At 42.5% G+C, this 71,648-nt stretch overlaps 3 protein-coding genes and 1 non-coding gene across 7 annotated transcripts; 2 read left to right on the plus strand and 2 right to left on the minus strand.

Annotated features, from left to right (window-relative positions):
• Positions 1–12,167: 12,167 nt before the first annotated feature.
• Positions 12,168–12,239, minus strand: LOC112128638 (small nucleolar RNA SNORD27). The gene has a single exon (XR_002911128.1). It is a non-coding gene; the product is annotated as a small nucleolar RNA SNORD27 (small nucleolar RNA).
• Positions 12,240–12,865: 626 nt separating this feature from the next.
• SAP18 (Sin3A associated protein 18) lies at positions 12,866–23,191 on the plus strand. Its single transcript, NM_001135537.1, is given in 4 exon segments — positions 12,866–12,963; positions 13,168–13,277; positions 19,077–19,199; positions 19,453–23,191. Coding segments are annotated over 4 exon segments (462 nt in total). The 5' UTR covers positions 12,866–12,891; the 3' UTR covers positions 19,610–23,191.
• A 2,669-nt stretch (positions 23,192–25,860) lies between these two features.
• Positions 25,861–48,460, minus strand: SKA3 (spindle and kinetochore associated complex subunit 3). Of its 3 annotated transcripts, none has more exons than XM_024230723.3 (9): positions 48,277–48,460; positions 44,527–44,588; positions 44,250–44,415; positions 39,897–40,308; positions 33,700–33,785; positions 31,836–31,921; positions 29,857–30,060; positions 27,968–28,086; positions 25,861–27,425 (listed from the first exon to the last, which is right to left on the minus strand). In XM_024230723.3, coding segments are annotated over exons 1-9 (1,239 nt in total). In that variant the 5' UTR covers positions 48,380–48,460; the 3' UTR covers positions 25,861–27,424. The 3 variants fall into 3 exon arrangements, 2 of the variants coding, with proteins under 2 accessions (XP_024086491.2, XP_024086492.2); XM_024230724.3 differs by having other exon boundaries at positions 48,250–48,357; XR_008512525.2 differs by lacking the exon at positions 25,861–27,425 and having other exon boundaries at positions 28,030–28,086; positions 28,343–30,060; positions 48,277–48,407.
• MRPL57 (mitochondrial ribosomal protein L57) lies at positions 48,378–49,441 on the plus strand. Of its 2 annotated transcripts, none has more exons than XM_002824067.5 (2): positions 48,378–48,621; positions 48,815–49,441. In XM_002824067.5, the coding sequence occupies exons 1-2, from the start codon at positions 48,378–48,380 to the stop codon at positions 49,126–49,128; spliced, it is 558 nt and encodes a 185-aa protein (XP_002824113.4). In that variant the 3' UTR covers positions 49,129–49,441. The 2 variants fall into 2 exon arrangements, with proteins under 2 accessions (XP_002824113.4, XP_063570907.1); XM_063714837.1 differs by having other exon boundaries at positions 48,608–48,629.
• Positions 49,442–71,648: the final 22,207 nt, after the last annotated feature.

Consider the following 71,648-nt stretch of genomic DNA (forward strand, 5'->3'; position numbering starts at 1 on the left):
CTTAATTTTAAAATTTTTTGTAGAGATAGGGTCTTACTATGTTGTCCAGACTGATCTTGAAGTCCTGGGCTCAAACAATCCTTCTGACTCGGCCTCCCAAAGTGTTGGGGTTATAGGCATGAGTTTCCAGTTTATTTGGGTAAATACCAAGGAGCATGGTTGCTGAATTGTACGACAATAGTATGTTTAGTTCTGTAAGAAACTGCCAAACTATCTTTCAAAGTGGCTGTACCATTTTGCATTTCCACCAGCAATGAATGAAATTTCCTGTTGCTCTACATCCTCAGCATTTGGTGTTGTCAATGTTTTTTATTTAGCTGCATAAACAATCATGTCACCTGCAAACTACAACAGTTCTTTTTTTTTTTTTTTTTAATTAGTTTATATAAATAGACACAGGGTTTTGCTATGTTGCCCAGGCTAGTCTCAAACTACTGGGCTCAAGTGATCTGCCTGCCTCAGCCTCCCAAATTTCTGGGATTACAGGCATAAGCCACCACGCCCAGCCAGTACAACAGTTTTAATTCTTCCTTCCCAATCTGTCTACCTTTACTTTTCTTTTCTCGTCTTGCATTAGCTAGGACTTCTAATACAATATTAAAAAGCAGTAGTGAGAAGGGACATCCTTTCCTTGTTCCTCATCTTAGGGGGAGGACTAATTTCTCACCATTAAGAATGATGTTAGCTGTAGGCTTTTTGTAGATGTTCTTTATCTAGTGGAGGAAGTTCCTCTCTATTCCTAGTTTGCTGACAGTTTTTATCATGAATGGGTGTTTGATTTTGTCAAATGCTTTTTTTTTCATTATTGATATGATCATATTATTTTTCTTCTTTATTATTATTATTATTTTTTGAGATGGAGTCTTGCTCTGTTGCCCAGGCTGGAGTGAGCACAGTGGCATGATCTCGGCTCCCTGCAACCTCCGCCTCCCAGGTTCAGGTGATTCTACCGCCTCAGCCTCTTGAATAGCTGGGATTACAGGCGTGCACCACCACACCCAGCTAAATTTTGTATTTTTAGTAGAGACGGGGTTTCACTATCTTGCCCAGGCTGGTCTTGAACTCATGACCTCGTGATCCACCAGCCTTGGCTTCCCAAAGTACTGGGATTACAGGCATGAGCCACTGCGCCCAGCCGATTTTTCTTCTTTAGCTTGTTGATATGATGGGTCACATCACATCAACTGATTTTTTTTTTTTTTTCTGGACTGTGTGGCATTTGTCACCTTTTATTTTATTTATTTATTTAATTTTTGAGATGGAGTCTTGCTCTGTTGTCCAGGCTGGAGTGCAGTGGCCTGATCTTGGCTCACTGCAACCTCCACCTCCTGGGTTCAAGCGATTCTCCTGCCTCAGCCTCCTAAGTAGCTGGGATTACAGGCACGTGCCACCATGCCCGGCTAATTTTTGTATTTTTAGTGGAGACGGGGTTTTTGTATTTTGTTTTGTATTTTTAGTAGAGACAGGGTTTCACCATGTTGGTCAGGCTGGTCTTGAACTCCTGACCTTGTGATCCGCCTGCCTCGGCCTCCCAAAGTGCTGGGATTACAGGCATGAGCCACCACGCCCGGCCACATTAGCTGATTTTTAAATATTGAGCCAGCCTTGCATACCTGGGATAAATCCCACTTGGTTATGGTTTTTTTAATACAACATTGTTGGATACAATTTGCTTATATTTGTTCAGGATTTTTGCTTCTGTGTTCATGAGAGATACTGATCTATCTATCTATCTATTTTTTTTTTAAGCGAGGATCTCATCTTGTCACCCAAGCTGGAGTGCAGTGGTACAATCCTGGCTCACAGCAGCTTCAGTCTCCTAGACTTAAGTGATCCTCCCACCTAAGCCTCCCAAGGAGCGGGGACTATAGACATGCACCACCACCCCTGGCTACTTTTTCATATTTTTTTATAGAGATGGGGTTTTGCCATGTTGACCAGGCTGGTCTTGAATTCCTGACCTCAAGTGATCTGCCCACCTTGAACTCCCAAAGTGCTGGCATTACATGTGTGAGCCACTGCGCCTGGCCCTAAAATGTCTTTAACCATGTAACACATATTTTAATACCAGGTATACATTTATTTGGGAGCAGTGGCTCACTCGTGTAATCCCAGCACTTTAGGAGGCCTCTACAGCTTGCCTCTGGTAAATATGTTGCTGACACTCTGCAGACTCTTGAGGAAGTAGATGTCTGTTTGAAAACCATTTTCCATCTAATCATTCAAATGCTTAAATTAGGGAGTAAAATGAGAGACATTTCAACTCTCTGAAAAGACAATGCCACCCCTTATTCTGTTCCACTGGCTTAAAAGTAAATGGGTTTCCGAATCCTACACCTCAGGGTCTAATTGGTGGGAACAGCCTAGTAATTTATCCAACTGTTCATTGATATAATTCAATAGGCATTAACTGAGCACTAGCTATGTGCTAGGCAGGCTCTGTGGACTAGGCTAGGAGCTGGGGATGCAGAGGTAAGACCGAGCCTCTGCCCTCAGGGAGTTTACATTCTATAAAGAGAGGGTGACGTAAGTCACATAAATCAGAAACGAGAGATGCTATGAGAAATAAACAAGCGATTGCTGATGGAGGAGGGAGGTAGAGAGAACTCTACATTACTAAAGCTGAGAAAGGCCTCTCTGAGATTACTTTGATAATAGACTGAGTGAGGACTGAGGATGGGACAAGGGTGTGGGGGAAGATTGTCTCAGGTAGAGTAAGCAGCAAGTGTTAATGTCCTGGGCTGGTAGGGAAGGCCCACAGGGCTGCAGAGCAGCGAATTAGGAGGATGGCGGGAGAGGAGGGCGGAGGAGTCATCAGTACCTTAGTATGGAAGTTAGCTTTTGTTCCAAAGTACAATGGATACTTTGAAGGTTTTTAATCAAGGGATTAGGACTTTTAAAACACTACCCCTCTGGCTATAGTGTGAAGAATGCCAGTAGGGGTAACACAGCAAGACCAATTAGGAGGATCAGGACTGATTCATGGCAGCATTGCCTGTAGTGCTGATGCCAAACAGGTACTTCTGCTCATTTGTAAAAATACAGAGTTCTGGCCAGGCTGTGGTGGCTCATGCCTGTAATCCCAGTAAGAGGTGAAGCCAGCTGGACTTCCTGGGTGGAGTGGGGACTTGGAGAACTTTTCTGTCTTACAAGAGGATTGTAAAATGCACCAATCAGCACTCTATAGCTAGGATTGTAAAATGCACCAATCAGCACTCTGTAGCTAGCTAGAAGTTTGTAAAATGCACCAATCAGTGCTCTGTAAAATGGACCAATCAGCAGGACATGGGCGGGGACAAATAAGGGAATAAAAACTGGCCACCACCCCCACCCCCCCACCCCCCCACCCCCCCACCCCCCTGCTCAGCCAGCAGTTACAACCAGCTCCAGTCTCCTCTTGGGCTGTGGAGCCTTTGCTCTTTCGCTCTTCCCAATAAATTTTGCTGTTGCCCACTTTTTGGGTCCATGCCATCATTAAGAGTGTGACACTCACCGTGCCATCTTTAAGAGCTGTCACACTCACTGCGAGGGTCCGTGGCTCCATTCTTGAAGTCAGGGAGACCATGAACCCACCGGACACCAGCATGTTGGGGACACCAGCACTTTGGGAACCCTCGGAGGCCGAGGCAGGTGGATCACCTGAGGTCAGGAGTTCTGAGACCAGCCTGACCAATATGGCGAAACTCCGTCTCTACTGAAAATACAAAAATTAGCTGGGTGTCGTGGTGTGAGCACGTAATCCCAGCTACTTGGAAAGGGAGACAGGACAATTGCTTGAACCCGGGAGGCAGAGGGCGTAGGGAGCGGATATCGTGCCATTGCACTCCAGTGCGGGAGACAGAGGGAGACTCCGTCTCCCCCCAAAAAAAGAGTTCTTAGGATAGCAGAAAGTAACCACGTGGGCTTGGTGGCTTATGCTTGTAATCCTAGGACTTTGTGAGGCACAGGTAGGAGAATCACTTGAGGCCAAGAGCTCGAGACCATTCTGGGCAACATAGCAAGACTCAATCTCTACAAAGTATTAAAAAATGAGCTGGATGTGATGGTTCATGCCTGTAGTACAAGCTGCTCAGGAAGCTGAGGAGGGAGGATTCCTTGAGCCCCGGAGTTGGAGGCTGCAATAAGTTATGAGCATGCCACTGCCCTCCAGCCTGGGCGCCAGAGTGAGACTCTTTATCTTTGGGAAAAAAAAAAAAAAAGCCAGGCGAGGTGGCTCACACCTGTAATCCCAGCACTTTGGGAGGTGAAGGTGGCCGAATCACCAGAGGTCAGGCATTTGAGACTAGCCTAGCCAACACGGTGAAACTCCGTCTCTACTAAAAATTATAAAAATTAGCCAAGTGTGGTGGCATGTGCCTGTAATCCTAGCTACTTGGGAGGCTGAGGCAGGAGAATCGCTTGAAGTGTGGAGGTGAAGGTTGCAGTGAGCCAAGGTGGCCACTGCACTCCAGCCTGGGCAAGAGAGTGAGACTCTGTCTCAAAAACCAAAAAGAAAAGAAATGTATAGTCTAAGTAATAATTTTACTACCTGTAAGCTTCATTCTTCTAGGATTGTTATGGAAATTTATATATATTTTTGACTCCTTTTTTGAGACAGGGTCTCACTCTGTTGTCTAAGCAGCAGAGTTGTACGGTTGCACAGTCATGGCTCACTGCAGCCTTGACCTCCTGGGCTCATACAAACCTCCCACCTCCAGCTTCCTGACTACCTGGGACTATAGGCACGTGCCACCACAGCTAATTTTTTTTTTTTTTTTTTTTTTTTTTTAAGAGACAGGGGTCTTGATAATGTTGCCCAGGCTGGTCTTAAACTCCTGGACTCAAGCGATATACCTGCCCCAGCCTCCCAAAGTGCTGGGATTACAGGTGTGAGCCTTTGCGCCCAGCCTTTACTCTTGGTAACAAGTAGATGCTTTACTGAGCCCGTTCACATACACCCCTTTGTAAAACAGAGCCCAGTAAATATTGTGCTTATGAATGCTGTACCCCTTGTCACCTACAGATGCGCCTGAAGGAAAGAGTGTCATGTGAGGAATTTGAAAAGCATTAATAATCCCCCTAGAGATTCAAATTTATAATCCACAACTTTCATAAAGAACCAGAAAGTTCTATGAATAATACATTTCATTAAATCGTCTCCAGAAACACATTTTGTACAGTGTTCACTTATTTCCCTGCCATTAGAAGGTCATTCTTCTTCATCTTAACAGGAGAGAATGCCATGGAGTTGCAGTGATTGACTGAGGCATATTCTTTAGAACTCCTCATTACATATTTCTGATTTTAATTCGGAGAATCTGCCTTTTCGTAGATTCATAATGCTAGGACACACAAAAGAGAGGTAGAAAAAGAAGAGTGGGGAGAGTCTGATGACTTATTTTTCACATACTTCAGATGTTCACTTTTTTAATTTTTAAAATTGTGATAAAATTTATGTAACATAAATGTTAATATTGTAACAATTTTTTGGTGTACAATTCAGTGACTTTAAGTATGTTCACTATGTTGTGCAACCATCCCCACCATCCATATCTAGAATTTTTTCATCATCTCAAAAAGAAACTCTGTACCCATTAAGCAATAACTTCCCACTCCCCACGTACCCACCAGCCCCTGGCAGCTTCTCTTTTACTTTCTGCCTATGAATTTGCCTGTTCATTCTATGTGTCTCTTACAAATGAAATCACACAATGTTTGTTCTTTTGTGTCTGGCTTATTTCACTTAGCATAATGTTTTCTAGGTTCACCCACGTTGTAACGTCTCAGAATTTTATTCCTTTTGAAAGCTGAATATTCCATTCTATGTGTATCTTTCCAGCTGTTGATGGACATTCAGATTGTCTCTACCTTTTGGCTACTGTGAATAATACTGCTATGAACACTGGTGCACAAATACCCGAGTCCCTGCTTTCAATTCCCTTGGGTATATTACTTAGAAGTGTAATACTTGTCCATGTAAATTCTAAAAAGAAAGAAAGGAAAGATGCATACCCTTAAATATTACAATTTCAGGAGCAATTCAGAGCTGGTCCATGTAGGTAGAATGAGGGCTGCTGAAAAATATTCCAAATATTCTAAAATATAGCTGCACTTCTACTGCCTCAAGATGTCAGAAAGTTTCATTTTGATGAGAGCTGGTTATTTGGAAAGGTCCCAAAATGAGAGCTTATATCTAAGAAATGAACCCTCCCCAGTATCACCAATAAAAGGTTGTGAAGTTCTTCATTTTCATAGTTTCAATGTTTTCCCTTTAATGGATTGATTAGAGTGCCCTCATGTGTCTGCATTTTTATATTATGGAGGTTTTGAAAAAGATATAATACTAGAATCATCCTAGAATTCTTCTTTATTCAGAAAAATAAAATTTTTAAAAAAGATATACTAGAATCATAGAACTGGGGAGAAAATTTAAATATCTTTTTGAAAAAACAAACACTGCCTGCATGCAATTCTGCATGCATGCCTATTCTAGGCACAATGAAAAAACAAATTTTTTATGGCTGGGTGCGGTTAGTCACACTTGTAACCTCAGCACTTTGGGAGGCTGAGGCGGTGAATTGCTTGAGGCCAGGAATTTTTTTTTTTTTTAAGAAGGAGTCTCGCCCAGGTTCATGCCATTCTCCTGCCTCAGCCTCCCGAGTAGCTGGGATTATAGGCGCCCACCACCATGCCCGGCTAACTTTTTGTATTTTTAGTAGAGACGGGTTTTCACTGTGTTAGCCAAGATGGTCTCGATCTCCTGACCTCGTGATCAGGCCACCTCAGCCTCCCAAAGTGCTGAGATTACAGGCGTGAGCCACCGCACCCTACCGAGCCCAGGAGTTTGAGACAAGTCGGGCAACATGGCAAAACCCCATTTCTAGAAAAAATTAGCTGGGCGTGGTGGTGTGGCCTGTGGTCCCAGCCACATGGGAGGCTGAGATGGGAGGATTGCTTGAGTCCAGGAGGTGGAGGCTGCAGTGAGCTGAGATTGAGATTATGCCAATGCATTCCAGCCTGGGCAGCAGACCCAGACCCTGTGTCAAAAGTAAGTAAGTAAATAACTATTTTAAAAGAGTAATCTAAATCACACATACAAAAGAGTTTCTAAGATGTACAGCTACAATGTAAAGAATAAAAAACACACTCCTCCTAGTGAGAAAGAGTATATTACCAGTATCTTAGAAGCCATGGATGCCCTTCATAAATTGCATCACCCAAGCTTACCCTCAGAGGTAACACTAAAGTGAATTTAGTGTTTATTTCCCCCTGCTTCTCTTTATAGTTTTACTACTCATGTTTGTTTCCCTAAACAGTATTTTTAGGTGAGGGGTTCCTATTTTCCCCCCATATTGAATAAACTGTATAAATTGAATCCTATCTTATGTGTTCTGTGACTTGCTTCTTCTACTTTTTAAAAAAAGAAGGCCAGGTGTGGTGGCTCACGCCTGTAATCCCAGCACTTTGGGAGGCCGAGGTGAGCAGATCACGAGGTCAGACGATTGAGACCATCCTGGCCAACATGGTGAAACCCCTTCTCTACTAAAAATACACAAATTAGCTGGGCATGTATCGGGGGAAAATTTAGCCAGATATCGGGCGAAATTCACCCCCGATATTTCACATAGGTTCTTTTCTATTTTCCCTAAGTGTCGGCCAGTCTGAGAAATAAAGGGACAGAGTACAAAACAGAGAAATTTTAAAGCTGGGTGTCCGGAGGGGAGACATCACATGTTGGTAGCTTCCGTGATGCCCCCTGAGCTGCAAAACCAGCAAGTTTTTATTAGTGATTTTCAAAAGGGGAGGGAGTGTACGAATAGGGTGTGGGTCACAGACATCACGTGCTTCACAAGGTAATAAGATATCACAAGGCAAATGGAGGCAGGGCCAGATCACAGGACCACAGGACCAGGGCGAAATTAAAATTGCTAATGAAGTTTCAGGCACTCGTTGTCATTGACAACATCTTATCAGGAGACAGGGTTTGAGAGCAGACAACCGGTCTGACCAAAATTTATTAGGTGGGAATTTCCTCATCCCAATAAGCCTGGGGGCGCTACGGGAGACTGGGGCTTATTTCATCCCTACAGCTCGACCATAAAAGACGGCCACCCCCCCCAAAGCGGTCATTTTAGTGGCCTACCCTCAGGGACGTATTCTCTTTCTCAGGATGTTCCTTGCTAAGAAAAATAATTCAGCGATATTTCTCCCATTTGCTTTTGAAAGAAGAGAAATATGGCTCTGTTCCGCCCAGCTCACTGGTGGTCAGAGTTTAAGGTTATCTCTCTTGTTCCCTGAACATTGCTGTTATCCTATTCTTTTTTCAAGGTGCCCAGATTTCATATTGTTCAAACACACATGCTCTACAATTTGTGCAGTTGATACAATCATCACAAGGTCCTGAGGTGACATACATCCTCCTCAGTTTACAAAGATGACAGGATTAAGAGATTAAAGTAAAGACAGGCATAGGAAATCACAAGGGTATTGACTGGGGAAGTGATAAGTGTCCATGAAATCCTCACAATTTATGTTCAGAGATTGCAGTAAAGACAGGCGTAAGAAATTATAAACGTATTAATTTGGGGAACTAATAAATGTCCATGAAATCTTCACAATCCACGTTCTTCTGCCATGGCTTCAGCCAGTCCCTCCATTCGGGGTTCCTGACTTCCCGCAACAGGCATGGTGGTGCATGCCTGTAATCCCAGCTACTCAGGAGGCTGAGGCAGGAGAATTTCTTGAACCTGGAAGGCAGAGATTGCAGTGAGCTGAGATCGCACCACTGCGCTCCAGCCTGGCGACAGAGCGAGACGCCGTCTCAAAAAAAAAAAAAATTAAAAAAAAGAGTACTGATTCATTTATTTACTTTCACATCTTTATAGTATTCCATTTTATGATATACTCTAGGTAGGCAGTTGAATTGTTTCTAGTTATTATGAATAAACACATTATAATATTATTTAAACTGCTGCCTTGTGCTCATGGCCAACAGTTTTTCTGAGTTACACATAAAGCATAGAATAGCTGAGTCTTTTTTTTGTCTTGAGACGGAGTTTCGCTCTTGTTGCCCAGGCTGGAGGGCAATGGTGCAATCTGGGCTCACCACAACCTCCACCTCCCAGATTCAAGTGATTCTCCTGCCTCAGCCTCCCAAGTAGCTGGGATTACAGGCATGCACCACCATGCCTGGCTAATTTTGTATTTTTAGTAGAGATGGGGTTTCTCCATGTTGGTCAGGCTGGTCTTGAACTCCCAACCTCAGGTGATCCACCCACCTTGGCCTCCCAGAGTGTTGGGATTACAGGCGTGAGCCACCGCGCCCAGCCAGAATAGCTGAGTCTTAAGGTGTGCACATATTGAATCTTTCTGGATGATGCCAATCAGTTTTCTAAAGTGGATGAGCACAATCTATAAGAATTCCCTTTTCTCCATATCCTTGCGAGCACTTAGTTTTCAGACTTTCACATTTTGGTTAATCTAGTAGAGTGAAATGTTATCTGTGTTTAACTTTGCATTTTTATGACTATTCTTGGGGTCTGGTATCTTCATATGTTTACCTTTATTTAATCTTCTATGAAATGGCCCATTTTTGTTTTGTTTTGTTTTGAGACAGTGTATAGCTCTGTTGCTAAGGCTGGAGTGCAGTGGCAAGATCTTGGCTCACTGCAATCTCTGCTTCCCGGGTTCAAGTGATTCTCCTGCCTCAGCCTCCAGAATAGCTGGGATTACAGGCACCTGCCACTACGACCGGCTAATTTTTGTATTTTTAGTAGAGAGGGTTTCGCCATGCTGGCCAGGCTGGTCTCGAACTCCTGACGTCAAGCTATCCACCCATTTCAGCCTCCCAAAGTGCTGAGATTACAGGCGTGAGCCACCGCGCCTGGCCCATCCATGTCTTTTGTCATTTTTTCTATTGAATTATGTATTTTTAAAATAGCAAGGTATAGCATTAGTACAGAAGGGTGCATAAAAAATAAATGGGGTTGGGCATGGTGGCTCTTGCCTGTAATCCCAGCAGTTTGGGGGGCTGAGGAGGGTGGATAGCTTGAGGTCAGGAGTTTGAGACCAGCCTGGCCAAAATGGCAAAGTCCTATCTATACAAAAATTAGCCCGGCATGGTGGCTTGCGCCTGTGTTCCCGGCTACATGGTCCCAGCTACCCAGGAGGCTGAGGTGGGAGGATCACTGGAGCCGGGAAGTCAAGGCTGCAGTGACTCATGATTGCATCACTGGACTCCAGCCTGGGTGACACAGCAAGACCATCTCAATAATAACAACATAAATGTACTCTTTAAAGAGTAATTTTAATTCAGGCCGGGTGTGGTGGCTCATGCCTGTAATCCCAGCACTTTGGAAGGCTGAGGCAGGTGGATCATGAGGTCAGGAGTTCAATACCAGCCTGGCCAAGATGGTGAAACCCCGTCTCTACTAAAAATTCAAAAAAATTAGCTGGGCATGGTGGCGGGTGCCTGTAATCCCAGCTACTGGGGAGGCTGAGGCAGAGAATTGTTTGAACTCATGAGACGGAGGTTGCAGTGAGCCGAGATTGTGCCACTGCACTGCACTCCAGCCTGGTGACAGAGTGAGACTCTGTCTCAAAAAAAAACGTAATTTTAATTAAAACAGCTCTGTAACCACCACCTACCTAGGTTAAAAAAAAATGGAATGTTGCCAACACTCTAGAAGCATTCCATTTGCCCCTCCCTTGTTACAATTCCCTTCTATACTCAGAGGTCATTACTACTCAGACTTTTCTGGTAATTATAATTACTTCTCCATTTTCTTTATAATTTGGTCACCTGGGAATTCTTTTGAACAATATATTTTAGTATTGCCTGCTTTTGAATGTTTTGAAAATGAATTCATACAGTAAATACATTTTTGTCTTTGGTTTCTTGTATTCACCACCATGTTTGTGAGATTCCCACTGCTTCATATGACTGTAGTTTGTAAATTTGTGTTGCTTTATAGTATCCCACTGTTGATTGGTAGTTTTATTGCTGTCTAGTACACTACAATTCACTGAACTGTCCTACTGTTGATGGACACTTGGGCTGTTTCCAGCTTTTTGTTCTCATGAACAATATAGCTAAAAACATTCTTGTAATGTCTCTGGATACACTTGAGCAAGATTTTCTCTAGGGTAAGTACTACTTTCTAAAACAGGTGTTCCAGTTTACATTCTTACCAGCAGTATATGAGAACTCCCAGTAGCCTACAAACACTTGCTACTGTCAGAGTTCCTAGATTTTTTGTTTGTTTTAAGACGGAGTTTCGGAGTTTTGCTCTTGTTGCCCAGACTGGAGTACAATGGCGTGATCTTGGCTCACTGCAGCCTCCGCCTCCGGGTTCAAGCGATTCTCCTGCCTCAGCCTACCAAGTAGCTGGGATTACAGGCTTGTGACACCACAAGTGGCTAATTTTGTATTTTTAGTAGAGACGGGGCTTCACCATGTTGGTTAGGCTGGTCTCGAACTCCTGACTTCAAGTGATCCACCCGTCTTGACCTCTCAAAGTGCTGGGATTACTGGGGTAAGCCACTGTGACCAGCCGTATTTTTTTTTTTTTTTTTTTTTTTTAGACGGAGTCTCACTCTGTCATCTAAGTTGCTGGACTGCAGTGGCACGATCTCCACTCACTGTAACCTCCGCCTCCCGGATTCAAGCAATTCTCCTGCCTCTGCCTTCCCAGTAGCTGGGATCATAGGCGCCTGCCACCACTCTCGGCTAATTTTTTTTTTTTTTTTTGTATTTTTAGTGGAGACGGGGTCTCATCGTGTTGGCCAGGCTTGTCTCAAACTCCTGACCGCAAGTCGGGAATCAGGAGGTCAAATAACCCGCCTGCCTCTGCCTCCCAAAATGCTGGGATTACATGCGTGAGCCACCACCACGCCCGGCCAGAGTTCCTAATTTTTGCCAATCTAGTGGGTATGGTTTAAAAACCAATCAATTGAAACTAATCGTGGTTTTAATGCATTCCCCTGATTCGTAATGCGCTTGCGCACCTTACATGTTTGTTGACTATCTGGATTTTGTCATTGCCAACGCACCTGTTCAGTAATTTTATCCATTTTTCGATTGGGTTGTCTGTTTAGATCCTATATATTCTGGATAATTGCCTTTGTCAATCATATGTGTAACAAATTTCTAATGTGTGGCTTCTCTCTTACGATGTATTTTTTTTCCCACTCTTCAGTCGTAAGATGTTATCACTTGTAAGTTCAGTCATATACTTGACATTTTGGGTTCATCATGGAGTTATGTATTTTGAAGGTCAGATTATTTTTGTCCTAAGCCAGTCAAATCAATTGCTTCAAGTTAGTTGTTTTTGTATCATATAGTCCCACCCATAGGTCCTGAAGATATTCTAGAACGTTATTTCCTACAAGTTCTGGATTTGCTGTACGCGTTCAGGTCTGTAAGCCACCCGAACTGTGTGTGGCTGTAAGGATCGCCCCATGACCACGTAGGCTGGCGGCCCCTCTTCCGGCTTACCTCAGGGGCGGGTATCGCGGGCCTGTTTTTTCATCAGAAAGATCTATATTTTGCTAATAAAGGAACGTTTTGTGTCCAATAAGGTTTTCGTCATTACGCGTGAAAACTCCACCTTAAGCTTATTTCGCCTGTGAATATTTAAGGGAAAAAAACATCCCGGCAACCAACTGCTAGGCGACAGACGCTAAGCACCGCCTCCCCGCGGACGTCAGCACCCGCCTTTTCCCGAAGTCGCAACACGTAGGAGCGCTCCGGCTCGTACGCCACGCACGGAAGTGCGCTTGCGCCAGGAGACGCCCCGCCCAGCCAGTGGCCGACTATAAAGTGTCGAGCTTCTCCTCGCGAGAGACTTTGTGCTCATGCTCGCTGCAGGGGTCGGAGGTCAGGGCGAGCGTCTCGCGGGCCGTAGGAGGAAGATGGCGGTGGAGTCGCGCGTTACCCAGGAGGAAATTAAGAAGGAGCCGGAGAAACCGATCGACCGCGAGAAGGTGAAGGCCCCCTCCGCTGTGGGGTCCGGGAAGATGCTGGGGATGACCCCCGCAGGGTGCAGAGGCGCGGCCTGTGTGCGGGAGGAGATGGTGTTTTTGGTCTCGGGGCAGCTCGGAGGCCGCAACGCCTCGGTAAGAGAGATGAGCTCCGGGTTCGCAGCTAGTGTTTTTAACTTCTGCCCTTACGTTTTCTCTCTCCCTCAGACATGCCCACTGTTGCTACGGGTCTTCACCACCAATAACGGCCGCCACCACCGAATGGACGAGTTCTCCCGGGGAAATGTACCGTCCAGCGAGTTGCAGATCTACACTTGGTGAGGAGGGCAGGGTGGCCTCAGGGACCCGGGCCGGGAACCTGGAACAACAGTTAATTGCCTTTGCCAGTGTAGAGTTATTCTCCTTGATTTCAATTTCATTTCTCCACTTGAGGCCTTCGGACTCAGCTTTCAGGAAGTTAGAAGTTTTTGTTGTTAGGTGAAAGGAGATTTGCCCGTATTGTAACGCTTTTGTGATTAATGTTGCAGCTTTTGGGCAGTTTAGAATGGACAGACCCAAGATTGCTATCACTGTTATGACAGCTAGGTACAAAAGTGATAGGTAGATAATTAAGTTGTAGTATCCGCCCTAAAGGGACTCATAGTCAAATAAATTGCACTAGGACAACATGGTAAGGGAGAGTGATGCTGTCGAGTGGTATTTGTTATTCTCAAAGAGCATTTCCACGTAATATTAAGCCGTAGGTACCAAAGCACCAAAAGTGAAAAATAAACTACCAAAACCCGGGTTATTTCTTCTCGAAGGGTTAATGGAAAAGCTTTTGATATGTGTTTAGTGAAGATGGTTCCTGAATGTTTATCTCTTGGGTGTACCTCTACAAACTACTGCAGGCTTGTCTTTAGCGCTGCACGTAACTCCTGGGATTGATACCATAATGGCTTTTTAGTATAAGTAAAAGGTGTGTAATTGAAAAATATATGTATATACTTTATATATATATTTTTGAGACAGAGTCTCCCTCTGTTTCCCAGGCTAGAGTGCAGTGGTGCCATCTCGGCTCACTGCAACCTCCACCTCCTGGATTCAATTGATTCTTCTGACTCAGCCTCCCAAGTAGCTGGGATTACAGGTGCCCACCACCACGCCTGGCTAATTTTTGTATTTTTAGTAGAGATGGGGTTTCACTGTATTGACCAGGCTGGTCTCGAACTCCTGACCTCAAGTGATCTGCCTGCCTCAACCTCCCAAAGTGCTGGGATTACAGGTGTGAGCTACCGCGCCCGGCCTAAAATAAATTTTTTATTGTGATGAAAAGATATATAACAAGCCAGGCACGGTGGTTTATGCCTGTAATCCCAGCACTTTGGGAGGCTGAGGCTGGCGGATCACTTGAGGTCAGGAGTTCGAGACCAGTCTGGCCAGCGTGATGAAACCCTGTCTCTACTAAAAATGCAAAAATTAGCCGGGTGTGATGGCGCAGAATTGTAATCCCAGCTAATTGGGAGACTGAGGCAGGAGGATCGCTTGAACCTGGGAAGTGGAAGTTGCAGTGAGCTGAGATTGCGCCACTGTACTCCAGCCTGGGCGACAGAGCGAGACTCCGTCTCAAAATATGTATGTGTGTGCATATATAACAAAATTTGCCGTGTTAACCATTTCTTTTATTTTTATTTTTTGAGTCTCACTGTGTCACCAGGCGGGATCTTGGCTCACTGCAACCTCTGCCTCCCGGGTTCAAGCGATTCTCATGCCTCAGCCTCCTCAGTAGCTGGGATTACAGGCGCCCGCCACCACGCCTGGCTAATTTTTGTATTTTTAGTGGAGGCAGGGTTTCACCATGTTGGCCAGGCTGGTCTCGAACTCCTGACCTCAAGTGATCCGCCCACCTTGGCCTCCCAAAGTGGTAGGTTTACAGGCGTGAGCCACCGCACTTGGTAATTAACCGTTTCTAAGTGTACAATTTTTTGGCATTAATAGCATTCAAATTGTTTTGCAACCACTGTTTCTACAAGTTTTTATCCCTCCCTCCAACAGAAACCCTGTACCCCCATCCTGCCTTTTTTTAATTTTTAAAGAGACGGAGTCTTGCTCTGTTCCCCAAGCTGGATTTGAGCTCCTTGGCTCAAGCAGCTGGGACTACAGGCACACACCACCATGCCCAGTGTGCCGGTACCATTTTAAGGACTCTCTGTGCCTATTATTAATTTCCCATTCCTCCCCTGCCCCATCCCCTGGTAGCCTCTAATGTATTATCTGTCTATGTATGAATTTGCCTAGTCTGCATATTTCATTTCAGTGAACTCATTACAGTATTCGTCATTTTGTGACTGGCTTATTTCATGGTGTTTTTAGGGTTAAAGTTGTAGCATCCATTTAGCCTTGTCAAGGCTGAATCATATTTCATTGTATGTGTGCATCACATACGTACTCATCTATTGATGGACACTTGGGTTGTTTCACCTTTTTTGCCATTGTGAATAATGCTGCTGTGAACATTGGCATACAAATGTGTTTGTGTCCCTGCTTTCAGTTCTTTTGGGTATGTACCTAGGAGTGGATTACTGGGTCATATGTTAATTTTGTTTAATTTTTGAGGAACCACCAAACTTTTTCATAGCAGCTGCACTATTTTATATTCCCCAAAAGATGTATAATTTTAAACTATTTAAGCCCTGTACACTAGAGCTAATCCCTTGAAGATTAGGACCTTACTTGTCTTATTTGGAGGTGCTTGTTAAATTTATATAGTAGTATGATACCTGTACTTAAGCATCACTCAAGGGTAAGTGTTCTAGGAAGGTTGATTTAGCTTATATGGAAGAACTGTTGAATAATGGCTTGATGAAAATCTCTTCAGAAATTAAAGTGTATGTTTCTTCCACCAAGAGTTCCTATTTGCCAGGTGCTGTGTGTGCTTAGATCCTGAGGGTATAAAGTCAAGAAGGTACTGCTCCTCCCTGTAGTAAGTCCTTTTATCAGGGAAAGTGGATGAATAGAGTGATTTTTAGGGTTAAAATGGCAGGGTGAGGTTGTTCCACAGACCTTCTACTCTGAATCAAGAAAAAAATTACAAAAAAAATCCTGTCCTAAACTATACCATCCATAAATTGTTACCAAACAAAGAAGGAACAACCTTAAATTATATCTCAAAATGGTGGCCAAAAAAAAGATTCTGAAAGACTGGATGATTGGTATGGGGGTAACACAAAGGCCTGCCCTCACTCCCAGAAATAGTAATGAGGGAAAATTAGTTAACATATACTGGAAATTCTCAATTTGGAGAAGTAGACTGTGGAGTTAAAAAGTAAGCAGTCCCACGACAAGTTATGGAAACAGGAGTGGAAGTCCAGAGGAGCCCAGTAGAGGCAGGCTGTGTTTACCAAAGTCAATCAGGGCTCAGCCAGAAAAACAAAATTGGGAGAGATGTGTTAAGAGATTTATTTCTGCTGGGCGCGGTGGCTCACGCCTGTAATCCCAGCACTTTGGGTGGCTGAGGTGGGCGGATCATGAGGTCAGGAGTTGGAGACCAGCCTGGCCAACATGGTGAAACCCCGTCTCTGCTAAAAATACAAAAATTAGCCAGGCATGGTGGTGGGTGCCTGTAATCCCAACTACTTGGGAGGCTGAGGCAGGAGAATTGCTTGAACCCAGGTGGCAGAGGTTGCAGTGAGCCGAGATCGGCACCACTGCACTCCAGCCTGGGCGACAGAGCGAGACTCCATCTCAAAAAAAAAAAAAAAAAAAATGCTTTATTGCAAAGAATTGGCTTACATGATTGTGGGGGCTGTCTAGGCTCTTAATTATCAAATCTGTAGGGCAGGTTCTCAGGAAGGAAGAGCTGCTCTTAGGGCCTTTCAACTAATAGAATCAGGCCTACCCAGATTATATAGGATAGACTTCTGAATTCAAGGTCAATTGGTTGTTGACTTCAGTCACATCTATAAAATATCTCACAGCAATACCTAGGTTAGTGTTTGGTTGAATATCTGGGGACTGTAGCTTCGTCAGGCTGACACAAGTACTGAACCCCACCCTGTCCTCAAGCTTCTGACTGGTGATGAAAAAGCAACACTTGGCACTCTAATTGTTGGTCTGGAAAGACAGTCCTTAGAAGGTGGGAAGCTTGTGTAGGTTTCACACTGTCAGAACTGATAAAAGGTGTGATATAAATACCCCAAATTAAGAGCAAGACAATATTGAAAATATTTTTAGAAAGGAAAAAATTCTTTCTGGTATTTATCATCATAAGTATATACTGTGTATCAGAATATAGATTGAGCATCACAAGTCCAAAATCTGAAATGCCACAAAATCTGAAACTTTGAGAGCTGACGTGACACCGGTGGAAAATTGCACACATAAGTTCTTGACACAAACTTCTTCCTTTTTTTTTTTTTCTTTGAGACAGAGTCTTGCTCTGTCATCCAGGCTGGAGTGCAGTGGCACAATCTCAGCTCACTGCAACCTCTGCCTCCCAGGTATAAGCAATTCTCCTGCCTCAGCCTCCTGAATAGCTGGGATTACAGGTGTGCACTAAACTTCCTTTCATGCACAAAATTACTTAAAATGATGTATATAATTATATTCCAGCTGTGTATAAGGTATGTTTGAAACATAAATGAGTTTCTTATTTAAACTTGGGTCACAACCCCAAGATATCTTACGTATATGCAAAAATTCTAAAATTTGAAAAAACCCAAAACACTTCTAGTCCCATGTATTTTGGGTAAGGGATACTCAACCTATAATTGATACAGAATAATTAACATCAAAATATCAGGTTAAAAAAAAAAGTCACCTCTGAGACAGATAAACCAATGTGACCTCAGGTTTTTTTGTTTTTGAGACAGAGTCTCAGTCTGTCACCCAGGCTGGAGGACAGTGGCACAGTCTTGGCTCACTGCAGCCTCCGCCTCCCAGGTCAAGCGATTCTCTTGTCTCAGCCTCTCGAGTAGCTGGGATTATAGGCTACAGATGTGTGCCACAACGCCTGGCTAATTTTTGGATTTTTAGTAGAAACGGGGTTTCACCATGTTGGCCAGGCTGTGCTCGAACTTGAGCTCCTGGCCTCAGGTGATCCACCCGCCTTGGTCTCCCAAAGTGCCGGGATTACAGGCATGAGCCACCGCACCTGGCAAAAAAATGTATACTAGGTTATTTCTAAGATGCTTATATTTTAAAATCATTTTTCAGTTTGTGCTCTATTAGCTCAGGGGACTATATGAAAGTTGCATTCAAATCAATATTTGCAGGGTAAGAAACTTTATTGTGACAAGAGCCTGTGCTTCATCATAAGAAGATTTTGTATATTTCATTGGCTCTAGGACTCTTATCTGTTGTAAAACTTAAGATTCTATCTAAGAAAGAAGAAACACATCTGGCTGGGCGCAGTGGCTCACGCTTGTAATCAATCCCAGCACTTTGGGAGGCCAAGATAGGTGGATCACTTGAAGTCAGGAGTTCGAGACCAGCATTGCCAACGTGGTGAAACCCTGTCTCTACTAAAAATACAAAAATTACCTGGGTGTGGTGGTGGGCATCTGTAATCCCAGCTACTCAGGAGGCTGAGGCAAGAGAATTGCTTGAACCTGGGAGGCGGAGGTTGCAGTGAGCCGAGCTCACGCCACTGCACTCTAGCCTGGGCAACAGAGCGAGACTGAAAAACAAAACATCAGTATGAAAATGCTTTCCTAGTACATTGATTCTAAGATACATTCCAATTTCAGAGATGCTAAAATGTGGAAGGGTACATGTCTTAGAACTAATGGGATACATCTATTTTGCATATTTGGATTTATTTGGACTAGTTACCCTTAGGTAAATCACTATGCCATAAGGTGTTGTGTAGCAACAGAAGATAGCATATAGAATCTCTGAAGTCCCTTTTAGCACTAAGAGTCTAATTAATTGAAATTTCCAGCAGTAAGGCTGGTACATAGAGTTTTTGGAGGCAAACAGTATTTTTAGCTGCTTTAAAATTAAACTCTAGTATAAGACCGTGGCAGTTTCTAATGTAAGTCACAACTGAGATATATGTAATTAACTCATTGTCAGTATCCCTTTTAATATTATTGCTGATTAAGCAAATGTAAATGTCTTTTTAAAAACAAATCCAGGATGGATGCAACCTTGAAAGAACTGACAAGCTTAGTAAAAGAAGTCTACCCAGAAGCTAGAAAGAAGGGCACTCACTTCAATTTTGCAATCGTTTTTACAGATGTTAAAAGACCTGGCTATCGGTAGGTGACTTCTCATTTTTAAGTCCTGTAGTCTCTTTGTTTTTAGTATGTTTTAACTGATACAGATAACTCCTTCAATGAATCTTGTCAGTGGGAGAATATGGGTTTATATTTATACGTGGTTTGGCTTAATAGTTAAATTTTGGAACTGTGTTATAAAATGATGGAGAAAATCCAGTGCCATATTCACTTTGTAGTACCTATTGGGTTTCACTGATTTGGATACATTAACAGTTGATTTTCTTTCTTGCAGAGTTAAGGAGATTGGCAGCACCATGTCTGGCAGAAAGGGGACTGATGATTCCATGACCCTGCAGTCGCAGAAGTTCCAGATAGGTGATTACTTGGACATAGCAATTACCCCTCCAAATCGGGCACCACCCCCTTCAGGGCGCATGAGACCATATTAAATTCTATTTACTATTTCTTGAATTTATTTTTCCGTCAGTTATGTAAAATAAACTTACTGTTCTTCATCCCCTGATTATTGCCATTAAGCCTTTAAATTCTAAACAAATTATAATGCATCATCTATTTAGGAATTAGATTGGGATGTGCTATTGTATGATTACTGATAGTCTGTATGTTTCAAGCCCTTCTGTAAAATATGAAGAAAAGTGCTCTTAGCATTCTGTGTAAAACTGTACTGTTAAATACATGTGTGTAATCAGCCTGAGTGTGAAAGTTAATGGAGGCCTGGGAACAGGGTTTATACTAAGTAGTGGAGGAGCGTATGGTTAAGTCCAAAGGGGCAGAACAAGAAAGCCATGGGATTGTATGAAATCAAACATGAGTTTGTGGTGTAGACTGCTGTATGCAGTTGGAAAGGACATGTGAGAGTGAGCTCAAGTGGCAGCAGAGGCAGTTTGGAATAGTATAAGCTGTGGCAAGTTGAAGAAGCTGTGTTGGATGAGATTGCCCCGCCTTGATCAGGGTACCATGACATAAGAGGTTAAAGAACAGGCAACACAATGAGCACTTAAATTTTTAACGTGGGGAATAGGGCATTTTAAAGGCTGGAACCAGTTCAGAGGAAACAAGGGTTTCGGTAGAGGTAGAAAGGTTTACCCTGGAGATCTGCAAATGGAGGGAGGGGTGAAGGAGGAATCTTAAGACTGAGGGAGAAGAGCCAAGGACAAGGTCAGGTTGAATGAGTAGGAGGTATTCACACATCTTGTGTGCTAGGTACTGGCGTGCCATCTGATTTGAGAGGCAGTAAAGCAGTGATGAAGACCAGTGCAGCAGGACATTTAAGTCCTGATTGCAGCAGTGACTCTGCAACCTTGGATAAATTATTTGAATCTTTATTTTGTAAAATGGAGATAACGGCCTATAGGATTGTTAAGACTGAATATTTTAAAAGAGCTTAGAATAGTGCCTGACAAATGAGAAACAATAAATACTGATTATTGGCCGTAAAGTGGTATTAAAACTGGATCTCTTTTCTTCCATGGCACTACTCATTTTGAAGTTTATGAACAGTATGACAGTGTATTGTAAATTCCTTTTAGTTTGTTACAGTAGCCAATTGAAAATGTATATATCCCAAAATTAAAAAAAAAAAAGTACTAGCAGCAATAAAATTGCACTAGTTTTATCTGGTACATACAAAAACAGCCATTTAAAATCTAATGATTCTGTGGAATTGGTGTCCCTGTTAGCAATGGCAGAGACCAGCCTGGAGCCTAGATCTGGTGTCTCTTCTGTGCTGTGGTTTACCCCAAACCTTTAGGTTGCTTATTCATTCAGATTAGATAGACTGGAGCCATAAAGTTAATTTGCACCTAGCTTTTTGGAGAATAGCCATGATTAACTTCCTATTCGTGGTAGGGGGGAACCCTATGATTTATTATGCAGATGAAGAGGGTAGGAACTAAATAAAGGACTTTGTAAGCCAAAGTGGTTGGGCTGGTTTGTCAAATTCCACCCTTTGCTTGGTTCCAACATGGAATTTTTCCTTTAAAGATTTCAATATTCCATCAAAAGTACAGTTAGAGAATACCTAGTGAATTTATTGAATATAATGCTAAGAATCAAAAGACTTGTACTAGTTTACCTCTGGCTTTGGTAAGTGTGGCTTTGAGTAATAACTGAGCTGTTTCCCCACATATAAAATAGAAATAAGTAGTCATCATGACATCTTGCTCAGTGCTTTAGTGTCTGCCCTGGTTGCCTCATTTGCTCCTAGGTATTTTGGAATTGATGTTTTCCCTTTGGAATATGTGTTATAGTACATGATATTGCCTATAATGTCTTTTTAGTTTTTCACGGTGTACAAAAACTGGGACGGTTATGCCCAGCTGATCATTGACTCAGGTAATGTTTTAGGTATCGGTTGTATGCATGTGAGGGGCAGGTGTGAATGGGGGTAGAAAGAAACATTATTAGGCTAGGTTTAAAATTCTCTAAAATTGAACATAATAAGGAGCTGAACTTGATATACCTCTTTCTTGTTCAATTAAACACATTTCAGACTTGTTTTTCTGAAATAGAAGGCAACACTCTAAATCAAGTTTATAACTATGATTTAAGTGTTTACTTGTGCCAAACACAGATGGTTCCCAAGTTATGATAGTTCAACTTTAGATTTTTCAGCTTTGCAATGGCGCATAAGTGATAAGCCATTCACTACGGTCCTCAGCTTATTATGGGGCTACATCCCAATAAACCAGCTGTGAACTGAACATCTTGTAAGTAGAAAGGGCACTTCTGACTTAGGATATTTTCAACTCATGATGAGTTTATCCAGACATGACCCCCTAAGTAAGGAACGTTGATACTGTGCTGAGGAAAAACTTTACCAGCATTACCTCATGTAACCACAACTGAGATACAGTGACTATAGTTGCCATTTATAGGTGACAATGAGGCCCAGATTGAGGGGCTACTTTAACAGCTCAAAAATGGGGCATTGGACCTAGGTAGCCAAAAATAGAGGATTAGTTGAAACATTTCCAGAAATAATGTTCTTTCATACTCAGTTTCTTTTATCCTCAGTTTCTTATAGTCTGGCATCCACCCACACTACACTGACACACTATTCTTGTAGTGATGTTATTCCCTACAAGTAGCAATTTTTGCCTAGTTATCTAAAGTAGACCTCTTCAGTTTTTATACAAACTCAAAATGCCTCTCTTACAAAAAAATATGACATGGTCATAGTTTCCACTTCGAATGTGGAAACAGCCAGATGTCTGCCTGTTCTGGTTTGTCTTCTATTACTTAAATATAGGTTGCTTTTGCAAATAACTAATTTCCTGGAGTCTGCAATGGCACAAGCTTGAAGGAAGTCATGTTTAATCTGTTAGAAAGGATTAATCATGACTAGGCAACTATTCTGTGAAGACAAAATCATGGATTCTCCTCCTTAAGAAATCCTTAGGGGAAATAAGCTAAACATAAAAGTAATTTTAATACTAAATAGTAGTTGTAATAAGCAGAAGTCCTTAGCCTGGGAATGTTAATGCAGACTTTATTATAGGAAGGTGTAATGATATCCCTACCTCATAAAACTTGGGAGGAGTCAGTGAAATTAGGGGAGAGCCTGGTGGGCAGTGAATATTCAGTAAAGGTAATCTATTTTAAAGAGAAAAAAGGTGGTATTTCTAGCCTCTTCAATTTGTGCCTTCAGCTGTTTAGAATTTCCTGCTCTACCCTCGGTACTATGTCAACCCAGTTACAACTAACTCATAAGAAAATTTAACCAGGATTTGGCCGGGTGCAGTGGCTCACACCTGTAATCTCAGCACTTTGGGAGGCTGAGGTTGGCAGATGACCTGAGGTCAGGAGTTCAAAACCAGCCTGGGCAACACAGTGAAACCCCCGTCTCTACTAAAAATACGAAAATTAGCCAGGCGTGGTGGCGCGTGCTTGTAATCCCAGCTACTCGGGAGGCTGAGGTGGAAGAACTGCTTGAACCTGGGAGGCAGAAGTTGCAGTGAGCAGAGATTGCACCACTGCACTCTAGCCTGGGTGACAGCGAGACACCGTCTCAAAAAAAAAAAAAGGAATTTGATGAAATTAGAGCAATTTAAGAATGAAGTGGGCCGGGCGCGGTGGCTCAACGCCTGTAATCCCAACACTTGGGGAGGCTGAGGTGGGCAGATCACGAGGTCGAGTTCAAGACCATCCTGACCAACATGGTGAAACCCCATCTCTACTAAAAAGACAAAAACTAGCCAGATGTGGTGGCACACGCCAGTAATCCCAGCTACTTGGGAGGCTGAGGCAGGAGAATCGCTTGAACCTGGGAGGCAGAGGTTGCAGTGAGCCAGGATCTCACTATTGCACTCCAGCCTGGGCAACAGAGGGAGGCTCAAAAAACAAAACAACAAAACAAGAATGACATGAACCTTCTGAGGGATATTCAAAAATCCTTGAAAATTTTAGATGAGTGCCTGTTTAATGTACCAGATGCTATGAACCTGGCAATACAAAGATTTGACACAGATGCAGATCCTTCCTCAAAATCTTAGTCTAGTCTAGTGAGGAAAAGGTGCAAATATTGATAAAAGGTGGACAGAAAAATGTCACAAGAAAGAACTGCTACTGAAACTGTGGTAGGATAATGAAAGGTTTTCTACAGATGGCATTTAAGCTTGTTCAACTTCTAAAAGTGGAGTGGGATCTACACTCCAATAAAGTGCACAGCATGAACAAAAGAGGAAACGATGAGCTCACAATCAGTAAAGCACTCACCTACTGACCTTTGGCAGGAGTTCCAGATAAAGAGGAGTATCAGATAATTCTAAAGAATTGTAATAATCCAGGTGAGAATCTGGGTAGTGGTAGAAAGATGTTAAAAGACGGAGCCACCGTAGGGCTTGGCAACAAACAAGACTTGGGATGGGAAATCGGACATGGAAAGTTAATCATTAAAGCCTCAATTTCCTCATTTGAGAAATTGGGTACCTACCTCAAAGAGTGAATTACACACGTTAATAAATGTATAGCATTTAGAACCATGCCTGGCATTGTAAGATCTCAACTCTTTGATGTAATCACTAATTCACACAATAAACCTTTTAAACTGCTAGGTGCTCGGGTAATGGACAAAGCAAGCAAACAAGGTCCTTGCCCTCATTGAGCTTTTGTGGTCCAGTGGGGAAGACAAGTATTAAATAAATGTATACCCAAATATTTTATTAAATAGAATTTATTAAATTCTACCAAATAACTATGAAGGACGAGAATAAGGTGCTGAGAAAGAACTAAGGGGGAAAATCTCTTTTAAACCAGGAAGATAGGCAAAGTCTTTGATAAAATGATACTTAATCTGAGAGCATATTAGCCAGGGCTCAAAGTCTGAAGTAACAGAAAACTCCAGCTGGCTCAAGGGCAAGGAATTTATGCATCATTTAACAGAAAAGTCCAGGGTAGAGCTAGCTGACTTCAGGCCCAGCTGATCCTTGAGCTCCAACACCACCTCAACTCTGTTGCGAGGGCTCCTCCACAGGCTGGCCCTCCCTTCACGGCTCCAGCTGTACCTCTGCATCTCCAGAAGTGTGCTGCTCTTTCCCAGTACTTCCCCAGTCCCAGAATGGGCTTTCATTGACCTGACTTGACCAGTGTGGTCAGAAGTTGTGATGTTGCTTGGTTGAGCCTGGAGCTGGCCTGTAGGTTCTTAAGGGCAGTAGTTGGGGGGCAGACAAAAACATCAAGTGTCCACCAATTAAGGATGAGGGAGTGTTAGCACAGTGGGTGGGAAAAAGTATTCCAGGATGAGAGCAGCCTGTGTGAGGCCCGGGGGCAGGAAGAACGGAGTGGAAGAGGGTGGTGTGGCTGGAGCACAAGGGGCAGGAGGGAGAAGCAAGCTGGGGTCAAATCACGTAGGGCCATGTAAGCCAAAATAAGGATCTTGGATTTCATTTTAAGAGCAGTGGGAAGACACACTTGAAAGATCCCAATATTTGAAGCTTGACAAGCTGGAAGCATCAGTTCTAAGAAACAGAAACTAGGATCATAGGAGGGAGGTGGTAAGGGTTAGGGAAATATGACTTGGACAAACTGAGGGGCCACCACTAAACAACTGGTGCTCCCTTGCAGATAATCAGAAATGCTTAACAGTCTTTATTGCCCATCGATGTGGTTTGGCTGTGTCCTCACCCAAATGTCACCTGAATTGTAGCTCCCATAATTCCCACGTCATGGGAGGGATGCAGTGGGAGGTAACTGAATCATGGGGGCGGGTCTTTCCTATGCTGTTCTCATGATAGTGAATAAGTCTCACGAGATCTGATGGTTTGATAAAGGGGAGTTCCCCTGCACATGCCCTCTTGCCTGCCACCATGAAAGACGTGTCTTGCTTCCCCCTTTGCCTTCTGCCATGATTGTGAGGCCTCCCCAGCCATGTGGAACTGTGAGTCCATTAAACCTCTTTCCTTTATAAATTACCCAGTCTTGGGTATGTCTTTATTAGCAGCGTGAGAACAGACTAATACACTCATCTTTAAAAAACCTCTTCACTACATAACCTCTTATAGCTACTACTACCCCTTCTCTCGCCTCCCTTCTTTAGCAAAACTCCTCAAAAGAGCTGTCTAAAGCCACTGTTTTACCTCCTCAGCTGTTTTCTCTTCCATCCACTACAGACTTCCAGTACCAGCACTCCATCAAAATTAATCAGTGTTGTCAATAACATCGACTTTGCCAAACCCAACAGTCAATTCTCAGTCCTCTTTTTATTTGAATTCTCAGCAATATTCACAGAATCATCACTCTCCTTGAAATACTTTCTTCCTACTTCACTGGCCTCTTCTCAGTCTCCTTTGCTAGATTACCCTGCCCCTTTCCATCCTCTGAAGTTGGGAGAACTCCAGGATTTGGTCCTTGGTACACTTTGAATATATTCCCTCCCTAAGCAGCTCATCCGGTTCTGTGGATTTATATACACACGGTACACAGTGAAAGGCTGGTATACATTTCAGAGTCAATGGCATACATAAGGCTGACTAGAGCTTTACTTTGAAAAACAAAACTAAGTATCTTAACATTTTATTTTACATTATATTTAACAAAAATTATAGTTACAACTACCCAGTAACTCCTAGAACAAGGACAAAATCAAGTTTGTTTTGGTGACAGTTTTCTGACAAGATTAATAGAGCACAATGGACAGGTCCCCCATTTGACTTTCAAGGAACAATCATAAAACAGGGTAATCTTTACTGCATCAAATTCCCAAAACTAAGCCTTTGAAGTAAGTTGACATAATACTTGTTGTTTCTTCTCAAATTTTTAATGGTTCTCCACAGTATGCTAGGTCCTTATTTTCTCATTGGCTGTAATTTGACAAGTTCTCCAAAAGCACTATCATGAACTTAATTAGATAATACTTTCCAGTTGTACTTAAATCAGAAGACTCGTAGGCTTGATAAGCAGGTCAGCCTGAAGCTACCAGGCAGCTCCGGAGGCTCCCGTGGCCATAGCTAACAGTGCACAGGAGGGCCCCTGGCCCAGGATGAGCCCTCAGAACCTTTTAGAGAGAGTGAAATTCAGGGTCTACTGGGTGTCCAAGCTGCAGAGTGGAGTGTGAGAGGTCAGCTGCCATGTGATAGAAAGAGCTGACATGAGAGAAAAGACCCCCACACCGTGAAAAGCTGGGAGAAAAGAGAAACAAAACTCACAACCTGACAGCAGAGTTCCTGGTTCCAACTATTGAGACCTGTCTCCACCTCCAATGGTCACAGTATATAGGTACCCAGGCCTGGAAATCTCCCTCTTTTCCTAATTAGTTTAACTGGTGTTCCTGTTGTTTGCAAACAGCAACTGCATCTTCAGACAGCACTGAGGAAGTAAAAGGTGTGGGACGGTCCTGAAAGGAGATGATGGGAAGGAAGAGCTGGCTGGCAGCAATGTCTCCCTGGCCAGAAGGTCAGGGGTGGCCTCATCTGAGTAGCAAACACCTTTATATTTTTAAAATTACTTGTCCTACTTCCTGGTACTACTTAAACCATTCTGTTGATTAAGCTGGGTAATTTAGTATCAATGAAACACTAATAATACTTAAAGAGTGAATGACTGGACTACATGTCCACAAGACTAAGGTTAAACCTTATCGAAACTTCATAAAAAGCGTATTATGATGTTAATGTTCATGTCTGTCTTTAAAATGGGTCAATGTTTAAAGGGGGACAGAGGCAGGGGAATGTGAATGATAAAATCGGTCCAGCTCAGCTTTCATCTCATTCTATTCAGTTTCTGTAATGGATAGATCCACTGGAATTTCTGCAACAGATACAAATAACAAATATCAATTTAATAAAATTAAAAGCCATTAAGACAAATGACACAATACTATGGCTATATATTTTATACTTATAAAATAATTGAGGATAGATTCCCACTGATATCATTAAACTGGATAATTCGGGAATCTGAGATTCAGGGATCACAAGTTCTATATCAAAAGATAGAGACAGGCTATTAACTTAAGCTGGCAAATGTCAATTAAAAACAAAATTTTTACTAATATTCAATTTTTTTTTTTTTTTTTTTTTTTTGAGATGGAGTCTTGCTCTGTTGCCAGGCTGGAGTGCAGCGGCACGATCTCGGCTCACTGCAACCTCTGCCTCCTAGATTCAAGCGATTCTCCTGCCTCAGCCTCCTGAGTAGCTGGGACTACAGGTGTGTACCACCACACCTGGCTAATTTTTGTATTTTTAGTAGAGACGAGGTTTCACCATGTTGGCCAGGATGGTCAAATGTTAATTTTTAAATGTCCTCCTCAAAGAACACACGAACTTTCTTTACAAAGGTAACATACTCACCAGTTTCCTTTGTTGCTGACATCTCGGATGTTCTGTCCATGTTTAAGGAACCTTTTACTGGGTGGCACTGCTTTAATTGCTATTGGAGTAGCTAGGTTTGAGTTGTATTTTGATAAAAGCTAAAAAAAAAAAAAAAAAAACAAATTCCTTTTTATCGAGCCATATGAACAACATAACCTAAATTTGGAAGCAGTTATAAAATGTTCAATAAAAGCTATGGGGCAGGCATGGTGGCTCACGCCTATAGACCCAGCACTTTGGGAGGCCAAAGCAGGTGGATCACTTGAGGTCACGAGTTCGAGACCAGCCTGGACAACAGGTAAAACCTCGTCTCTACTAAACATACAAAAACTAGCTAGGAGTGGTGGCACACACCTGTAATCCCAGCTACTCGGGAGGCTGAGGCCCAAGAATTACTTGAACCCCAGAGGCGGAGGTTGCAGTGAGCTGAGATCATGCCACCGCACTCCAGCCTGGGAGAGAGAGCGAGACTCGGTCTTAAAAAAAAAAAAAAAAGACATGCTAACAGCAATGAAAAGATGGAGATAGTAGAAATTTAACTTGGATGCGAAGGACTGATTTTTAAAACCTAAAATGTATTCTGACTGAGGTTAGTGAAAACAAGTAGCAATATATCCCTGAGAGGAAATTAAGCCTTAACAAAGATGTTAGGGAAAATACACAAAGGAAAGATGTAAAATGAATGCTCAAAAGGAAGGTCATCAATTATAAAAATTATGAAAGGAGAACATGAAGTATCAGCTATAATTTTTTCTTGCATAAAGGGGTGATATCGTAAATATAAGGCTTCTTTCCTTTTACAGAGAAATAAGGAGAGATGAAGCAACCATTGGGAAGTGGAAACTATATAATTTTCATAAAGACAGAAGATGCTCTTTCTTCATGCAATTATATCTTCCAGAAAAGCAAAGACAGAGAAAAAAGGATAACAAGTACTTTATTGATATCCTAGCATGAGTCAGTTCTAATGGCATCTGAGTATTTTCCTAAGTGATTTATCTTTCTCATGCGTCTCCGTAAGTCAGGAAGATTTCTAGAATGGCTATTAAGAATTCCACACGTGTAAGTAATAATTGCCAAACACTGTAACTTCTATTAAGGAGGGGGACTGTCAAAGAATCAGACTGGTTATTTAGAATTGGCAGTTGTTATAAGTTATTAGTAGACTAATGGTAACTGCTGTTAAATACTAAAGAATCAGATACAGTCAGGCATCACTTAACAATAGGGATACATTCTGAGAAATGCATTAGGTGATTTCATCGTGTGTGAACATCACAGTACTTACACAAACCTAGATGGTATACCCTACTACACACCTAAGCTATATGGTATAGCCTATTGCTCCTAGGCTACAAACCTGTACAGCATGTAACTGTCCTGAATAGTGCAGGCACTTGCTACACAGTGATAAGTACTTGTATATCTAAACACAGAAAATGTACAGTAAAAATACAGTATCATAATCTTATGACTGCTGTGGCATATGCAGTCCATCACTGACCAAAATGTTATGCAGCACATGACTATATTCTAATATACATCAATCAGTGTTTCTTAAACTGAGGTCCAAGAAGTCTCAAGTTCAAGAAACAATGGTATGTAATTCATGATACCCTGGCTCTGCGAAATTGTAGGGTAAATGACTTTTCTGACTTTGCCAGCAACACTTCTAGTGGAACCATGATCGACATGGAAACCACAGTTGAACAAGTATTAGAAAATAAGGTCAGAATTTAGATTTTCTCATCACCAAAATTAGCACATTAGCCCAATGATAAATAAGACAGTTTATATGCAGTTTCAGGTCTTTAAATATTTCATTTTGAAAAGAATATCAGAAAAAAAAAATAGCCTGGAAAAATAACCTGGAGAATATCTTCTGGAATTTTAGTTACTTCTGGAGGTGTAGGTGTTCTGAGCAGATTCTCATAAGAAGAAATCGTAGGTGAAGAGGGATCTGTTAAATTCTCAAAGCATGTGTCTGAATTTAAAACCAACGAAGTATGATCTTTAACTTCCAAATCATTTGATGAACTATTTGTTTTTGATAATGGGTAATTTGTGGATACCTGTTGAATAAAAATAAACCATTAAATTACGGTAATATAACATAATGTAGTAAATAAAAATAGTTAATCATTTGTTAGTTCTATTGGGGTCTCTAATAGGCCCCAATATGCCCCATCTTCTCTGACCAAGTTCTAAACAAAATCAAGAACAAATGGCATACAGAGGACAAAATATCATCTTCATTACTAATAAAGGCTGAGTTAAAGCTTAATGTCAGCAAGGTGCGGTGGCTTACGACTGTAATCCCAGCACTTTGGGAGGCCGAGGTGGGCCGATCATGAGGTCAGGAGTTTGAGACCAGCCTCGCCAACATGGTGAAACCCCGTCTCTACTAAAAATACAAAAAATTAGCCAGGTGTGGTGGCACATGCCTGTAATCCCAGCTACTCAGGAGACTGAGGCAGGAGAATTGCTTGAACCCAGAGGCGGAGGTTGCAGTGAGCCAAGATTGCGCCACTGCACTCCAGCCTGGGTGACAGAGTGAGACTCCGTCTCAAAAAAACAACAACAACAAAAAAACGCTTAATGTCATAACTAAATAGAATGAACCAAAGATTTAGATGGATACTCCCACCCCATCTCAGGCAACAGTGAGTGTAGTCAGACGAAAATCACAGCATGAACAAATGTTACCACATGCCCTCCCAAAAGGAAGAAAGCAGATCAGAGGTAAGTTTAGTATGCAGATTATTCATGGTAAATCAGCCAATTGGGTAAGTTGCTTCATCTCTCTCAGGTCAGAGTTAACAGAGAGAGAGGATAGAGTGTCACCTCAGTAGGGTACCTTCCACGTGAACATAAGGAGTAGATTAATTGTAAATGGCAGGTACTAACAGGCAGATAACCTGATACTTCAATTGATAACACAGCCCTGTGTTCATCCACAGCTGCACTGTCCAATATAGTAGCCACAGCCACATGGGGCTCTTTAAATTAAATTTTAAGCTAATTAAAATTAAATAAAGTTTAAAGAGTTAAATATTAGTTCTTCAGATATACTAGACACATTTTCAGTGCTCAATAACGTGATTAGAGGCTACCATATTGGACAGTGCAGACTATAAAACATTTCCATCATTATAGAAAATTCTATTGGATACCCTAATACAGTATTGGTTTTCTACAGCATTGGTTAAGTCACCCTACTGACTAAAGAGGGATAAGGTTTTGATTTGATGAAATCTGATTAAATTTATTTGTTGGTAAAATTTAGGTAAAAAAAGCACAAAATCACCCATAATTTTATCACCCAGAGATAACTACACTTTGCTGTTTCTATCCACTTTTTCCTTAAAATATGTGTATATATATGTGTGTGAACATACACACACATCATTTTCCATATGATTAATATTTCTTGAAAACATTCTTTTTATATGCTCTCATCTGTTTTTCAAAACATGATAGTATACGTAACACCTGATCTTATGGATATGCCTTGCTGTGTTTTAGTTCCTTGGTATCATTCGATATTTATACTGTTTCCCATGTTTTGTGCTTATAAATAATGCTGTTCCTTACTCTATGACTTGTTTTAAATCTTTGTCCCAATTTGCCTTAGAAAAAATTCTGAGATATGGTTTAAGGGTATGAAAAATATTTTTTAGAGCAATTGATTTATGCTGCCAAGCTACCCTCCAGAAATGCACTGTAAATACACTCCTAAAAGCTAGATTCATCCATGTCTTCTAAACAGACTCTTTGAGCCTGCAAGCAGTAATGTATTTGAGTCTTTAGGAGAAAGATTGTGGCTTTCAATTTCATGGAAAGTTACCAAAGCTATGCTATTCTTTGTAGATGGAATTTTCAAACCAGGAGTACAGAATGTAGGTACCAAAGGAGAGTTGGTATACTCGGCATCTAAAAGACACATAAAATGGTCATTAAAAAATTATAACTATAGAATGCTTAACTGGACAGGAAAAAAATCTCATATTTACATATGTAATTATCATTAGCACTAATAAAGTTCAGCAAGGATGCAAGAGTAATACACAATAACAAATAGCTGTGTTGTAATATATATTAAACATAAAAGCAACACACTATTACACATATAATTTGAAAAAAGATACTTTTCACAGTAGCAAGAAAGACAAGATACCTACAAATATATCTATTAAAAATGGTGTAAAACCTTTATGGAGAAAATTATCAAACTTCTGACAAAGGAGGAGGAAGAGGGAGAACAGGTCACTTGCCTTCCAAGATGGCAGGACTTACTCCAAAGGTACAGTAGTTAAAAACAGTACATTAACCAGGAATGGAAAAATTAAAGATAAGAACAAGACAGACCCATGCATATGTAGACAATTGCTATCTAGAACACATAGTATCATTGAGGCAACCTTAAAAAACAACAAAGAGAAAAGGTAAATATGTTAGAAAAACAATCTAACTGGCAAAATATCTTAAGTCTAAAAATCATCAAGTACTGGAAAAGACGGAGAAACAGGAACTCAACACCACTAGTGAGAAGATAAATCTTAACAGCCACTCTTAGCTGACTATTCAGCATTTTCTAGAATAAGTAAAAATGTGCATGTCTTTTGACCTGGCAATTCTACTCCTAGATATGAGAAACACACATATGCACAAGGGAAAATTTCCTTAGGGCACTGCCTATAATAATAAAAAATAAAAGCACTACCTCTTAATCAGCAAATGAATATGGCTCATATATACAGTAGAATACTATTCATCAATTAAAAAGGATGAAGTGCTTTGGGAGGCCAAGGTGGGCAGATCGCTTGAGTCCAGGAGTTTGAGGCCAGCCTGGGCAACATGGTGAAACCCCTCTACCAAAAAAATACAAAAATTAGCTGGGCATGGTGGTGTACGCCTGTAGTCCCTGCTACATGGGGGCTGAGGTGGGAGGACTGGTTGAGCCCAAGAGGCGGAGGTTGCAATGAGTTGTCTACATTTGTGACCAGCCTGGGCAACATGGTGAAACCCCATCTATACAAAAAATACAAAAATTAGCTGGATGTCGTGGTGTGTGCCTGTAGTCCTGGCTACTTGAGAGGATTGCTTGAGCCTGGGAAGTTGAGGCTGCAGTGAGCCAAGATTGTGCCACTACACTCCAGTCTGGGCAACAGAGTGAGACCCTGTCTCAAAGAAAACAAAACAAAAAAATCATAAAACTCTAGGATTTTATTTTGCTTTTTCATGAACACCAATGTCTTCATGTTTGCTGGGACAAATATGAAAACACTGTATGAAAATTTTCTTTTAAGTTACTGAGCTATTCAAAAGAAACCAAAATTTAAATTGGCAGCTGATGTATTCCGTGCGTGGTTTATATAAGAAAGATAATGTACAACTCTAATCAATAGGTTAAAAGAAAAAGTACTATGGCTCTACATCAAAAGATTGGTGAATAAATATATGTTTCAAATTAAAATGTTAATAACAAGCTGACAAATACTGAATATAATCAAGAGTATTAAAAACATACCAGGAAATTTTCTTTCTCTTGGACAAAATCATGCTGAATGAAATGGTACTTAATGTAATCCAATGTTAGGAATTAAACAGATGAAGAAAACTATTAGAATGTCTAAGATGATGAAATCAATTTTGTTCAAAGATAGTTTGGGAAAAATGTTCCTGAGAAGTAACTCGATTCTTATACTTACCACTTTTTTCCAACTGCTGGATGATGGGGCTGGGAGTGGCAAAAACATTGTCATTGAGCCTGGATTCTGTATCTATGGCCTCCTCACTGGTGTGATTCATAGGGAAATTACAAGGTTAAAAAAGTTAACATTCAATCTCTGGGAAAAAATTTAACCTTACTAAATATCAAGTTTGGACAAACATTCAGTTATGCTTTATGGTATAGAAGTCCCATGAAACAAATTCTTTTCTTTTTTCTAATATATATCCATGGTACAAAAAGGTTAAGGACCATTAAGTTCAACTTATTAGTTCAAAAAGGGAACTATGTAACTCATGGGGCTTCAAAATCCTAAAGTGGAATTTTATAACCAGTGTACACATATAGATTAAAAACTTGCCATTTTTTTAAGACTAAAATGACTAATCCTGTCATATGATTATCATTGTCCTAGCCAATTACACAGATGTCTGTAAAATAGTTATAAAGAGAATATCACTGAATACAAGATAGTTCAGGATTGATTTTCACTTACAAGTTTCCAGTTTGGAATTTAAACATAATGACCCATGCTGTCTTTAACATCTTGTGTAAACTTTTTTTTTTTTTTTTTTTTTTTTCTGGAGACACGGTCTTGCTCTGCCGCCAGGCTGAAGTGTAGTGGTGCTATCTCGGCTCATTGCAACCTCCACCTCCCAGGTTCAAGCGATTCTCCCATCTAAGCCTCCCGAGTAGCTGGGACTACAGGCGTACACCACTGCACCTGGCTAATATTTGTGTTTTTTTGGTAGAGACAGGGTTTCACCATGTTGGCCAGGCTGGTCTCGAACTCCTGACCTCAGGTGATCCACCCACCTTGACCTCCCAAAGTGCTGGGATTACAGGTGTGGATTACAGGTGTGAGCCACTACGCCTGGTCATTGTGTAAAACATTTTTTTAAAAGTGTGTATACGGTATGGCACATATACAAAAGAATATATATGTTGTACAAAATTTCTAAAAATAAAAGGGCTGGGCATAGTGGCTTATGCCTGTTGCAGGGCCAAAGTGGGAGGATCTCTTCAGGGTATGAGTTGGAGACCAGGCTGCGCAACATACCAAGACTCCATCTCTACAAAAAATAAAAAAAATTAAAATTAGCTGGGAGTTGCGGCACATACCTGTAGCCTCAGCTACGCAGGAGGCTGAGGTGGAAGAACCACTCGAACCCAGTTCATGGCTGCAGTGAGCTATCATCCTGCCACTGCACTCTAGCCTGGGTGTTGGGAATGTTTCATGGAAAGAGTTGATTTGTAAATGTCTAAAACCTTTTACCCAGTCATTTTACCTCTAAGAAAACTCAACAAACATTTTGGCATAGTAGTATTTATTACAGCTTATTTATAATAGGGGAAAACTGGAAAGAACCAAAATATGACAGTGAGACCCTGTCTCTAAAAATAAAAAGAAAGAAAGAAAGACTACTACTAGTACCTGTGTAGTCCTCTATGGAAGCTTCCCAACTTGGTACCCATCTCTGCCCTACAGAGGGAAATTTCTGTCTAGATTTGCTTGGTACTTTAACTACTTGTGTACTCTTAATATAATTTTTGTGCTTTTGAACTTTTGAACTATAAATAAGTGTTTTATATATATATATGTAACTGCATACTTTGTTTTCCTTGAATTTGTTCATTTAAGTAAAATTTCATAAAAGCTTTTATATACACTGACAATTTTCCCTAAGAAAGATTCACCAGTGGCCACCAGCATTATTATAAAAGCATTTTCTTATGTCTTATCAACACTGAATATAACCTGTCTTTTTTGGTATTCTCTCTCTTATCATTAACAAGCCTAGTTAAAATTTGGAAATAAAAACATCTGGATATGTTTTATCCAAATATGCATCTGGATAGTTGAAAAATGACATCTCATTTTTTTATTTGAATTTCCTTCATTACCTGCAAGGCTAAAAGTGTTCATATGCTTATTGGTCAATTGTATTTCTTCTGGGGTTTTTTTGTTTTGAGATGGAGTCTCACTGTGTCATCTAAGCTGGAGTGCAGTGGCACCATCTCAGCTCACTGCAACCTCCGCCTCCTGGGTTCAAAAAATTCTCTATGAGCCTAACGAGTAGCTGGGACTACAGGCGCCCGTCACCACGCCTGGCTAATTTGTGTATTTTTAGTAGAGCCAGGGTTTCACCATGTTGGCCAGGCTGGTCTCGAACTCCTGACCTCAAGTGATCCACCCACCTTGGCCTCCCAAAGTGTTGGGATTACAGGCGTGAGCCACCGCGCCCGGCCTCTTCTTTTGTTAATTCATGTCTTTGCTCGTTTTAAAAACTGGGATGTCTGTCTTTCACTAATTACTGCATATGGGTTTTTAAAACATGTTACGTATCTATGTAACATATATATGCACATATATTTATTTTATCATGTTATAAAACTTTTCCTGCTTTGTCGTTGGTCAAATATTTTATGATATAGTGGTTTAAATTTTGTATGCGATTAAATCTATCCATATTCTTTACTATGATTTCTAGCTTTGATGTCATGCCATAATTTAACTACTTTCTACTGTTAGTTATTTTGGTTATTTCCAATTCTCCCCATTTAAAATAAGGCTGTAATAAACACTACTGTGCCAAAATGTTTGTCAAGTTTTCGTAGAGGTAAAATGACTGGGTAAAAGGTTTTAAACATTTAAGAATCAACTCTTTCCACGATACATTCCTGACAATGACATATGAACACACGTTTCATTGTACTCTTCTAACAGTTAAAACAAATATGCTTTGTACTATTTTGATAGACAAAGCTGTTTTTAAAATATTTATTAGTCATATCTATTCCTATCCATTGCCTAGGCTGCTTTGGTGTGTTAGTGGTTTTTTATCAGTATGTGTGTAATAGCCCTCAATGCAATTATTTTCTTGGTTTATTTTTTGCCCTATATATGCTTCATGTTCCAGTCTATTTATTTTATTTTTATTTTTTTAGAGGTGGGATCTAGTTATGTTGTGCAGGCTGGTTTCAAACTCCCGGGTTCATGTGATTCTCCCACCTCAGCCTCCCAAGCAGGTGGGACTAAGGCATGAATCACTATGCCTGACTCATGTTCCCTTCCATATTTCTGAATAGAATAAACAAATATCATTAAGATGTCTAATCATGTCAATTAATTTACAAGTTTCTTGCAATTACAAACATATTGGTAATTGCAATATACTTTCACTGTTTAAACAGATAACTTAATCTATATTTTCTTTTACTTTTTAATAATTTATCTAAATATTTATCTTTTTGATCTATCTATATTTTATGTTGACTTGAGGCAGAGACGACTTGATTTTTTTCCAGTTAACGAATTGTTCCAGTATAATTTACTGAATCATCTTTACTTCAAAAATACCTTCAGGATCACCTGAGGCCAGGACTTAGAGACTAGCCTGGGCAACACAGTGAGACCCTGTCTTTACACAAAGTTAAAAAAAAAAAAAAATTAGGCAGGCATGGTGGTCCATACCTGTAGTCCCACCTACTCCTTGGGAAGCTGAGGCAGGAGGACTGCTTGAGTCTGGGAAGTCGAAGCTGCAGTGAGCTATGACAATGCCTCTGCACTCCAACCTGGGTGACAGACTAAGAACCTGTCTCTAAAAATAAATAAATAAATATATAAAGAAAGAGTTGCCCTGTGTAACTATACAAAATATATATCTTCTATCAGCCTCTTACTTGAATTTTATTATTTCTATTCATTTTTCATGTGATTTTCTTGAGTTGCCTAGGTACAAAATGGCCTAGAAGTGCAACACAGAAATATTTCTTATTTCCTATCTCATTACACTGGCCAGAGCATCAAGAATGATGTTAGGCTGGGCGTGGTAGCTCACACCTGTAATCCCAGCACTCTGGGAGGCTGAGGCAGGTGGATTACTTGAGCCCAGGAGTTCAAGAGCAGTCTGGGCAACGTGGCAAAACCCCATCTCTACTAAAAATAGAAAAATTAGCCAGGCATGGTGGCTCATGCCTGCAGTCCCAGCTACTCAGGTGGCTGAGGCTCGAGAATCACTTAAACTCAGGAGGCAGAGGTTGCAGTGAGCTGAGATTGCCCCATTGCACTCCAGCCTGGAAACAGACCAAGACCTTGTCTCAAAACAATAACATGACACGACATAACATTAGAAAGGGTTCAACCAGAACACCATCTATGCTCAGAGCTTTTTGGAGCTTGTTATCTGATAACTTTTTTTTTTTTTTTTTTTTTTGGAGAGTTTTGCTCTTGTTGTCTAGGCTGGAGTGCAGTGGTGTGATCTCAGCTTACTGCAACCTCTGCCTCCTGGGTTCAAGCAATTCTCCTGCTTCAGCCTTCCAAGTAGCTGGGATTATAGGCGCCCTCCACCAAACCCAGCTAATTTTTTGTATTTTTAGTAGAGACAGGGTTTCATCCTGTTGGCCAGGCTGGTCTTGAACTCCTAACTTCAAGTGATCCACTGTGCCTGGCCTGTTATCTGATAATTTTTCAGTTTTCTTCTCTGATTACTGGTCTACCCAGGTTTTCTACTTCAAGTCAATTTTTATTATTTTGTATTATTTTCCAAAACTTTATCTGAAATTTTCAAATTTCCCAATACTATACCCTATGATATTTTCTGATAGCTTAGAAAAATAAAAACATAGGCCAGGCACAGTGGCTCACGCCTGTAAACCCAGCACTTTGGGAGGCCGAGGCAGGTGGATCGCTTGAGGCCAGGAGTTCAAGATCAGCCTGGCCAACATGGTGAAACCCTGTGTCTACTAAAAATACAAAAATTAGCCAAATGTAGTGGTGTGCACCCGCAATTCCAGCTACTTAGGTGGCTGAGGCACGAGAATCACTTGAACCCAGTGGCGGAGGTTGCAGTGAGCTGAGATCGAGCCATTGCACTCCAGCCTGGGGGACAGAACAAGACCGTCTGAAAAACAAAACAAAACAAACAAAACACACAATATAGTCCTTAGTTCTTAATGCTCTTATTTGTATTTATGTTTAGATAAGGACCAGTTCTTAGGTTTATCAATTCTACTCTTAAAAATCTTTTGGATTAAAATTTTATCTTTAGTGTTTTTTTCCCCAGAGTTTTTTTCCCCAGAGTTGTGGGGGTTTTTTCTTTGACATGAATGTTTATTTTCCTTCTTTAATAGTAACAGTTTTTAATGATAAGTATTTATCTATAGACACTACTTGGCTACTTTGATAAGTGGTATTTTCATTGTAATTCTTACGGTTTTAATCACCATTTCCATGCTAATGACTCCCAAATCTAGTTTAGCACTGAATTCTTCACTGAGCTTTAAACTGATATTAGAATGCCTAAGCATGAAGAGGCACTACCAATGTCAAAATCAACATGTAAACACATCACCTATCCCCCCATACTCCAGGTATTCTTTTCTTGTTCTAACATCATCCCAAACAACAAAACAGAAACTTGGGGTTTATCCTAGATCATCCTCTTTTCCCATGTCTCCATAGCAAATCAATCACAAGTTCTTACTAATTTTACCCCTTTAATTTTATTCCCTCTTTTCTATCCCTACAAATATCATCTTTTTTCAGGCCCTTATCACTTCTTCTATAGTCTCTCACCTGAAGAAACTGACAGCTAACACTTTATTGATAGTATTGGTGATTCGAGAAGATCTGTAATATAAAGTATCTGAAAACCTTACCACTAAAGAACTTATTGGCCAGGCACGGTGGCTCACGCCTGTAATCCCAGCACTCTGGGAGGCCCAGGCAGGCGGATCATGAGGTCAGGAGATCGAGACCATCCTGGCTAACACAGTGAAACCCCGTCTCTACTAAAAATACAAAAAAATTAGCCAGGCGTGGTGGCGGGTGCCTGTATTCCCAGCTACTCGGGAGGTTGAGGCAGGAGAACGGCGTGAACCCAGGAGGCAGAGTTTGCAGTGAGCCGAGGTCGTGCTACTGCACTCCAGCCTGGGCGACCGAGCGAGACTCTGTCTCAGAAAAAAAAAAAAAAAAAAAAAAAAAGAACTTATTGATGTAACCAAACACCATCTGTTCCCCTAAAACTTATTGAAATAAAATAAATAAATAAGTATCTGAAAACTTTTCAAAGCAAAAATGTTGTCTGAAACATTATATTTCTTCTGGAAAAAAATCAATAAATACAAAAGGTTTAGAAAGCTAGATAAAATATGCCTTTTAACAGGGCTGCTTACCTTTTATTATTCCTCACATTTTTAAGTCCCATTGTGTAATCTTCATTTAAACACATAGTATATTCAGAGATACCAAAGTGTTCTAATTTAGGAGTTACACACTCAAAATCATCCATTTTTAGTGCACATTTTGGAGTTTTTAGTACTTTTACTAGTGATTGTTTGGTAGGTGGAGTTACAATTATGGGCTCTTCCTTATAGTTGTTCACTGCCTGTGGAGGGTTTGGTAGAACTTGGGATACCATGTACCGCTCAAGTCCAAAGTCTGAAAGTTGTGGACTACGTGGAGACTTCTCAGAAATACAACTGCTTGCAACAGGAGGATCAGACAGATTATCTTTCACATCAGTCTTCTGAAAATTTTCACCATTAGACAACTCTGGGTCAGAGTTAATGGCTTCTTGCTTGTGTACTAGGAGGAAAAATCAGAATATTCTGGTCAAACATCAAAATGGAAAATTTCATGTTTACAAAAACAACAGATAACAGCTTATCTGAAATTACCCAAGTCGGCAAAAGTTCTGATTGTCTAGACATTTTATTTAGTATTTATTGAGACAGAGTCTCGCTCTGCCACCCAGGCTGGAGTACAGAGGTGTGATCACAGCTCACTGCAGCCTCGACCTCCTGGGCTCAAGTGATCGTCCCATCTCAGCCCCTGGGGTAGCTGGGACTACCGGTGTGCCACCATGCTAAGCTAATTTTTAAATTTCTTTTTGTAGAGATGGGGTCTCATCATGTTGCCCAGGCTGGTGTCAAACTCCTGGGCTCAAATGATCCTCCTGCCTTGGCCCCCCAAAGTGATGGGATTTCAGGCATGAGCCACCACACTCAGCTGAAATGTTATTTCAATTGTCCCTTTAATAAAGTTCTGACATGTGTCTCTTGTGCACCCATATCCCAATGTGATTATACATTAGAGAAGGAAAGCAAGTTAAAGTGTTACAAGATGAAAAATTAATATTCACAAATAAAAGTCCAATTTTCTTACATCCTTAATGTGATTTACTAGTTTTTCTTAATATTTTCTTTTTTTTTTTTTTTCCTCAGACTTTAGTGAGCATCAGAATATATTTTCTGTAGCTTTGACTGTTGCCCAGGCTGGAGTGCAGTGGCACAATCACAGATAAGTAGGCAACAATGGGGGAAGGCCCCAGGTTGGGGAGAACAATGAACAACTGTTCTGAGAAAAGGCTAATCACAAACAACCTGCAGGCACAACAACGTTGTTCCTTTTTTTTTTAATATTTTTATTTTTGAGTCAGGGTCTCACTTTGTCCCCCAGGCTGGAGTGCAGTGGCAATCTCGGCTCACTGCAGCCTCAACCTCCAAAGCTGGGACTATAGGCACGCACCACCATGCCAGCTAATTTTTTGTATTTTTGGTAGAGATAGGGTTTCACCATGTTGCCAAGACAGGTCTAGAACTCCTGAGCTCAAGTGATCTGCCCACCTCGGCCTCCCAACGTGCTGGGATTACACATGTGAGCCACCATGCCTGGTCACAACAACCTTGTTCTGTACCTAGCCCGCCTCCAGCATGACCCTATGAAACTTCCCTTCAGCCTCTGCCTCTTTGCAGACAGCCCCTTCTCTGCTGTACTGCCCATTGCAACCTTGCAATGTTATTTTCATACTTTCGCTAATAAATCTGCCTTTCTCTACCTACAACTGTCTTGGTAAATTCCTTTACCACCTGCGACACTAGCCCCAGCTAGTCACACCCACAACACTGGGCTCAGGTGATTCTCCTACCTCAGCCTCCCAGGCAGCTGGTACTACAGACATGTGCCACCATGCCCAGATAATTTTTTGTACTTTTTATAGAGATAGGGTTTCGCCATGTTGCCCAGGCTGGTCTTGAACTCCTGGGCTCAAGTGATCCGCCTGCCTCAGCCTCCCAAAGCGTTGGGATTACAGGCGTGAGCCACTGCACCTGGCCTGAAACTGTATTTTAAAATTTCATGACAGTATGGAATCAATTGTGTTCCAGATTTAACACAGAGTATGATATTATTTTAGATTCGTAACTTCCAGATGCCTCAGCTAAATAGCAAAGACTGCTATATAAAGATAAGTTTGTATCCTAAGTTAGCCTGGAACACCTATATAAAACACCTAGTTGAGAAAAATAACAGGAGAGCATTTCAAAGATATACAGTTTCTCAATCATTAATAATAGGTTTTATACTTTTTTTTTTGTGGGGATGGACTCTTGCTCTGTCACCCAGGCTAGAGTGTGGTGGTGCAATCTCAGCTCATGGCAACCTCTGCCTCCTGGGTTCAAACAATTCTCCTGTATGAGCCTAACGAGTAGCTGGGATTACAGGGACACGCCACCACACCCAGCTAATTTTTGTATTTTTAGTAGAGACAGGGTCTCACCATGTTGGCTAGACTGGTCTCGAACTCCTAACCTCAGGTGATCTGCCCGCCTTGGCCTCCCAAAGTGCTGGAATTACAGGCATGAGCCACCGTGCCTGGCCGGTTATATACTTTCTTGTTTGTTTTGTTTTGTTTTAAAAGCCTGGAGTTTAAATCTCTAAAGTTTTATATTTTGATTTCATAGTTTCTGTTCCTTTGAAGAGTTTCTGAGTCACTGAGTTGTTTTGGCATTATGCTTTCTGTTACTTTCGAGAAATGCTACAAGAGTTGCCAAAAACCTACTGATGATCACAGGGCTGTCATTTCAGAGATTAATAAATCATCATTATCACTACTCCATAGGGAGATATTATTATCCCCATCTTATAAGTGAGGAAAAAGCAACTTAGAGAAATTACCCAAGGTCACGCATGTAATAACTCGTGAAGCCAGTATTTGAATCTGTGGCTCTTTCACACCAAAGTCAACTGAATTCTATGATTCCATGTGGGGGGGTGGTGGTGGTGGTATGGGTTGTTTGTATGTAGGTATATATGTATGTATTTTATTTATTGAGACAGGGTCTTGCTCTGTCATGCAGGTTGGAGTGCAGTGGCGTGATAGTAGCTCACTGTGGCCTTGAACTCCTGGGCTTAAGGGATCCCTTCTGCCTCAGCCTCCTGAATAGCTGGGACTCCAAATGTGCACCACCATGCCCAGCTAATTTTGTAAAAGAATTTTTTGTAGAGACAGAGTCTATTATGTAGCCCTGGCCTCAAGTGATCCTCCTGCCTCAATCTCCCACACTGCTGGGATAACAGGCATGAGTCACTGTGCCCGTCTCACATGGACTGTTTAACTTACTTGCCACACACATCCTCAATACATACTTGTTCAATTTAATAATAGAAATGAAGACACTGGGCCGGGCGCTGTGGCTCACGCCTGTAATCCCAGCACTTTGGGAGGCCGAGATGGGCGGATCACGAGGTCAGGAGATCGAGACCATCCTGGCTAACACGGTGAAACCCCGTCTCTACTAAAAATACAAAAAAATTAGCCGGGCATAGTGGCAGACCCCTGTAGTCCCAACTACTCAGGAGGCTGAGGCAGGAGAATGGCGTGAACCTGGGAGGTGGAGCTTGCAGTGAGCCGAGATCGCGCCACTGCACTCCAGCCTGGGCGACTGAGCGAGACTCCATCTCAAAAAAAAAAAAAAAAAAAAAAGAAATGAAGACACTGAAGTTAGTCATTCAGAGGTATGGGCATAACAATAACAGTTAATAATTAACCTTAGGTGACTGACATGCTAGGCACTGCTCTAAGCAACTTTATCTTATTTAATCCTTATACAATCTCATGAGATAGATATACTAAACATTCCCACTTTACAAATGAGAAACTGAGGCACAAGGTTAAGTAACTTGACAAAGATAATAGTACAGCTATTAAGTGGTGGAATACAGATTTGAACTCAGGCATTTTGGCTCCAAATTCTAAACCACTATGATAGACTGCCCTTTATTAAAATTTTAGAATCAAAAAAGGACTTCATCAAATTTTATAGCCAATATCTCTTTCTATGCAAGAGAACACTGTGAACAAGAAAAATGAAATAACATGCCTTGAGGTCTCTCAGCTTTTATTGGCAGGGCTAACTAGAAGCCACCTATCCCAAGTTTTGAAGATTTATCTTGTAGTTTTTCATTTAAATAGGCCATCTAGCCTAAATGAGCTAAATCTAGCATTGTGCTAGCTTTCATTTGGCATTTTGGAAAGGAGAGCAAGGACTGTCTTTATATTACACCCCTGATTAGCACTCCAAAAGCACACCACACAGTGAGAGTTGACTAAATATTTATCAAATAAGCGTCAGATAACGACAGAGCTAGAACTAAAAACCAAAGCCAAGCCTACAGTTGTCTGAGTTAATCATGTGCCTTGTTTCCTCAATACTAAAACAAATGCTTTAAAATGAAGTTATTCAAACCTGAATTTTTCTTGACACGTGGACTATATCCATACTTCTGGAAATGCTCTCTTATTTTCATAATATCCATTGAATTTTTTTCCATTAGTACTTTTGTTGCCTTTATGAAATCAATGCCTTCTTGATTTTCCAATCTTGCTTTATCAAGAAGAATATTAACATCATCCTTTTATGAATAAAGAAAGTACATTTTAATTTCTCTAACTTCTGACTAAATTTAGGATAAAAAAATTACTCGCCACAGAAAAATAATAAATCAATATTGTAGGAGTGATACCTTTAGAGTCTGAACTTCTGAATGAAGGTCATATAAAATTCTCATTGGATAATCTTCAAAGTCTTCAATATGAATATTGAAAGAAAAAAAGTCCAATAAATGTAAGGAAAAGGAGGAAAAAAAAGAATATTTAGTATACAATCATGTACATTATAATGACATTTTGGTCAATGACAGATCACATATGACAGTGGTACCATAAGATAATACCATATTTTTTACTGTACCTTTTTTATGTTTAGATACACAAATACTTACCATAATGTTACAGTTGCTTACAGTATTCAATGCAGTTGCATGCTATACAGGTTTGTGGCCTAGGAGCGATAGGCTACACATATAGCCTAGATATGGAGTAGGTCTTATCATCTACGTTTGTGTTACATATGCTCTATGATGTTCGCACAATAACAAAATTGCCTAACGTTGCTCAGAATATATCCCCATTAAGTAACATGACTGTATAACATACATACTGAGAAACATACAAATCCTAAGTATATAGTTTAATGAACTTTATAAAATGAGCATACCTGCACAACTGGCCCTCAGCTCAAGAAACAGAAGGATAAACAGAGCCTTAGTAGAACTCTAGAAGCCCTCTTATAGTCTCTCCCTTCCCCCCAAGGGTAAACTTTAGCCTGATTTCTTTTTCTTTTTTTGAGATGGAGTTTCGCTCTTGTTGCCCAGGCTGGAGTGCAATGGTGCGATCTTGGCTCACTGCAACCTTCACCTCCTGGATTCAAGCGATTCTCCTGCCTCAGTCTCCCAAGTAGCTGGGACTACAGGTGTGCGCCACCACGTCTGGCTAGTTTTATATTTTTAATAGAGACGGGGGTTTCACCATGTTGGTGAGGCTGGTCTTGAACTCCTGACCTCAAGTGATCCACCCACCTCGGCCTCCAAAGTGTTGGGATTATAGGTGTGAGCCACCGCACCCGGCCACCTTACCCTGATTTCTAACACCATGAAGCAGTTTTGTCACTTATGAACTTGATTTAATGGACTCATACAATATGTACTCTTTTGTGACTGGTTTCTTTCACTCAACTGTTACATTCTTCCACGTTCATAATCTAATCCATGTTCATTACTGTGTAGTATTTCCACTGCGTGATACCAAATTTATTTATTCTATTGTTGAAACACTTTGGATTGTGCCTAGTTTGGAACTATTATGAATACTCTTGCTTTGAACTTCCTAGAACATGTCTTTGGTACCAATGTATTCATATTTCTGTATGTTAAGAGACTTAGAAAAAGTGCTGGATTATATGTTATGCATATGCTCAACTTCAGTAAATACTGCTAGTTTTCCAACATGATTTTTACAGTTCGCACTCCCACCAGCAGTGCATAAGAAGTGCATTTGTTCCTGCTCGTCATCACTGGCCATCAGAGAAATGCAAATCAAAACCACAATGAGATACCATCTCACATCAGTTTGAATGGCAATCATTAAAAAGTCAGGAAACAACAGGTGCTGGAGAGGATGTGGAGAAATAGGAACACTTTTACACTGTTGGTAGGAGTGTAAACTAGTTCAACCATTGTGGAAGACAGTGTGGCAATTCCTCAAGGATCTAGAACTAAAAATACCATGTCACCCAGCCATCCCATCACTGGGTATATACCCAAAGGATTATAAATCATGCTGCTATAAAGACATATGCACACTTATGTTTATTGCCGCACTATTCACAATAGCAAAGACTTGGAACCAACCCAAATGTCTATCAATGATAGACTGGATTAAGAAAATGTGGCACATATACACCACGTGCAGCCATAAAAAAGGATGAGTTCATGTCCTATGTAGGGACATGGATGAATCTGGAAACCATCATTCTCAGCAAACTATCGCGAGGACAAAAAACCAAACACCGCATGTTCTCAATCATAGGTGGGAATTGAACAATGAGAACACTTGGACACAGGAAGGGGAACATCACACACCGGGGCCTGTCATGGGGTGGGGGAAGGGGGGAGGGATAGCATTAGGAGATATACCTAATGTAAATGACAAGATAATGGGTGCAGCACACCAACATGGCGCATGTATACATACGTAAGAAATCTGCACATTGTGCACATGTACCCTAGAACTTAAAAGTATAATAATAATTTTAAAAAATGAAAAAAAAAGTGCGTACTGCTCCAACAACAACAACAACAACAAAAAGAAGTGCATTTGTTCCACATCTTTCCAAACACTTGGTAATTTTCTCTTTTTCGTTTTAGCTATCCTGCTGGGTATGCAACTGTACTACATTGAGATTTAATTTGCATTTCCTTGATGACTAATGAAATTGATGTCTTTTCACATTCCTAATGGCCATCTGAAGATAATTTTTTTTTTTCTGAGATGGAGTCTCACTCTGTCGCTCAGGCTGGAGTGCAGTGGCGCGATCTCGGGTCACTGCAACCTCTGCCTCCAGGGTTCAAGCGATTCTCCCACCTCAGCCTCCGAGTAGCTGGGATTACAGGCGCCCGCTACTATGTCCAGCTAATTTTTTTTTGTATTTTTAGTAGAGACGAGGTTTCACCACGTTGGCCAGGCTGGTCTTGAACTCCTGACCTCGGGCGATCCACCCATCTCGGCCTCCCAAAATGCTGGGATTACAGGCTTGTGCCACCGTGCACGGCCAAATTTTTTTTTTTTTTTTTTTTTGAGACGAAGTCTTGCTCTGTTGCCGAGGCTGAAGTGCAGTGGCCGATCTCGGCTCACTGCAAATTCCGTCTCCCGGGTTCACGCCATTCTCCTACCTTAGCCTCCCGAGTAGCTGGGGCTACCTGCGCCCGCCACCACGCCCAGCTAATTTTTTGTATTTTTAGTAGAGACAGGGTTTCACCGTGTTAGCCAGGATGGTCTCGATCTCCTGACCTTGTGATCCGCCCGCCTCAGCCTCCCAAACTGCTGGGATTACTGGCGTGAGCCACCGCGCCCGGCAGAAATAGATATTTTCAAGTGACTGGAGATCATTCATTATATAATTAAAGTAAAAGTAGTCTGCAGGGTGTAATATTTTAAAGCACATTACAATTATGACATTTATGAAATAATTCCAAATTCTGAACTACTTTTTCAACAATTAAAAAAATCTCTAATAAAAAGGGAAATGGTGAATTTTGCTTTATTTATATAAACATATTTTTTTAAACCCCAGCACTGTTGAGTACTAGTGTTTGTGTTGGTAACATGGTTTAGCGGGAAAAACACAGAGGTTTACTGCAACTGTGGACCACCTGAGTGAGAAAAAAGTCACTATATGTGTAAAGTATTGTGTAAAGAACAACGTTAAATAGCCTGATTCTAAGAGAAACTGTTTAGATTTACATGGTATTTTATTGACAAGCACACATATTGTATGTGACGAAAGCATATCACGTATAAATTAGTATATGCATTATGAGCTCAATCTGTTAACTTAGGTTCTTTATTAAGTGCTGCTGTCTCTGTTCATAACATAATAGTGCTACTTTCATTATCTCAAGAGAGCCTTGGGTTCTACATGGGTCTAAAACGGACAGGCGACAAGGGTTCCTAGGAATAAACCATAAACAGGCCCGGGAGCTACGCTAACGCCAAACGCCGAGCATTGAGACGCGCAGCACCCGCCCTGCGCCTGGGTGGCAGCCGTCCACGCCGTCAGTGCCTGGCGGTTCCCGTGGGACATACCGTCCACTCGCCACGCCCCTCCGTCCGCGGCGCACCCCACGCACCGTGCCCGGGCCGCCCGCCTCACGCACCGCTTTCCTCTCCGTCCAGCGCTCGCTGCAGCCGGGCCGTCTCGCAGTCCAGCGTGCTGGCCAGAGACCGCAGCTTCCCGCAGAAGCTCCGGATAGGGTCCATGCTGAGCACAGCGGGGAAGGACTCCAGGTGTACGCGGACCCCACCGCTCAGCTCACAGCCTCCCGCCACTAGTTTGAATCTCTCGGCGCCGGACGCGTCCTCGGCTCTGCGCAGGCGCGGTCCTCTCTCGCGAGAGCCGAAGTCTCTCGCCGAGGCCCCAGGAGACCTCGCGAGACGAGTGCGTTTACGCCACAGCGTTTGCCGGCGGCCGCGGACGCGCGGAGTGTTGAGCAGTGCGGCTGGTGAGTAGGTGTGCGAATTCGGTTCTCTAGGAAGCTCCTTCTTCGCCTGCTGGCCTTAGCTGGGCTCCCCGCTTCTCTGGAGGGGAGGCGGTGGGGAACTCCCGTAGGCGTGAGCTGGAGCGCGCGCCCGTTGCTCTCTCCAGGTCTGGCCGCGCCAGTTCGTGTCCGCAAAGCCCGTCCCTCTCTTCCGCAGGCACCATGTTCCTGACTGCGCTCCTCTGCCGCGGCCGCATTCCCGGCCGTCAGTGGATCGGGAAGCACCGGCGGCCGCGGTTCGTGTCGTTGCGCGCCAAGCAGAACATGATCCGCCGCCTAGAGATCGAGGCGGAGAACCATTACTGGCTGAGCATGCCCTACATGACCCGGGAGCAGGAGCGCGGCCACGCCGCGGTGCGCAGGAGGGAGGCCTTCGAGGCCATAAAGGTGGCCGCCACTTCCAAGTTCCCCCCGCATAGATTCATTGCGGACCAGCTCGACCATCTCAATGTCACCAAGAAATGGTCCTAATCCTGAGTCGTCACCCTTGGATTTTATGGATCACGGGGCTGCCCATCTTTACCTGGTCCTGGAACTGAAAAACTGTAGCGTCTGTGAAAATGAGCCTTCGGACCAGTCTTTATTAAAACAAACAAACATGAGTAGTCTGCATATAGAATATCTAGGGCTCTAAACCCCCCAATACTTAAAAGTCTAATTGCCTCCAATACTTAAAAGTCTAATTGCTGTCCTGTCGTTTCATTAGTCTGATAGGAAGATAGGGATTTCCTCAGTCACAGATGGTATTTTGAAGGAAAGCTGCAATAAAGCCACAATGATTTGAGGTCTTTGCTTAAGTGTGAGATACTTGATGGGGGCTTTATCATGCAACATTAGTTTGCTTATCTTAAGAATTGCCCAGAATAAAAGGAAATATGAGCTTTTCAGTTAAACATACTACTAAAAACATTTTCCGGGATTTTACTACTAAAATTGGACATTTAAGTGAAGTAAAAGAGGCCGGGTACGGTGGCTCACGCCTGTAATCCCAACGCTTTGGGAGGCCAAGGCGGGAGGATCACTTGAGGTCAGGAGTTCAAGACCACCCTGGCCAAGGTGATAAAACCCATCTCTACTAATACAAAAAAAATTAGCTGGGCATGTTGGTGCAGGCTTGCAATCCCAGCTACTTGGGACGCTGAGGTGGGAGGATCGCCTGAACCTCAGAGGCAGAGGTTGCAATGAAGCGGAGGTTGCAGTGAGCCGAGAGCATGCCGCTGCACTCCAGCCTGGGAGACTGCATCTCAAAAAAGAAAAATAAACGAAGTAAAAGATACTTATCAGAACTGTTACAGGAAGGTGTATTTTTTAGCTATTTTGGCAGGGTGCTGTAGTGCTTGCATGTAGTCCCAGCTATTCAGGAATATTGCTTGAGTCCAGCTTGGGCAACATAGTGAGACCCTATCTAAAATAATAATAATATATGGCCAGGCGGGGTGGCTCAAGCCTGTAATCCCAGCACTTTGGGAGGCTGAGGCGGGCAGATCACTTGAGGCCAGAAGTTCAAGACCAGCCCAACCAACATGGTGAGACCCTGTCTTTACTGAAAACACACAAAATTAGCCGGGTACGGTGGTGAGGCATGTGATCCCAGCTACTCAGGAGGCTGAGGCAGGAGAATCGCTTGCACCCAGGAGGTGGAGGCTGCAGTAAGTCGAGATTGGGTCACTGCATTCCAGCCTGGGCGACAGAAAAAATTTAGGTGGGGAAAAAAATCAGAATTGCGTCTCTGGGAACAAGAATAAAGGAGAAACCAGGATTGACTGGGAAGACACACAAAGAACTTTGTCGAAGTTGTATGGCTGAGGCCCACACGGTGGCTCACTTGTGTAATCCCATCACTTTGGTAGGCTTAGGCAGAAGGATGACCTGAGGTCAGGAGTTCCAGACCAGCCTGGCCAACATGGCGAAACCCCATCTCTACTAAAAATACAAAAATTAGCCAGGTGTGGTGGCTTACGCCTCTAATCCCAGCACTTTGGGAGGCCAAGGTGGGCGGATCACAAGGTCAGGAGTTTGAGACCAGCCTGGCCAATATGGTGAAACCCTGTCTCTACTAAAAATATAAAAATTAGCAAAAAAAATTTAGCCAGGCTTGGTCGTGCATGCCTGTAATCCTAGCTACTGGGGAGGCTGAGGAAGGAGAATTGCTTGAACCCAGGTGGTGGAGGTTGCAGTGAACCGAGATCGTGCCGCTGCTCTCCAGCCTGCATGATGGGAGTGAGACACCATCTCAAAAAATATATAATATAAATAAAAATATCTTTTTTGAAAATAATATATAATTTACCAGTTGAAGATGTTCGCTTTCTGAATATAATAAAAATAATAAGAAACTTTGTGTTTCTAAATACATACTGTATATAGCAGTGTAATACAGCACCGTGTACAATATGCATTTGGTGACACAGTATACAGCACTCTATACGGTTGGAACTATTTTATGTTTGAGGAAACATTTAAGAAACTGTCCAGAGTTACAGCCAGTGATGAGATGGACTTGAGATTGAATTGCTGTATAATACAGAAATCTTGGTTGAGTACGGTCAACAATAATTTATTGTACATTTAAAAATAGCTGAGGCCGGGTGCAGTGGCTCACGCCTGTAATCCCAGCACTTTGGGAGGCCTACGCAGGCGGATCATGAGGTCAGGAGATCGAGACCATCCTGGCCAATATGGTGAAACCCCATCTCTACTAAAAAATAGAAAAATTAGCTGGGCATGGTGGCACATGCCTTTAATTCCAGCTACTCTGGAGGCTGAGGCAGGAGGAGAATCACTTGAACCAGGGAGTCGGAGATTGCAGTGAGCTGAGATTGTGCCACTGCACTCCAGCCTGGTGACAGAGCAAGACTCCATCTCAAAAAAATAAAAATAAATAGCTGAAAGATGGCCTGGCGCACTGGCTAACGCCTGCAATCCCAGCACTTTGGGAAGCCTGAGTTGGAGACCAGCTTGGGCAACATAGTGAGAACTCTCTACAAAAAATCAAAAAATTAGCCAGGCCCATGGTGTGCACCTGTAGTCCTAGCTGCTTGGGAGACAGGCAGAAGGATGGCTTGAGCTGGGGAGGTTGAGGCTGCAGTGAGCTGTGGTTGTGCCACGACACTCCAGCCTGGGCCACAGAGGAGTACCCTGTCTCAAGAAAAAAATAGCTAAAATACTACAATTGGATTGTTTGTAACACAAAGAAAGGATAAATGCTTGCAGCAATGGATTAACCCCCACCAAAAAAGAAATCTTGTGGACTGTTAAATATATAGAAAAAAAATTCAATCCCATTATTCACTGAGATATTTTCCATTAACGAGATAATCTTCATTTTTTTTTTTCTTTTAGTCTCCTTACACATACGCTTTTTGAAAATATATTGAGATATTGAGCCCAGGAGCTTGAGGCTGCAGTGAGCTATGATTGTGCCACTACATTCCTGGCTGGGGAACAGAACAATGTCTCAATTTTTTTTTTTTTTTTTTTTTTTTTTGCTGTGTGTGGTGGCTCAGCCTGAAACCCCAGCACTTCGGGAGGCTGAGGTAGGAGGATTGCTTGGTGCCAAGAGTGTGAGACCAGCCTGGGCGACATAGTGAGACCCTATCTCTAAAATGAAATGAATCAAATATGTATTGAGATAGATAAATAGAATTTAGAGCCGAAAGCTGTAACTGTAACATTTAAATATCGTGATAACAAAGGGCTTTCCAGAAAGGTAGTGCAAAATTTCAAGACTAATGTATGAGAGTGGCAGTCTTATTTGCGAGCATTAAATGTTTTTCCTCATTAACAAAAATTACTATATTTTGTTAGATGATTCACTTTTTTTTTTTTTTTTTTTGAGACAGGGTCTTGCTCTGTTGCTCAGGCTGGATTGCAGTGGTGCCATCTTGCCTCACTGCAGCCTCAACCTCCATGCTCAATTGATTTTTGTATGTTTTTGTAGAGACAAGGTTTCGCCATGTTGCCCAGGCTGGTCTCCAATTCCTGGGCTCAAGCCATCCGCCTGCCTTGGCCTCCCAAGGTGCTGGGATTACAGGCATGAGCCACCATGCCCAGCTCCCATTCACATTTTAATATCTGCAATTTGTATAGGCTATGGTGAAGACACATTGTTGTTTTTTTTTTTTTTTTTTTTTTTTGAGATCGAGTCTCGCTGTGTCGCCCGGGCTGGAGTGCAGTGGCGCCATCATGTGCCCAGCTGACACATTGGGTTTTTAAAAATGATTATTCATGCTGGGCACAATGGCTCACACCTGTTATCCCAGCACTTAGGGAAGCCGAACCAGGTGGATCACCTGAGGTCAGGCGTTTGAGACCAGCCTGGCCAACATGGCGAAACCCTGGCTCTACTAAAAATACAAAAATTAGCTGGGCATGGTGGCGTGCGCCTCTAGTCCCAGTTACTCTGAAGGCTGAGGCCTGAGAATTTCTTGAACCTGGGAGATGGAGGTTGCAGTGAGCAGAGATTGAGCCATTGCGCTCCAGCCTGGGTGACAGCAAGACTCAAAAAAAAAAAAAAAAAAAAAATTATTCGTTGTCTTTTAACAAAGTGCCTGAAGTGTAATAGGCGTTTCACAGTTGCTTAACCAAGTTAACTATTTTATTAATGTGTCATATACTTGTTAGTATATAAATACTTGTTGAATTCTTTTCATTGCTCACAGAAATGTCTCTGCTGCATATGGGCAATTTAATATCTCTGAACAGGCAAGGTGGCTCGCGCCTGTATTCCCAGCATTTCGAGAGACCGAGGCAGATGGATAACTTGAGGCCAGGAGTTCGAGTCCAACCTGACCAACATGGTGAAACCCCATGTCTACTAAAAGTAGAAAAGTTAGCCAGGTGTGGTGGTGCACACCTGTAGTCCCAGCTACTCAGGAAGCTGAGGCAGGAGAATTGCTTGAACCCGGGAGGTGAAGGTTGCAGTGAGACAAGATTGTGCCATTGCACTCCAGCCTAGGTGACAGAGCGAGACACTGTTTAAAAAAATAAATAAATTAATAAATGATTATAATAATATCTCTGAACTTTTCATACCTGGAAATAGTGGCTGCTGATACTGTTGAGGAGAAAGGTGGAGAAAGATGCCAGGGGGACCTGCTTAAGCATTGCTACTACTATTGCTCTAATCTATGTATGAGTCAGAAACCTTTGAATTTGGAATTTGTAAAACGGTAATGGTTAACTTGAATCTCAGAGGACATTTGAGAAGCAAAAGGATGCCAAAATAAAACTGTGAGTATGAAGAAATTGAAGGCAACAAATGAGAAGATAGGCATTGTAATGTACAATTGTCTTTAAGTTTTAAAACAATCTTGTAAAATAGATATCCCCACACTACACATGTGAAACTGAAGCTCAGAAATGTCAGCAACATTCCCATAAACAGTGAATGTATAATGTAGGACTAGGCTTACTAAAGACCTTACTCATTTTAACAGCACACTAGGTGCTACAAATAAAATACAGCCATTGGCCAAGGCAATGTTGTAGAAACATGTAACTTTTTTTTTTTCTTTTTTTTTTGAGACAGAGTCTTGCTCTGTCACCCAGGCTGGAGTGCAGTGGTGTGGTCTTGGCTCACTGCAACCTCCGCCTCTTGGATTCACACCATTCTGTTGCCTCAGCCTCCCGAGTAGCTGGAACTACAGGCGCCAGCCACCACGCCCGGCTAATTTTTTGTATTTTTAGTAGAGACAGGGTTTCACCGTGTTAGCCAGGATGGTCTTGATCTCCTGACCTCGTGATCTGCCCGCCTTGGCCTCCCAAAGTGCTGCGATTACAGGCATGAGCCACTGCGCCCGGCCTTGAAACATCTAACTTTTCTCTTTGAAAACCTATAACTGTTACCATCATAGTCAACATAGTTCTTGATCTTTTTTGTCAACAGAGGCTAATTGGCCACCCAGAGATGTTCATAATCAGACATGTAACAAAACATATCATTGCCAACCTGGGCGTTACGCACAGTCCCTATCTTCTATCTGTAGTAGAGGTCCTGGGGCTCTGTTTTATCCAGTTGTTGAGTGAGGGAAAGTGTTCATTTCTCAGCCTTGCCTGAGCAGTCAGGAAAAGCTTCATAAGAGGTGATCCTTGAGCAGATTCATAGTTTGCCTGGCCAGCAAGTGGGTGGCAGGAATTACAGGCAGAGGGAACGATCTTGTGATTGAGAAGTTGATAGTATTTTAGTATTGTTAGAGGGTAGGATATTTGAGAATGGGGAAGAAAAGAGAGAAAAGCCTGCAGAAGTAGGCAGGGACTAGAATATGAAAGGTCTTGCATGACACTATAAGAAGTGTAGCTTTTATAAAACCGCATCAGTAATGGGGAGCCATTGAAAATTCTTAATTAGTGGAATAATGAAAAACATGATGAAGCCAAGCATAGTGGTGCACCTGTAATCCTACCTACTTGGGAGGCCTAGGCAGGAGGATTGCTTGAGCCGAGGAGTTTGAAGCTGCAGTGAACTGTGACTGTACCATCGCACTACAGCCTGGGCAACAGAACAAGACCCCATCTCTTTAAAAAGGAAAGAAAGAAAAAAAAAAGAAATGCATTGGTAATGTTACCAAAACAGATGTATAGACCAATGGAACAGAACAGAGGCCTCAGAAATAATGTCACACATCTACAACCATCTGATCTTTAACAAACCTGACAAAAACAAACAATGGGGAAAGGATTCCCTATTTAATAAATGGTGTTGGGAAAACTGGCTAGCCATATGCAGAAAACTGGACCCCTTCCTTACACCTTTTACAAAAATTAACTCAAGATGGAGGAAAGGCCAGGCACGGTGGCTCACGCCTGTAATCCCAGCACTTTGGGAGGCTGAGGAGGTGGATTACAAGGTCAGGAGATTGAGATCATCCCGGCTAACACAGTGAAACCCCGTCTCTACTAAAAATACAAAAAATTAGCGGGGCGTGGTGGCAGGCACCTGTAGTGCCAGCTACCCAGGAGGCTGAGGCGGGAGAATGGCATGAACTGGGAAGGCGGAGCTTGCAGTGAGCCGAGATCACGCCACTATACTACAACTCCAGCCTGGGCAACAGAGTGAGACTCTGTCTCAAAAAAAAAAAAAAAAAGATGGATTAACAACTTAAATGTAAGACCTAAAACCATAAAAATCCTAGAAGAAAACCTAGGCAATACCATTTAGGACACAAGCAAAGACTTTATGACTAAAACACCAAAAGCAATGGCAACAAAAGCCAAAATTGACAAATGGGGTCTAATTAAACTAAAGAGCTTCTGCACAGCAAAAGAAACTATCATCAGAGTGAACAGGAAGCCTGCAGAATGGGAGAAAATTTTTTGCAATCTATCCATCTGACAAAGGGCTAATATCCAGAATCTAGAAGGAACTTAAACAAATTTACAAGAAAAAATAAACAACCCCATCAAAAAGTGGGTGAAGGATATGAAGACATTTCTCAAAAGAAGACATTTATGCGGCCAACAAACATAAGAAAAAAAGCTCATCATTACTGGTCATTAGAGAAATGCAAATCAAAACCATAATGAGATACCATCTCAAGCCAGTTAGAATGGCAATCATTAAAAAGTCAGGAAACAACAGATGCTGGAGAGGATGTGGAGAAATAGGAACTCTTTTACACTGTTGGTGGGAGTGTAAATTAGTTCAATCATTGTGGAAGACAGTGTGGTGATTCCTCAAGGATCTAGAACCAGAAATACCATTTGACCCAGCAATCCCATTACTGGGTATATACCAAAAGAATTGTAAATCATTCTGCTATAAAGACACATACACACGTATGTTTATCGCAGCACTATTCACAATAGCAAAGACTTGGAACCCATCCAGATGCCCATCAATGATAGACTGGATAAAGGAGATGTAGCACATATATACCATGGAATGCTATGCAGCCATGTAAATGATGAGTTCATGTCCTTTGCAGGGACATGGATGAAGCTGGAAACTATCATTCTCAGCAAACTAACACAGGAGCAGAAAACCAAACACTGCATATTCTCACTTATAAGTGGGAGTTGAACAGTGAGAACAATGGACACAGGGAGGAGAACACACTGGGGCCTGTTGGGGGGTAGGGGCCTAGGGGAGGGATAGCATTGGGAGAAATACCTAATGTAGATGACGGGTTGATGGGTGCAGCAAACCACCATGGCACGTGTATAACCATGTAACAAACCTGCAGGTTCTGCACAGGTATCCCAGAACTTAAAATATAATAACAATAATAAAGATGGCGGGGTGCGGTGGCTCACGTCTGCAATCCTAGCACTTTGGGAGGCCAAGGCAGGCAGATCACCTGAGGTCGGGAGTTCGAGACCAGCCTGACCAACATGGAGAAACCCTATCTCTACTAAAAATACAAAAAAATTAGCCAGGCTTGGTGGTGCATGCCTGTAATCCCAGCTATTCGGGAGGTTGAGGCAGGAGAATTGCTTGAACCCGGGAGACAGTGGTTGCCGTGAGCCAAGATCACGCCATTGTACTCCAGCCTGGGCAACAAGAGTGAAACTCCGTTTCAAAAAAAAAAAAAAATGCATGATGGAAGAGGCTTGGTGGAGGTAGAGATTGGGAATAGAACATATGGCTAGTGCAGTAATCCAGCTAAGTATTGAATTTGGATGGTAGAAGCATAAGGGGGTGAAAAGGTAGAATTCACATAAGTTGTGACCAATCAGATGACTTCTAATTTTCTGCCTTGGAGGGTGTTTTATGATTTATATGGGATAATGCAAGTAGCTTCAGTGACTGTCTCTCCAATATATTCATTGGAAAGTTCCCTGGGATGAACTCCACTATTTGCTTTTCTTTGTTTGAAACCAAGCTTGCTGCTGGAAAAAAATCACATAAGTAGGGTTATTGCTTTCTGTTGAAATTCATGATCACAATCACTCAGAACTCAACATTCCCTGGCAATCTTTGTTTTCAAATTTTTTATTAAAGAAAAAAATTTTTTGAGACCAAGTCTCACTATATTGCCCAGGCTGAAGTGCAGTGGCAATTTACAAGCACAATAATAGCTTGCTATAATCTTGAACTCCTTGGCTCAAGCAATCCTCCTGCCTCAGCCTCCAAAGTAGCTGACACTACAGGCCCACCACCATGCCTGGCTAATTTTTTTTATTTTAATTTTTTTGTGGAGACAGGACTAGTTATGTTGCCCAGGCTGGTCTCAAACTCCTGATCCTCCTGCCTTGGCCTCCCAAAGTGCTGAAAGTACCTGTGTGAACCACAGTGCCTAGCCCCCCAGCAGTTTTATCATGTGTATTACTTTGCTAGGGCTGTCATAACAATACCACAATCTGGGTGGCTTAAACAACAGAAATTTATTTTTCCACAGTTCTGAAGGGTGGATTGGTTTTCTTGATCCTTTGGTAAGGATCTGTTACACGCCTCTCTGCTTTCAGATGATCATCTCACTCTCTTCCCATGATTGTCTCTGTTCATGCACCAGTCTGGTGTCAATCTGTATTTCCAAATTTCCTCTTAAAAGGCTAGCAGCCATATTCTATTAAGGGCCACCACAACTGTCTAATTTTAACTTAATTACCACCTTTAAAGACCTATTTCCAAAGACAGTTACATTCTGAGGTAATGGAGGTTAGGACTTCAACATACTGTAGAATTTTGAGGGACACAGTTCAGCTCATAACAACATGCTGTACTGATTGAATTGGTGTAATTTATCCTATTCATTGAGACAACTCATACCTTTTCCTCCCTGCAGTAGCCTTCTGCTTTCAGGCCCTCCTCCATCATCATCCCCATCTGTGACCTGGCCTCATATAGGTCACAGATATGACCCTGATAACATGGAATCTCATCACTGTGGATCCCCTTCACCTTCCCAACACCTAAGCCACTGTCTGTCCTCACCTTCAATCCTTTGTTGAAATCAAGGATATGCCCTCCTTTCAAATGCCATGCCTGGGTTCCTGTTGAAAACAATGAATTGGGCCGGTGTGGTCACTCATGCCTGTAACCCTAGCACTTTGGAAGGCTGAGGCGGGTGGATCACCGAAGGTCAGGAGCTCAAGACCAGTCTGACCAACATGGCGAAACCCCGTCTCTACTAAAAATACAAAAATTAGCCGGGTGCAGTGGTGCACGCCTGTAATCCCAACTACTTGGGAGGCTGAGGCAGGAGAATCGCTTGAACCCGGGAGGCGGAGGTTACAGTGAGCCGAGATCGAGCCACTGCACTCCAGCCTGGGTGACAGAGCAAGACTCCATCTCAAAAAAAAAAAAAAAAAAAAAAAAAAAAGAATATTGTAAAGGAGGTGGAAAAAAAGATAAGTGTACAGGAAATCCAAGGAAAGAGTGACAACAAACTTCTTGACATAAACCATGCAAGCCAACAGGGGAACATGACTTTTATTTATTTATTTATTTATTTTTTGAGACAGAGTTTCGCTCTTATTACCCAGGCTGGAGTGCAATGGCGTGGTCTCGGCTCGCTGCAACCACCACCTCCTGGGTTCAAGTGATTCTCCTGCCTCAGCCTCCAGAGTAGCTGGGATTACAGGCATATGCCACCACGCCTGGCTAATTTTGTATTTTTAGTGGAGATGGAGTTTCTCCATGTTGGTCAGGCTAGTCTCGAACTCTCGACCTCAGGTGATCCACCCACCTCGGCCTCCCAAAGTGCTGGGATTACAGATGTGAGCCACTGTGCCTGGCCAGGAACATGACTTTTAAAGTACTGAAAGTTTTTTATTTTTAAATTTTTATTTATTTATTTATTTATTTTTTTGAGACGGAATTTCACTCTTGTTGCCCAAGCTGGAGTGCAATGGTGTGATCTTGGCTCACTGCAACCTTCGCCTTCTAGGTTCAAGTGATTCTCCTGCCTCAGCCTCCCAAGTAGCTGGGATTACAGGCATGTGCTACCATGCCCATCTAATTTTGTATTTTTTTGTGTTTTTAGTAGAGACGGGGTTTCTCCATGTTAGTCAGGCTGGTCTCGAGCTCCTGACCTCAGGTGATCCACCCGCCTCAGCCTCCCAAAGTGCTGGGATTACAGACGTGAGCCACTGTGCCTGGCCTGAAAGTTTTTTAAAAAGCTGTCTGCCTTAAAGTAAGGTGGGGTTGGGAGAAGCAATAAAGATCAGAGCAGAAACCAATGATACTAGAAAAGTAAAACAATAGGAAAAAAAAGGATATATTTGAACATCAATAAAATTGATAAATCTCTGGCCAGAATAATCAGGAAGAGAGAAGACATGAATTACCATTACCAGAAATTAGTAAAATGGCATCATTAAAATGTTTACAGATTTTAAAAATATAACAAAATATTAACGACTTTATTCCAATAAATTGGACAACTTAGATAAAATAGACAAATTCCTTGAAAAACACAAACTACCAAAGCCCACTGAAGCAACAGATAAACTGAATGGACTTATATGTTCAATAATTGGATTTGTAGTTAAAAACCTTCCCACAAGGAAGACTCCAGGCCCAGACAGTTTCATTAGTGAATTTTACCAAACATTTCTGGAATAACACCAATTCTATATAAACTCTTTACAGAAAATTGAAGAGGAGAGAATACTGCCCAACTCAGTGTAAGAAGCCAGTATTATCCTGATATGAAAGCTTTAAAAAGACTTTACAAGAAAAATCTACAGAACAATATCCTTTATGAACATAGATGCAAAACTTTAAAATTTTATTTGAATCCCTACAATATATAGAAACATGACAACATCATTATCAAATGGAGTTTATCCTTTGAATGCAAGGTTGGTTTAGCATTCGCAAATCACTCTAATTTACCTTATTACCACACACACACACACACACACACACACACACACACACACACACACACATTCATGATCATCTCATTAGATGTAGATAAAAGCATCTGAGAAAATCCAACATCCAATCCTAATAAAAACTCTCAGCAAAGTAGGGATAAAAGGAAACTTCCTTGACCTGACAAAGTACACCTATGAAAAACCAACTGCTAACATCATATTTAATGGTAAAAAACCTAATTCTTTCCTCCCTAAAATCAAGAACAAGGCTAAAATGACTGTTTTGGGTTTGTTTGGTTGTTGATTTGAGACAGTCTTACTCTGTCACCCAGGCTGGAGTGCAGTGGCGCCCTCATGGCAGCATCTCCAGGGCTTAAGCGACCCTCCCACCTCAGCTTCCTGAGTAGTTGGAACTACAGGTGCGTTCTACCACGACCGGCTGATTTTTGTATTTTTGGTAGAGATGGGGTTTCTCCATGTTGCCCAGGCTGGTCTCAAACTCCTGACCTCAAGTGATCCTCTTGCCTTGGCCTCCCGAAGTGCTAGAATTACAGGCAGGAGCCATCACTCCCGGCCTGATCTACACTTTCAATGCAATCCCAGCTAAAATCCAGTAGGTGTTTTTGTGGGGGTTAGGGGGGTGTAGAAATTGACTAACTGGTTCTAAAATTCATGTGGAAATTCAAAGGACCTTGAATTACAAAAACAACTTTGAAAAAAAAGTTGGAAAACTTGCACTACTCAATTTCAAGACAAAACATAAAGCTACAGTAATAAAGAGAGTGTGATGCTGGCATAAAGACAGACAAATAGCTGGGAGCAGTGGCTCACACCTGTAATCCCAGCACTTTCGGAGGCTGAGGTGGGCAGATCACTTGAGCTCAGGAGTTCAAGACCAGCCTGGGCAACACTGTGAAACCCCACCTCTACAATCTCTACTGGAAAAAAAAAAAAAAATGAGCCGGCCATGGTGGCAGCATCTGTGGTCCCAGCTACTTGGGAGGCAGAGGTGGGAGGATTGCTTCAGCCCAGGAGGCGGAGGTCGCAATGAGTTCTGACTGCACCACTGCACTCCAGCCTGGGTGACAGAGAAAGATTTTGTCAAAAAAAAAAAAAAAAGCAACTGAATAAAACAGAGTTCAGAAGTAGGTCAATTCATATACAGGCTATTAATTTTCAACAGAGATACACAGGTAATTCAGTGGGGAAAGGATGGTCTTTTGCAAAAAAAAAAAAAAAAATTGTGCTGAAACAAATGAGTAGTCTTTTCTTTTGAGACGGAGTCTCCCTCTGTTGCCCAGGCTGCAGTGCAGGGGCATGATCTCGGCTCACTGCAACCTCCGCTTCCCGAGTTCAAGCGATCCTCCCACCTCAACCTTCCAAGTAGCTGGGACCGCAGGCATGTGCCACCATGCCTAGCTAATTAAAAAATTTTTTTTTTTTTTGTAAAGACAGGGTCTTGCTATGTTGCCCAGGCTGGTCTTGAACTCCTGAGTGATCCTCTCATCCTGGTCTCCCAAAGTGCTGGGATTACAGATGTGAGCCACTGCTTCCAACCTTCTTCTGAACTTTTTTTTTTTTTGGTGATGGGATCTCACTCTGTCACCCAGGCTGGAGTGTAGTGGCGTGATCTCGGCTCACTGCAACCTCCACCTCCCGGGTTCAAGCGATTCTCCTGCCTCTGCCTCCCTAATAGCTGGGACTACAGGCACCCCCCACCACACCCGGCTAATTTTTGTAATTTTAGTAGAGACAGGGTTTCACCATATTGGTCAGGGTGCTTGAACTGACCTCAGGTGATCCACCCACCTTGGCCTCCCAAAGTGCTGAGATTCAAGGCGTGAGCCACTGCGCCCAGCCACAAATGGGTATTCTTTTTTTTTTTTTTTTTGAGATGGAGTTTCTCTTTGTTGCCCAGGCTGGAGTGCAGTGGCGCGATCTTGGCTCACTACAAGCTCTGCTTCCCGGATTCACGCCATTCTCCTGCCTCAGCCTCCCGAGTAGCTGGGAATACAGGCACCCGCCACCGCGCCTGGCTAATTTTTTTTTGTATTTTTAGTAGAGATGGGGTTTCACCGTGTTAGCCAGGATGGTCTCCATCTCCTGACCTTGTGATCTGCCCGCTTGGGCCTCCCAAAGTGCTGGGATTACAGGCATGAGCCACCGCGCCGGGCACAAATGGGTATTCTTTTTTCTTTTCTTTTTTTTTTTTTTTTTTTGAGGCAGAGTCTCGCTCTGTCGCCCAGGCTGGAGTGCAGTGGCCCGATCTCGGCTCACTGCAAGCTCCACCTCCCGGGTTCACGCCATTCTCCTGCCTCAGCCTCCCGAGTAGCTGGGACTACAGGCGTCCGCCACCTCGACCGGCTAATTTTTTGTATTTTTAGTAGAGACGGGGTTTCACCATGTTAGTCAGGATGGTCTTGATCTCCTGACCTCGTGATCCGCCCACCTCGGCCTCCCAAAGTGCTGGGATTACAGGCGTGAGCCACTGCACCCGGCCACAAATGGGTATTCTTAAACAAAATATGAACTTTGTTTTTTGTTTATTTGTTTGTTTGTTTGTTTTGAGACAGAGTTTCGCTCTTGTTGCTCAGGCTGCAGTGCAGTGGCACAATCTCAGCTCACTGCACCTTCCGCCTCCTGGGTTCAAGTGATTCTCCTGCCTCAGCCTCCCCAGTAGCAGGGATTACAGGCACGTGCCACCACACTTGGCTAATTTTTTTTGTATTTTTAGTAGAGATGGGGTTTCACCATGTTGGTCAGGTTGATCTCGAACTCCTGACCTCAGGTGATCCACCCACTTCAGCCTCCCAAAGTGCTGGGGTTATAGGCATGAGCCACTGCACCTGGCCAAAAAGTGAACTTTGATCTGTACCTCATGCTTTATATAAAAATTAACTCGAGGTGGATTATGAACTAAATAGAAAACCTAAAACTATAAAACTTCTAGTAGAAAACATAAGGGAAAAATCTTTGTGACCTTTGGTTAAGGAAAGATTTATTAAATATGACCCAAAGTGATTAATTAAACCAACACTTGAGAAATTAGACGTCAATCAAAATTAACATCTGCTTTTTAAAAGACACTGTTAAAAGAATGGAAAAACAAGCTACACTCTGGAAGAAAAATATCTGATAAAGGACTAATATCTGGAATATATAAATCATTCTCAAAATTCAATAATAAAAGAAAAACCAAAAACATTTAAATGGGCAAAATATTTTAACAGTCTTCCAAAAAATATGGATTGCAAAGAAAACACATGAAAACAAATTCAACACCATTAGTCATGAGGAAATGCAAATTAAAACCACCATGATATACACATCCATTAGAAGGTCTCAAATGTAAAAGGCTGACATTATCAGCCTGGCGCCGTGGGTCACACCTGTAATGCCAGCCCTTTGGGAGGCCAAGGCAGGTGGATCACAAGGTCAAGAGATTGAGACCATCCTGGCCAACATGGTGAAACCTCGTATCTACTAAAAATACAAAAATTGGCCAGGCGAGGTGGCACACACTTGTAATCCCAGCACTTTGGTAGGCTGAGGCGGGCAGATCATGAGGTCAGGAGTTCAAGACCAGCCTAGCCAACACAGGGAAACCCCATCTCTACTAAAAATACAAAAATTAGCTGGGCGTGGTGGCGAGCGCATGTAATCCCAGCTACTTGGGAGGCTGAGGTAGGAGAACCGCTTGAACCTGGGAGGCAGAGGTTGCAGTCAGCCAAGATCGCGCCACTGCACTCCAGCCTGAGCGACAGAGCGAGACTCCGTCTCAAAAAAAAAAAAAAAAAAAAAAGCAAAGGAAAAAGATCTGTACTTAAATGTTCTATCAGCTCCATTATAATAGTAAAAAACTAAAAGCAAGAAATATCATCTATCAACTGAGGAATGGATATACAAATTGTGGTATATACACAAAATTTATCCATCGTCTATTTTGGTGTTAGGTTTATGCTGCACTCATAAAATGAGTTGGAAGCTTTTATCTTCTTTTTTTTGAGATGGAGTCTTGCTCTGCTGCGCAGGCTGGAGTGCAATGGCACAATCTTGACTCACTGTAGCCTCCGTCTCCCTGGTTCAAGCGATTCTCCTGCCTCAGAGTAGTTGGGACCCAGGTCCACACTACCATACCTGGCTAATTTTTGTATTTTTAGTAGAGACGGGGTTTCACCATGTTGGCCAGGCTAGTCTTGAACTCCTGACCTCAGGTGATCCACCCGTCTTTGCCTCCCAAAGTGCTGGGATTACAAGCGTGAGCCACCATGCCTGGCCTCGCTTTCCTCTTTTCTCTACTGTCTGAGAAGTTTATGTAAGATTGGTATTATTTCTTTTTTAAATGTTTAATAGACCTCACCAGTGAAACAATCTGGGCCTGGTGTTGTCTTTGTGGGGGAGTTTTTTGTTTTTGCTTTTGTTTTAGCATTCATCATTTATTTATTCATCGTAGTGAAACATCTGTCATTTGTTTTCCGGCATACATTCTCTGCTAACATCTCTCTGATTTTCCTCCAGGAATCTCCCCTCCTCCTTTTTCAGCCCTTTGCTTCAGGTGGGGCTTTTCCTCCGCCTCAAGAATGGAGCTCAGCCAATTAGCACATCACATTTCTGTGGCTACCGTGATTGCTTCAGGGATGGCCATGTGATCCATTCAAAGTCCTTGGTATGCAATGATGCTTTTTTGTGGCATGCTGAGATAAGGACACTTTGTGTTTCTATTGGATATGAACCTTCAAATATTAGTAACTATGGCTGTGCAGTCAGTTTTCCAATCACATGGAAAATGGAACCAACTCGAAGAAAACACCTTTTTATTTATTTATTTATTTATTTATTTATTTTAGATAAGGTCTCATTCTGTTGCCCAGGCTGGAGTGCCAAGGCGTGATCACAACATACTGCAGCTTTGAGCTCCTGGGCTCAATGAAACCTTCCACCTCACCCTCCTGAGTTGCTGGGACTACAGACGCGTGCTGCCACGCCCAGCTGATTTTTGTATTTTTGGTAGAGACGGCGTTTCGCCATCTTTCCCAGGCTGGTCTCGAACTCCTGGGCTCAAGCGATCCTCCCACATTGGCCTCCTAGAGTGCTAGGATTACAGGCATGAACCATTGCACCAGGCCAATTCTCCGTTTTCTTTTGTCCAAAAATGTCTTTATTTCCCCTTCATTGCTGAACAGTATTTTCATCAGATACAGGTTACACATTGGTAGTTCTATTTTTTTTTTTTTTTTTTTGAGATGGAGTCTTGCTCTGTTGCTCAGGCTGGAGGGCTGTGGCATGATCTCGGCTCACTGCAACCTCTGTCTCCTGGGTTCAAGTGATTTTCCTGCCTCAGCCTCCTGAGTAGCTGGGATTACAGGCATGCAGCATCACGCCCGGCTAATTTTTGTATTTTTAGTAGAGACGAGGTTTCACCATGTTGGTCAGGCTGGTCTCGAACTCCTGACCTCATGATCTGCCTGCCTCAGCCTCCCAAAGTGTTGGGATCACAGGCGTGAGCCACCATGCCTGGCCCTGGTAGTTCTATTCTTTCATCACTTGAGAAATGTGCCACTTCCTTCTGGCCTCATGTTTTCTGATTAGAAATCCACTGTCTTTCAAATTGTTTTTGCTCTATAAGTAGGGTGTCATTTCTCTCAAACCACTTTTGATATTTTTCCCTTTGTCTTTAGTTTTCAGAAGTTTATGTTGGGTCTTGGCTTGGATTTATTTGTATTTATTTTGTCTGTGGTTCACCCAGGTTTTTAAATCTGAAGGTCTATGTCTTTTGTTAAATTTGGGGAATTTTCAGCCATGTTTCTTTTTTTTTCTTTTCTTTTTTGAGACGGAGTCTCACTCTGTCGCCCAGGCTGGAGTGCAGGGGCACTAGCTCAGCTCACTGCAACCTCTGCCTCCCGGGTTCAAGGGATTCTCCTGCCTCAGCCTCCCGAGTAGCTGGGACTACAGGTGCCCACCACCACGCCCAGCTAATTTTTGTATTTTTAGTAGAGAAGGGGTTTCACCATATTGGCCAGGCTGGTCTCGAACTCCTGACCTTGTGATCTGCCCAACTCGGTCTCCCAAAGTATGAGCCACTACTTTCAACCATATTTCTTTAAATACTTCTTCAGCTCCTACTCTCTCTGCTTCTTCTCAAATTCCAGTGATGAGAATGTTAGATTTTTTTGTTACAGTCCCACAGGTCCCCGAGGCTATGTTCTCCAACCTCCAACCATCCCTGGCCACAGGTCTATTTTCTGCCTTTTTTTTTTTTTTTCTGAGACAGAGTCTTGTTCTCTCTCCAGGCTGGGGTGCAGTGGCGCGATCTCAGATCAGTGCAACCTCTGCCTCCCAGGTTCAAGTGATTCTCCTGCCTCAGCCTCCCAAGTAGCTGAGACTACCGGTGGGTGCCACCACGCCCAGCTAATTTTTGTATTTTTAGTAGAGACGGTGTTTCACCATGTTGGCCAGGATGGTCTCCATCTCTTGATCTCGTGATCCACCCACCTCTGCCTCTCAAAGTGCTGGGATCACAGGTGTGAGCCACCACACCTGGTCTATTTTCTGCCATTTTTACTATTTATTTATTTTATTTTTTCTGAGACAGAGTCTCCCTGTGTCGCCCAGGCTGGAGTGCAATGGCATGATCTCAGCTCACTGCAACATCTGCCTCTCAAAGTGCTGGGATCACAGGTGTGAGCCACCACACCTGGTCTATTTTCTGCCATTTTTACTATTTATTTATTTTATTTTTTCTGAGACAGAGTCTCCCTGTGTCGCCCAGGCTGGAGTGCAATGGCATGATCTCAGCTCACTGCAACCTCTGCCTCCCAAGTTCAAGTGTTTCTCCTGCCTCAGCCACCCGAGTAGCTGGGATTACAGGCGCCCGCCACTATGCCCAGCTAATTTTTATAGTTTTAGTAGAGACAGGCAGGGTTTCACCATGCTAGCCATGCTGGTCTCTAACTCCTGACCTCAGGTGATCCACCCATCTCGGTCTCCCAAAATGCTGGGATTACAGGGGTGAGCCACCCCACTCAGCCTTTTCTGTTGTTTAGACTAATTCCTGTTGTTCTGTCTTCAAGTTCATTGATTCTTTCTTCTGTTCTCTTCATTCTGTTGAGCCCATCTATTAAGTGTTTTTATTTTGGTTATTGTATTTTTAAGTTCTAAAATTTCCATTTGGTTCTTTATGTGTCTGATTTCTTTGCAGAGATTTTTCTCTTTTTCACCTGTTTCAAGAGTGTTTGTAATTGCTCATTGTAATATTTTTATGAAGGCTGCTTTAAAATCCTTGTCAGATAATTCCAACATCTGGGTTGGTGCCTCTTGTATTTTGTCATTCAAATGGACACTTTCCTGGTTCTTGGTATGATGATTTTTTATATTTTGGACATTTTAGGTATAATGAGATCCTGGATCTTCTTTAAACCTTCAGTTTTAGCAGGCTCCTGTGAAACTACCCCTACAAAGGAAGCAGGGTGCTTCTTTGCCTACAAAGGAGCACAGGTGTTTCTTCTCCTTCCCCTTCATCCCTTTTCAAATGTTACCACCCTTCATAGCATCAGATAGATTCCATCACATGCACCTGCACACATCCAGAGGTGCATTCACAGAGCACTGCATGGAGCTACGTGCACCGATGGCTCGGGAGGCCCCCCTGCTGGGTTTGACTTATGATGTAGTTTATGCCCTTGGGTGGAGGACACTGCAAAAGACACAGCCTCCATCCCTGCACACCCAGCCACCACCACAAGGCTGGGAGGGTGGGGAACAGGGGATCCTCATTCTTTATTCATAGCCTTATGAACTTCAGGGAGCACAGGCAGCGTTATCCCCAGGGGGGTTGCCCCTTCCTTCCTTCCTTCCACAAACATATTCAGAAAGTGTATTTCATGACTAGCACTGTGCCAGACACTGGAGGTAATAAAGAAAAATAGCACTGGGCCTGTAATTGGGAGTCTAGATATACGATATGGAAATGCAGCTGACAATGCAAGGAGCAAGAGGACTTGCACAGTGGTGCATGGCAGCTTGCTGTCATTTTCTGGGCACAGAAAGTGCTGATGGAAGGGAAGGAGGGGGGAAAAAGGAAGGATGACAGGACGGAAGGAGGGAAAGAAGGAAGAGGAAAAAAGAAAGGACAGGAGAAAGGGAGGAAGGCTTCTGCAAAAAAATTAAAATCAAATTTTTGACATTCTTTTTATTTGCTTTTTTTGAAACAAAATGACACTTGCCAGACACCAGCTTCGTGGCCCATGTCCTGGCCGCTGGTATCCAGATGACAGCAGCGTGATCCTGCTGTGAGGTCCTTCTGTGCCCTCTGATCTGAGTTCCTGAAAGCAGAGAGCCACCCAGGAACTGCTGTCCCTCAGGCCAGCTGGCTGGTGATGGGCTTTTGAAGACTCTGCTCTCTCTCCTGCTGGGAGAGCTCCCCAGGGGCCACCAGGAGCCAGGTGATCGCTCTCAGCCTCTGTGAGCTACTGGAGGTCACCAGACCTTCCCACACCCCAGGCAGGTGCCAGGGCCTTTAAGGAGGCTTTCTGCTCCACAGGGATGTTCTGTGGGCTCCAGTATTCTGGCGAGCATCAGCTCATTCTCGGCTTAGTCTTCTTGCTGTATCGCTCCTGCCTCTGTTTTGCTTCTTTTTGGTGATGCCCTGTTTCCATCTTATGAAGAGGGCCTGTAAAATCCAAGTTTGCACAAACCCCCAGGGGTTGTTAGGGGCACTGGAGAAGGGCTGTGTGTCGGCCATTTGGTTGGATTTTACATCCCTTGGACTTGAATACTTATCATTTAAATTTGAGTCTCTGTCAATGTAACTCTTACATATTTTCTTTTTTAAAATTCCTTTTCCCAAAGTCTAGGGTATATGTAAATATGTTCAGCATCATGAATCTGTTCTGAAATTTTCCTTTCTGCCAAGATTCTTACACAATTCATCTTCATAGATCAACAATAAATCCAAATCAGAGTTCCCTTTATTGCTTCCTCTTTTTGCTTTTCATTTTATAACTAATTCAATATTTATTTGGAAATATTGTGAAATATTTAAAATGTACACAAGGCATATAGAAAAATTCAATGAACTACTGTGCATCCACCATCCAATGGAAGAAATAAAACATTATCAGTACATTAGAAGCCCTCTGGGTACCCAGTCCCAGGCTGCATATTGACCTCCCCACAAACAGATAAACACCACCATGAAATTAGGGTTTATAATCATCGTACTTCATACCTTTAGTACATATGCTTGTATCTCTATGCAGTATGTAGTGTATTAAGTGGTTCTTGCATTGATATAAAGAGATACCCGAGACTGGATAATTTATAAGAAAAGCAGGTTAATTGGCTCATGGTTCTGCAGGCTATACAGGAAGCACCATGTCAACATCTGCTTCTGGGGAGGCCTCGGGAAGCTTACAATCATGGCAGCAGACAAAGGGGGAGCAAGAGTGGCAGGGGAGATGCCGCAATTTTTAAACAACCAGATCTCATGAGAACTCGCTCACTAGCCTGAGAACAGCATCAAACCATGAGGGATCTATCCCCATGACCAAAACACCTCCCACCAGGCCCCACCTCCAGCACTGGGGAGTACACTTCAACAAGAGATTTCAGTGGGGACAAATATCCAAACAATATCATTCAGCCTCTGCCCCCTCCCCCGACAAATCTCATGTCCTTCTTACTTTGCAAAATATAATCAGGGCTTCTCAATTGTCCCCCAATATCTTAACTCATTCCAGCATTAACTCAAAAGTCCCAAGTCCGAAGTCTCATCTAGAATGAGTTCCTTTCACCTATGAGCCTGTAAAATCAAGACAAGTTATTTACTTCCAAGATACAATGAGGGTACAGATATTGGGTAAATACTCCCAACCCAAAAGGGAGAAATCAGACAAAAGAAAGGAGCTACAGGCCCCATGCAAGTTCAGAACCTACCAGGGCAGTCACTAAGTCTTAAATCTTCAAAATAATCTCTTTTGACTACATGTCCCACATTCTGGGCACATGGTATGCTGGGTGGTCTCCCAAGGCCTTGAGGAGCTTTGACCCTGCGGCTTTCCTGGGTTCAGGCCCTGAAGCTTCTCTCACAGCTTATTGAGTGCCTGCCACTTTTCCATGTGCAGGATGCAAGCTGCTGGTGTATCTACCATTCTGGGATCTGAAGGACGGTGACCCCCTTTCTCACAGCTCCACTAGGCAGTGCCCCAGTGGGGACTCTGTGTGGGGGCTCCAATCCCACAATTCCCCTCTGCACTGCCCTAGTAGAGTATCTCCATGAGGGCTCTGCCCCTGCAGCGGGCTTCTGCCTGAGCATTCAGGCTTTCCCATACACCCTCTGAAATCTAGGCAGAGGCTGCCAAGCCTCCTTTACTCTTGCAGTCTGTGTCTGCAGGCTTAACATCACATGGAAGCTGCCAAGGCTTATGGCTTGCATTCTCCAAAGTGGCAGCCCAAGCTGTACCTGGGGTCCTCTGAGCTGAGACTGAAGCTGGAGTGGCCTGAATGTGAGAAGCAGTGTACTGAGGCTACACAGGGCAGAGGGACCCTGGACCTGGCCCACAAAGCCATTCAGTCCTCCTGGGCCTCTGGGCCTGTGATGGGGGGAGCTGCCTCAGAGTCTTCTGAAAAGCCCTAGAGGCCTTTTTCCTATTGTCTTGGATATTAGCACTTGGCCCCCTTTTAGTTACGCAAATGTCTCTAGCAAGTGGTTTCTCCACAGCCTGCTTGAGTTCCTCCCCTGAAAACAGACTTTTCTTTTGTACCATACATCCAGGTGGCAAATTTTCCAAGTTTTTATTCTTTGTTTCCCTAAGTTCCACCTTTAGGGCATTTCTTTGCTCCCACATCTGAGCATTGTTCTTTAGAAGCAACCAAGTCACATCCTGAATGCTTTGCTGCTTAGAAATTTCTTCTGCCACATACTCAAAATTATCACTCTTAAGTTCAAACTTCCACAGATCCCTGGGGCATGGACATAATGCAGCCAAGTTCTTTGTTAAGGCGTAACACTCATGACCTTTGCTCCAGTTCCCAATAAGTTCCTCACTTCCATCTCAGACCTCAGCAGCCTGGACTTCGCTGTCTATATCACTATCAGCATTTTGGTCACAGTCATTTACCCAGTCTCTAAGAAGCTGCAAATTTTCCCTCATCTTCCTCTCTTCTTCTGAGTCCTCCAAAGTCTTCCAACCTCTGCATGTTCCAAAGCTACTTCCACATCATCAGGTATC

Source organism: Pongo abelii, chromosome 14 (genome assembly GCF_028885655.2).
Source record: "Pongo abelii isolate AG06213 chromosome 14, NHGRI_mPonAbe1-v2.0_pri, whole genome shotgun sequence".
NCBI lineage: Eukaryota > Metazoa > Chordata > Mammalia > Primates > Hominidae > Pongo > Pongo abelii.

Coding starts and splice junctions, on each gene's coding strand:
- MRPL57 (XM_002824067.5), top strand. CDS start 48,378: ATGCTGAGCACAGCGGGGAAGGACTCCAGGTGTACGCGGACCCCACCG. Junction 48,622..48,814: donor AGTGTTGAGCAGTGCGGCTG/GTGAGTAGGTGT, acceptor TCTCTTCCGCAG/GCACCATGTTCCTGACTGCG.
- SKA3 (XM_024230723.3), bottom strand. CDS start 48,379: ATGGACCCTATCCGGAGCTTCTGCGGGAAGCTGCGGTCTCTGGCCAGC. Junction 44,589..48,276: donor GCTGGACGGAGAGGAAAGCG/GTGCGTGAGGCG, acceptor TTCATATTGAAG/ACTTTGAAGATTATCCAATG. Junction 33,786..39,896: donor AATGTGAGGAATAATAAAAG/GTAAGCAGCCCT, acceptor GAATCACACCAG/TGAGGAGGCCATAGATACAG.